At 41.6% G+C, this 72,089-nt stretch overlaps 2 protein-coding genes across 8 annotated transcripts in view; one reads left to right on the top strand and one right to left on the bottom strand.

The window, feature by feature from the left end:
- Window positions 1–20,046: 20,046 nt before the first annotated feature.
- Window positions 20,047–51,362, bottom strand: LOC132398238 (interferon-inducible GTPase 5-like). Of its 6 annotated transcripts, none has more exons than XM_059977371.1 (6): window positions 49,889–51,362; window positions 41,787–41,928; window positions 37,568–37,665; window positions 35,804–35,938; window positions 34,688–34,820; window positions 20,047–29,022 (listed from the first exon to the last, which is right to left on the bottom strand). In XM_059977371.1, exons 5-6 carry the CDS (start codon window positions 34,705–34,707, stop codon window positions 27,822–27,824), a joined length of 1,221 nt encoding a protein of 406 aa, XP_059833354.1. In that variant the 5' UTR covers window positions 34,708–34,820; window positions 35,804–35,938; window positions 37,568–37,665; window positions 41,787–41,928; window positions 49,889–51,362; the 3' UTR covers window positions 20,047–27,821. The 6 variants fall into 6 exon arrangements, with proteins under 6 accessions (XP_059833354.1, XP_059833352.1, XP_059833353.1 ...); XM_059977369.1 differs by having other exon boundaries at window positions 34,688–34,823; window positions 49,889–51,361; XM_059977370.1 differs by having other exon boundaries at window positions 34,688–34,823; window positions 50,038–51,361.
- Window positions 51,363–57,675: 6,313 nt separating this feature from the next.
- LOC132398236 (interferon-gamma-inducible GTPase 10-like) overlaps window positions 57,676–72,089 on the top strand; it is a 19,860-nt gene continuing 5,446 nt past the window's right edge. The window contains exon 1 of one of the 2 annotated variants that reach the window (XM_059977367.1): window positions 57,676–57,754. The gene's annotated coding sequence lies outside the window, so the exon portion shown is untranslated. Of the gene's footprint in view, window positions 57,755–58,013; window positions 58,153–72,089 lie in introns of those variants that run through there. The other variant, XM_059977368.1, reaches the window with a different exon arrangement.

The following is a 72,089-nucleotide window of genomic DNA, read 5'->3' as shown; positions in this document are numbered from 1 at the left end:
AAGACTCTTAGCCGAGCTGGATACAGGGTCTGGCATCTGATGTTTTCCTTCAGGACCCTCCGTGTTTCCATGTATTCCTTCCGTCTGGCAAGGATCCCCGGTGTGTGATCGTGGTCAAAGCTGGTTTTACAGTTGCTCCACATAAAGCCTTTCTTTTGACATGCCAGTCTAAACACTTCTTCCTTCGTTCTGCAACTGAGAAATCTGCGTAGAATCGATCTGGACTGGGCGCCTGCGGTGCTAACACCCAGTGGGTCCTTTGTATCTGTAGGTCTTTTGCTTCTGGTATGTCCAGGTTCTCTCTAAGCAGCTTCTCCACGAAGGGAATCACCAATCCGAGTTTACCTGCAGCTCCTTCGGGAACTCCATAGATCCTCACATTTTCCCTCCTTGGTCCGTTAGCTTCCACTGGAGCTGCTCTTGTAACTTTAGCATTTCTGCTATCACTTCCTCTGCATTTTTCAACCCCTCCTCAGTCCTTACAGTCCTTGCTTTGGCTTCATCCAAGCTCAAATTAGTTTTTACTATTTCTCCTTTAATATCTTCCAGCTGTTTGTTGTTGTCTTGTCAGAAATCACAAATCTCTCTGAGAATCAAAATCAGGTTCACCGACTCTTCCCCATCATCTCTGTCCTGGCTAGCCATGGGGAAGCTAGGCCCCTTGCTTTGCTGCATCTCATTGTATTTATCAGCCTCCTGAGTGGACATTTTATTCTTATACTTAGACATCATCCTTGCCCCTTTTACTGATATAGTTATACGATACTAAATATTTGTCTAATTTTAACTTTGGGGCAGTTTGCATTCTTTTTTATCGAGAGACCTTTCCCTACACTGTGATTCCCTTGGTGACCCGGAAGTCCTCCCTCCATTTTTCCTTTCAAAGTGGATGACCTCGCATTTACCAATATTGTATTCCATCTTCCAGACCCTTGTCTACTTACTTAACCTATCTACATCTCTCTGCAGACTCTCTGTATCTTCTGTGCAATTTGCTTTTCCATTCAATTTAGTTTCATTAGCAAACATAGATACACTACACTCAGTCCCCTCTTCCCAATCATTAATGTATATCATGTACAGTTACGGGCCCAGCACCGACCCCTGTGGCATACTGCTCACCACTGATTGCCAACCAGAGTAATGCCCATGTATCCCAACTCTCTGCTTTCTATGGATAATCCATGCTAATACATCACCCCCAACTCTATGCATCCTTATCTTATGGATAAATCTTTTACACAGTACCTTATCGAATGACTTCTGGATATCCAAGTAAATAACACCTCCACGAAGAAGTGAAGGGCCAGGTTAGGTGCAACCAATATTGGAGATGTTATGAACTGTTGTTTGAGTGGTTGCACTCTGCAAAAGCAGCCTCCGCTTCGATAGTACAAACAAAAGGGGTCATCAGTCTCTTGGTTAGAGCTGTCAGCAGAGCCATCACTGAGCTGAAGTTCCTGATCAACTTTTGATAAAAGTTGTCAAATCCCAGGAATCATTGTTTCCTATTGGATACTGGTGGCCAATCTCTGACTGTCTGTGTCTTACTAAGGTCCATCTTGAGATTGCCTTTAGAGATGATAAAACCCAAAAATGAAGCAATGGTTACATGAAATTTGGATATCTCCAGCTTGGTGTAAAGTCCGTGATCAAGAAACCTCTGTAGGATATCTCTGACGTGAGTGACATTGTCCTCCATGCTCTTCGAGGAAATGAGGAAGTTTTCCAAGTAGACAAGGGTTTACCTCTGGAGTACATCCAAAGCACATATTTTATAAAGGACTGGAAAATTGATGGCTTGTTTACGAGGCTGAAGAGTATGACCAGGTACACCTAGTCCCCTGTCAGTGTGTTGAATGCCATTTTCCACTCATCACCCTCCTTTATGTGAACCAGATTCTATGCATTCCACAAGTCTAGCTTAGTGAGTGTCACGGTCCAGACCATGAACTCTGTATTCCAGTTCACGGTCTGGCCCGTGGATTCCGCAGTCCAGTTGATTCTCTTTCCCTTGTTCCGTTGGGCGCCTTAATTGAGACACCTGATTCTCCTTTTGGGCTAGCAACATAAATAGCTCTGGGGTCCAGCTATTCCTTCACTGGACAGTCCCGTCAGAAACCCACACCAAGAAGTTCATTACCAGAAACATGTGACCTCCGCCAGTACGGGAAGTTTGGACCATTATCGGAGCTACCGAGTATCGTGGACTCTAGTTTGCTTCTGTGCCTGTGGCTGCTTAGCGAATTCAGTCGTTTTTGTGCCCAGCTGAGTTGCTGGATGTCTGCCGCTACTCTGAGTGAGTATGAATTCTGACGCTTTCATGACCAGCTGAGAATTGCTGACAGTTGGCATAAGAAGAATCCTGGCTCAGTGTCCCAGGTTGAGTCCCGGCTCCACGTCCGTGTCCGAGTTTCAAATCAAGTCTGAGTCTGAGTTCCAGACCTAGATACCAAGTCCCTGCCAAGACCCGAGTTCTGAGTCATGACCAATCAAGTCCAAGTCCCAAGTCCTAGCCCAGGTTGTATCCTACATCTACGTCCATGTTGTCATCTTGTCCTTGCTTCTTGGCTTCCCTAGTATTCTTAATAAACATTGTCCTGTTCATACTACTTCAGTGTCTGGGTTTTGCATTTGGGTCCGCTCCCAACGTCCCCTTGTGACAGAGAATACTTTTGCCCTTGGAGAATCTTGAAGGCAGTGTTCATGAGTGGAAGAGGGTAATGATTTTTGGCCATTATGTGATTCATCCCTCTATAATCAATGCATGGCCATCATTTTTCTATATGAAAAGGAAGCAAGCGCCAGCTAGTGAGGTGGAGGGAAAAATGAATCCCATGGCAAGAGACTCCTTTAGTTGGGCCTGAGAGTGCATATACTCGACCTGTGGAGAACAAGTACCTGGCCGCAGATCTTTAGCGCATTCATAGGATCACTGCAGTGGAGGAGTCGAGGCCTTTCACTTGCTGAAGACCTCTTCCAAATCCTTGTAAATTGCTAACGGCCTGGGTGTTGCAATTACCCTGAACTTTGCTGCAAGTTCAACTCCTTTCTTTTTCAGTCTTTCTATTAAGTTTTTCAAAAGTAAATACATAACAATCATAATAATCATAGTAGTATAAAAGGAATGGGATTGCATTGTTGGTAATTAACATAGGAAAAAAGCTATAAATAGCACCAATATAATTGACCTCCCAAACCCTTGATACTCAAAGTAAAATAAAAAGATGGAAAAAAAACCCAAATTGAAATTTTAAAAAAGCTAAACTAAACTACACCAAACTAAGACAAAACTAAACAAAGCTGGGCTATTCAATTATATTAAATAAAATCTTTAATATCGTCAACTCCGCAACTCTACTCAAGCCAATGGATAAAATAAAGGAATCGGAAAAGGTCAGATTATGTTCTTTGAAAGTGTTGAATAAAAGGCCTCCAAGTTTTTTCAAATTTAACCGAGGAGTCAAAAGTACCACTTCCAATTTTTTCTAAATTTAAACAAGATATGGTTTGGGAGAACCATTGAGATGTGATTGGAGGATTAATCTCTTTCCAGTTCAATGGAATAGATCTTCTAGCCATTAAGGTAGCAAATGCAATCATCCGCCGAGTTGGAGAGGGCAAATCAATTATTGGTAAGCCAAAGATTTGAGTAATTGGATGAGGTTGTAAATCCATATGTAAAATTGTAGAGAATATATCAAAAATATCTTTCCAAAACTTTTCCAAAAGAGGGCAAGACCAAAACATATGAGTCAAAGAGGCTACCTCAGAATGACATCTGTCACAGATTGGATTTAGATGAGAATAAAATTGAGCTAACTTGTCTTTGGACATATATGCCCTATGTACCACTTTAAATTGAATCAATGTATGTTTAGCACAAGTAGAAGAAAAATTAACTAATTGTAAAATTTTCTCCCATTTCTCAATAGGTACAGAAAGTTGAAGTTCCTTCTCCCATTCGTTTTTAATTTTATGAGATAAATCTGGCTGTATATTCATAATTGTACCATAAATGATTGCTAGTAAACCCTTTTGATAAGGATTTAAGCCTAAAATATTTTCCATGATATCAGTTGAATATGAAATCGGAAAGGTTGGTAACATTGAATTTAAAAAATCTCTAATCTGTAAATATCTAAAAAATGGGATTTGGGCAAATTATATTTATTAGACAACTGTTCAAAAGACATGAAATAGTTATACATATTATGAATACATATCACGAATACATATTATGCCCTTCATTTTCCAAACAATAAAGGCTTGATCCATGACAGAGGGTTGAAAGAAAACAATTCGATATGATAGGACTTGATAAAATAAGTTTATTCAAACCAAAGAATTTACGAAACTGAAACATATTCAGAATGTCTGTTTAATTATAGGATTAACCATTTGTTTATTCAATTTAGGAAGAACCAAGGGAAGTCAAATCACTAAGATAGAAGCCAATGAAAATCCTTGTGCCAAATTGCATTCAAGATTAACTCAATGAGGACTAATATTCAAATCCACTTCGTGTCCAAAATATTAAATATCTAATATTAATTGTCCAATAATAACATCTTAAGTTCGGCAAAGCCAAGCCACCATTCTTTTTGGATTTCTGCAAATATTTTTTCTTATCCTAGGATTTTTATTCTGCCATATATAAGATGAAATTTTAGAGTCAATAGTTTCAAAAAAGGATTTAGGAATAAAGATTGGTATTGCTTGGAAAAGATATAACAATTTGGGTAAAATAATCATTTTTATAGCATTAATTTGGCCAATCAATGACATAGACAATAAGGACCATTTAGTAAATGATTGTCTGACCTGATCAATTAAGGGTAAAAAATTAACATTAAATAAATCCTTATGTTTTTTTAGTAATCTTAATGCCCAGTTAAGTAAAATAATCCATAACTAATCTAAATGGTAAATGTCTATAGATTGGAATTGGCATATTTAAAGGGAAAAGTTCACTCTTATTAAGATTCAGTTTGTAACCAGAAAAGTTACTAAACTGAGTGAGCAAGGATAAAACAGCTGGAATGGATCTCTCAGGATTCAAAATATATAATAACAAACCATCCGCATATGATGATACCTTGTGCATCACATTCCAGTGGGAAATGCCAAATATAGAAGGTGAGTCACAAATAGAAATAGCTAAAGGTTCCATGACCATATCAAATAACAGTGGGCTAAGAGGACAACCTTGCCTAGTGCTCTGAAACAACTGAAAAAAGATCTTCATCAATCTCCTAATATTAAAGGATGAAAAGCAGTTTTTAATAAATCCAGCCTGATCGACCGAGATTATTCGAGGCAATACATTCTCCAATCTAGTAGTCACTATTTTTGAAAAAAATCTTAGAGTCTGCGTTCAATAAGGATATAGGCTTATTTGAAGCACATTCAGTAGGATCTTTATCATTTTTAAGAATTAAGGAAATAAAGGCACCGTAGAAAGATTTTGATAATTCACCTATAAGTAGTGCATCCTTAAAGATATTACATAACCAGGGAGAAAGTATAGTGGAAAGGGATTTGAAAAATTCTACTGTAAAACCATCTGGACTAGGTGCTTTACCTGAGTTCAATGAAGAAGTAGTATCCTGTATTTCTTGTTCCATACTAGAAGCATCTAATACTAATCGTTCGTTAAGCGATAATTTCGGACCATTCAATGTCCTTAAAATTCATGCATTATACTGGGATCATCAGGAGATTCTGATTGGCATAAGGCAGTATAAAATTCTTGAAAAGATTTGTTTATCGCATCATGATCAAGTCATAGTTCCATCTCGTTTATGAATTTTAATAATCTTTCATTAAATTGAAGCAGATTTCAATTGACTATCTTATCGTTTACCAGATTTATTGTCATGAATACAGAATTGACTCCTAGACTTAATTAACTGATTTTCAATCGATGATGTTAAAAGTAAACTATGCTCCATTTGAAGTTCGACCCTTTTTTTATAAAGCTCCTGACTAAGAGTGATGGAGTATATCTTGTCAATTGCTTTAATCTTATCAACCAACATACCATTCTCTTTATTAATTCAGTTTTTCAGTCCAGCAGAATATGAGATAATCTGACCACTGATGTATGCTTTAAAGGTATCCCATAGAACCCAGCTGGAGATTTCATCTTCTCATTTTTCGATCTTTTTATTGATTTTCTGTAAAAAAATACAAATCAGAGGAGAAGTTTACCAAACAGATAATACAAAAGACATATAAACAGCAATAAAGAAAAGTATATATTGTCAAAATCAAATAGATATAATGTTACGCTGCTGTATATGGAGTATAATCAAAAAACCACAACTCTTTTTAACAAGTTGTAAAAAAAAAGATTGGAAAATTTTATTTATATGAAGGAAAAAAAACCACTAAACTAAATTGGGAAAAAAAAGAAGAAAAAAAAGATTGGGCAGTCCATTTGAGGATAAAATTGGAAGAAAAAAGAAAGAGAAAAAACATCCTTCCAGTCACCTCCGAACCTTCATGGATCAGGATTTTCCCCAAAGAGAATAAAGAAAAATAAATAAATAAATATGTATTAAATCTTTTGAAAATATTGAATAAAGGGTTGCCAGACTTGCTCAAAATTAAAAGATGTATCAAACATCTGGCTACTAATTTTCTCCAAGCTTAAACATGACATAATGGAGGAGAGCCAATAGGAAACAGTGGGCGGGTTAGATTCTTTCTTGTTTAATAAGATAGTTCTCCTAGCTAGTAAAGTTGAAAAGGCTATCACATGTTGAGCGGAAGCAGAATCTCCACCTGCTTCCTCTGGAATAATCCCAAAAATTGCCGTAAGTGAATTGGGTTGAACATCCACATCTATAACTTTGGATAGTATTCTAAACACATCTCTCCAAAAATTATTTAAGCTTACACAGAACCAAAACATATGAGTTAGGTTAGCCACCTCTATGCTACATCTGTCACAAATAGGGCTTATATTAGGAAATATATGCGCCAATTTATCTTTAGACATAAGAGCCCTATGCACTATCTTAAACTAAATTAAGGAATGGCGTGCAAAGATAGATGAATTATTGACTAGATAATAAATTTTACTCCATTGATCATCTGAAAGTGAATGTTGAAGTTCTATTTCCCAGGTGTGTTGAACCCTATCATTAGGCAACATGTGAGCATTCATTAACTGTTTATAAATGATAGCTAGTAATCGTTTTTGAAATGGTTTAAGCTGAAAATAGCATAAGCCAAATTTGAAGAATAGGCCAAGGGATAATTCAGTAAAAAATTCCTAACCTGTAAGTATCTTAAAAAAATGTGTTTTAGAGATATCATATTTATCCATTAACTGCGAAAAAGATATTAAACAATCCTGTAAGAACAAATCTAAAAAAGATTTTATTCCCTTAGTTTTCCATTTTAAAAAGGCCTTATCTAGAGACAAAGGTTTAAAAAAAATTAGAATAAATATTACGAGAGAGTAAAAAATTATTTAATTCAAAAAGTCTAGGAAACTGAAACCAGATTTTTAAGGTATGTTTAACGATAGGGTTGAGAGCTTGTCTACCTATTCTGGAGAACAAAAAAGGAAGGGGAGCTGCTAATAAGGAAGCTAAAGAAAACACCATTACTGAATTTTCCTCCAAAGTAACCATGGAGGGTGATCCTGGATATCTATATCATAAATCCAAAAAATAATATAATGAAAATTAATTGCCCAATAATAAAATCTAAAGTTTGGTAGGACCAGTCTTCCATTTTTTTTGATTTTTGCAATAAAATTTATTCACTCTAGAGCTTTTGTTATTCCAAACATAAGACAAAATCATAGAATCTATTTAATCAGAATATGTTTTTAGAACAAAAGAGGGAACTGCTTGAAATATATATAACAATTTCAGTAAAATAACCATTTTTATAGCATCAATTCGACCTATCAATAACATTGACATAGGCGACCATTTAGAAAGCACTTGTTTAGTATATTCAATTAGAGGGAGAAATTATACTTATATAGGTCCTTAAATTTTTTAGTAATTTTGATACTGAGGTAAGTGAAATGGTTTTTAGCAATATTAAAAGGTATTTGATCATAATGATCAGAATAATTATTAATAGGAAATAATTCACTTTTATGTAACTTAAGTCTATATCCAGAGAAAATACTAAATTCCGTAAATATAGATAGCATAAAAGGAATAGATTTCCTAGGGTTTGAAATGTGAACTAATAAATCATATGCATATAATGAAACCTTATGTAGTTTATTCCCTCATTTACTACCCTACACAGAATTAGAAACCCTAAGAGCAATAAGAAGTGGTTCTAAAACCAAATTAAATAATAAAGGACTAAGAGGACATCACTGGTGGGTACCTCTATATAATCTAAAATAAGGAGACTATTGATTATTAGTTATAACCGCAGCCACTGGTGTATGGTAGATCAATTTAATCCAAGACATAAATCCCGGACCAAAATTAAACCTCTTCAAAACCTGAAATAAATAAGGCCACTCTACCCTATCAAAGGTTTTCTCTGCATCCAGAGATACAGTACATTCATATTCTTTGACTGAGGGGGAATAAATGATATTCAACAATCTTCAAATATTAAAATGGGAGTACCTATTTTTAATAAATCCTGTTTGATCATTTGAGATAACATTAGGCAAAATATTCTCGTCTATTCGCTAGAATCTTGGAGAAAATTTTAAAATCTACATTCAATAAAGAAATAGGTCTATAGGATACACATTCCAGTGGGTCTTTTCCTTTTTTAAGAATCAATGAAATTAATGTCTCATAAAAAGTTTTTGGGAGATTTCCAGAGGATATAGAATTGGTAAATGTTTGATGAAGATGTGGTATAAGCACTTCATGAAAAGCCTTGTAAAATTCTACCATATAACCATCAGGTCCTAGAGCTTTCCCTAATTGCATAGAGCAGGCATGGGCAAACTACGCCCCGCGGGCCATATGCGGCCCGTTAAGCTTTTTAATCCGGCCCGCAGAACTTGATGAAATTATATTAATAAACCTTGTCAACGTTTTTTCCCCGCAATTCTCGTGTTTTCCCAATAGATGACGCACTCTATATACATTGACCTTTGTTGAGGTGCAGCGCATTACTCCACATTTGCGCTTTACTCTTTGTTTGGCTCAACCTATTTGTGTGAACAGGCATTCAGCGTCATGAACATCAACAAAGCCAGCCACAGATCCAAGTTAACTGACCAACACCTCAGATCCATCCTGAGAATCGCCACAACAAAACTAAATCCAGACTTTGATGCACTGGCTAAAAAGGGAGACCAACAACGCTGTTCTCACTGAAATTAAAAATAAGTTTCTTTGTTGTGCTATGTAAAAAATGCATTTGAAAATATTTTTTTCAATAAGCCTTACATGTTACATGTCATTTCTGTTAAGTGATGGACATGAGTTGCGCAGGTGCACGTACGTTCTCAAAATAAAAAATGCGCTCCAGATCAAATAACGCGCTCCGCATACTGGCGCGCTGTCACTGTTCTGTCCTTGTGCTGGTCGTTGTTGAGTTTTGGCACAGGGGACAATTGAATAAGAAGGAGCAGGACAAGTGGACCTGCATCTCCTACCGTTTTTGAAATAAAGACAGTCAGGAGGAGAGTGATGATGATAATATCTTGAAGGATAACAGAATTTTCAGTGCTTTAAAATAATAACTGTTATTATTAAAAAAGCAGTATTTTATTCATTTAATTTTCAGTGTTTTAAAAGTCATTTCAATAAATAGCTAAATACCATGGGACTTCAAAGACAGATATTTTGTTGTAATGCATTTCTTCATTTTCAATTGAAATTAAAGCACATGTTTTCTACATATCCCATGATATTTTATTTTCTCTTATGAGGCGTATTACCAAAACACTCCGTCCATCTGCTCCTGGTCCGGCCCCCCTGTCAAATTTTAGAACCCTTTGTGGCCCACAAGTCAAAAAGTTTGTCCACCCCTGGCATAGAGGATATAGCCTTGGCTATCTCCTCTTGTTTAACAGGTGCATCTAACATATCAACATCTTGAGTCAAAATTAAAGGTATATTTAACCTTTGCAAAAATCTATTCATAGTAATAGTATTATCAGAGAATTCAGATTCATAAAGATTAGAATAGAAGTCCATTAATATCTTATTAATTTCATAAGGATCTAAAGTTTCAATTCTATCTGGTCTACGAAGTTTTAAAATCTGTCTTCTGACCATCCCAGAAACTGACCCACCAAAAGCTTAGCAGATATTTCCCCATGTATATAAAATAAAATTATGGATTTAAAAATTTGCTTTTCTATGGGAAAGGTCAGAAGCAAATCATACTATGATTCAAGTTCGACCCTTTCTTTATATAGGTCCTCAGTAGGTTTAACTGAATATGCATTATCTATCTATTTAATTTTATTAATAAGCACTGATGATTCCACTTTAGTTTTCTTTTATCAAAGCTGCTGAATATGAGATTATCTCTCCCCTAAGAAAAGATTTCAACGTATCCCATATAATCAGGTTTGACATTCCTTCAGTTGTATTAAATTCAAAAAATATAGAAGTTTGCTCCTTAATAAAACTAACTTTAAAGGCACGTGATCTGAGAGTGCAATGATGTCATACGCACATTTAACAACGGAATATAACAAACATGTATCTAAAAAAAGTAATCAATTTGAGAATACATGATGAACGTGTGAGAAAAAAGAGATTTTTATCGTTCGGGTGTTTATATCTCCAGATATTGACCAGGCCATATTCTAATAAAAAATAATTAATACAGGCCGCCGCTTTATTAGGAAGTGACGGATTGGTTGATGACCTGTCAATCGCCAGATTTAAACAACAATTGAAGTCACCGCCCATGATCAACTTATATTTATTCAAGTTTGGTAGCTAAGAAAAAAGTTTCTTTAAAAAATCAGAATTATCTACATTAGGTGTGTATACACACACCAGAGCTACCTTTTGCTCGCATAATAAACCAGTAACAATTAAATATCTTTCAATCAAATCAGTAATAGTATTAAAGTGTACAAAAGGGATTTTGGGGCTAATAAATATAGAAACTCCTCTTATTTTACTATCCGACAGCAAATGGTACAAAGGTCCTTTCCAAAATTGGAAAAACCTGTCCTCATCCTGTTTTCATATGATTTTGTTGCGCAAAAATAATATCTGTGTTGTGTTTTTAATTTCTTTAAAATCTTTTTACGCTTAATGGGGTGATTGACACCATTCCAATTCTAAGATATTATATTAATTTTATTAACATCCATGTTTAAAATCGAATTTAATATTATATAAAAGAAATGTTACGCAAGTACAGATTAAACCAGAAGGAGACACACATTTACGAAAGAGAAATCCATCAAAAGAACTGCCCAAACAAGAAAAAAACCTACTCTAATAGACCCCTCCCCCTCCCACCTCCCAAAAGATAAGAATTAAGTGACCGATAAGCTGGTCCCATGCTAAACTAATAACCCTTGACCCTGTTCTCCATCTTGCAGCTCCGTATATTAAAATAAAGCAAAGATCCCACGGAAAATAGCCATAATAAAAGGCACAAGCAGAATTCAACTATTATAATGTTATGTCTAACAGTAATAAAAACATAATCAACAACGGCTATATTAGAATCAGCTAAAGTATCTTAAACACATATTCAAAAAAAGAGAATAAATCCGAGCAAATAATATTACAGACAATATTCTTTCTCTTGAAAAAGAAAAGTAAATGAGTTTATATATAACAGACATAAAACTATAAATATTGAAACAAATAAAAGAAATAAAAAGATTAATACACAACAGGTCCTACACAGACCATTAGAGTACAATACTATAAAGGTTCTCTACAAAATAGTTATATGTGTACTAATTATTAATAAGGTTAAAAAAAATTAAATCAGTCACGTCCCGTACCAAAGACTGAAAAGGTATAGAATGTACTTAACTCAGAAGATCCATAAACAACTTGTACAGCAAATACCTCAGAATTGCCTATTTAGTAATCAGGTTAACTTGAATATTATATTCAGTAGGCTTAACTCACATCCCTCCAGAGCAGAGTAGATTCTCAGTGACTGAGATTTTTCAGGAAAAATTATCAGCTTTGCAGGAAAGCAAAGTGAGGGGTATAAATCTAATTTATACATTTCACTCATAACTTCTCGGTATTTCCTTCTTTCGGCAAAGATTTCAGGAGGATAGTCTTCGACTATATGAATCTGTGTCGAGTTAAAGATTAATTTCTGCTTCTTTCTGGCTTCTCGAAGAATAGCTTCTTTAGTTGCATAATAATACAAAGAAAGTACAACTTGTTGAGGACGTAATTCGGATGAATGCCGAAAAAATGGAATTCTATCGACTCTGTCAATTAAGGGGCTAGCTTCAAGGGTCTCCTTGAAAAGTGAGTACAGCATATCTGAGAAGAATTTTAACAGATCAGCAGCTTCGGCATTTTCTAGCAGTCCCAAAATACGCAAATTCCTCTGACGATCCTCTGCTATCTAAATCAACCATTCTTTTCTTCCTTTTAGATAATTCCGAGGTAATTTCATTGATTTTCTTCTCCATCGAAGATATCTTCATTCCTTGATCTTTAATAGTTTGCTTGAATTGATCATACTCACTCTCAATTCGGGTTGTAGTCTGCTGAAGTGTTTGAAGTTGACAGTCCAGATTTTTCAGAGAATCTTGAACCATAGAGATAGTTTTTTCAAGCTTCCCGTTTGAGCCGGTCAGCTTATCAATCTTGGTATTAAACAACCCGAATTCCAACTTCATGTCTTGTATTGAAGAAAATATTTCTGCTAAAGTAACAGGTTCCTCCACCTTCTTAGTTTGCTCCATTTGTTCCATTTCAGGAAAAGTCTTGCCGCTTCTCAGTTCAATACCAGAACGACTTTTATCAGCCATTGTAATTAGATCATAAATCCTTCAGTAGAAGTAATAAATCATCAAGTCTACAAAGGATCTGTCAGTGGGATATAAAGTATATAAAAAAAGGGAGTTGCTAAAAATGTGACTACTCCATACAATGTAAAATGGCGAACGTTCATTGAAAAGAAAAAAATCAATCTGATCCTTAATGAAATTCAAAAAGTCCAAGTCTTGTAGTAACACAGAATTGAGTCGCCATTTTCCAAAACTAGAAGGCGTATCCATTAGTTTGATGGAAAGTTTCAGGGGCACGTGGTCAGAGATGACAATGGAAAGATAGTTACATTCAGTAATAGATGGAATTAAACGAGAGTCAATAAAAAGGTAGTTGATTCCAGAATAACTATGGTAAACATGGGAAAAGAATGAAAACTCTTTTTCCTTTCGGATGTAGAAACCTCCAAATTTCTGTAATTCCACAATGAAGCATAAAGGAGTTAATAAAGGTAGCCGATTTATTCGGAAGTGCCTGATTAGACTTAGATCTACCAATTGAAAGGTTTAAACAACAATTAAAATCTCCTCCTATTATCAACATATAATTGTTTACATTGGGAAGGGATGTGAACAAATGTTTGAAAAATTCAGGATAGTCAATATTCGGAGCATAAACATTGACCATCACCACTTTTTTATTACAGAGTAGGCCAGTAATTAACAAAAATCTACCATTCGGATCCAAAATTGTATCATAGTGAACAAATGAAATAGAAGAATCTATAAAAATAGAAACTCCTCGCACTTTAGCTTGGGAATATGAATGAGACTACTGACCTTCCAAAACCTAAAAAAACGCTGATTATCCTCTTTCCTCACATGAGTTCCTTGTATAAAAATTATATGATCAATTAGTCTGTGTAATACCTTAAAAATGTTATTTGTTTAATCGTATGATTTAAACTCTTTGTATTCCACGAGACAAAATTGATAACCTTATCCAAGTTCAACTCCTGAGACTTTCTCAGAGGTAGTGAGAGTGATTTGGCAAACCTCAGAGTTTCCTCCATAGGTTCACAAGAGTCTTTAATTGAAACAGAGTCCAAATCCTCATCATATCCTTGGGCATCAGCAGTGAGGAACTACAAATCATCCTTGTGCTCATGGGACAAGGCTCCAATGGTCTACTTATTGAAGTTTCCCTTCGATGGGTCATGGCAAAATGAGCCTTGAGACTTTGCTACCAAAGTTTTAGAGAGTTTGGGCACCTCCTAGGCTTGCTCCTGAACTAGAGATACTTTCTCTCAAGTTTCAATTTACCCCAACTAGACAGGGTCAGGACTCGCAGTCCTGTTGGTTGGAGCTGGTTTGTCTGTCCTTGAAGGCAGAACTAAATTGCCTGAATGCTCCAGGTTACCCTGAACAAAAGTCTGCCCCCTCATTGGCCATTGGTCTAGGGAGAGTCTAGGGGTTGGAACACCAAGCTGTAAACATACCTCCTTGCAATGACTGGACAATGCAAAGATCCTCCTTTCCATCCAGTTCATGGAAAGGTTATGTTGGGACAGCCAAGGTGTACGAGGATCAGGGCTATCTGAGGAGACTTAACGATACAGAATCTAATCTCCTCTACATTATCCTCTACCCTCATCTGCAAGACTAATGTCTGCAGAAGGAAGTGCCCGGAACCAAACGGACGGCTGTCCAGGACAGTTGCAGGCATGGGTTGGCTCAACTCCTGTAACAGTGTGTTGAGACAACAAGCAGTCCCCAAGTCTGGGAAATTATTGTTCCAGCTGCCCCAGAGTCCACAAAAGCATTCACCTCTTGTTAGTTCTTATCCCAGGCGATCTTCACCTTCAGCTATCATCACAGTCTTTCTGACATTGGACGGTCTTAACAGTTCACTGAACAGCTGCAGCTTCAGACAATTGGCCTACAGGTGGACTGCTTCCCCACAGTAATAGCAACAGCCTCGTTTCTGACACCGGCGCCTTTCATTGGTGGAGAGTCTTGTGCATCCGATTTGCAGGGGCTCGACAGATTCCTGTGCAGAGCTGGGCTGGTCATTGTCCGAGGTTGGGAATGTTACGTATCCCGTAACGGGATAACTCACCAGCAAAGATAGAGAGGTCTGTTGGAGTCTGATGGCACTATTTTCGAACGTTTTATTCATAAAGGGGGGCACAAAAGTAAGGTTAACACAAACACTCCGAACATATACATCGGCAAAACTCAATCTAAAGCGCGGGTATAGCAATAATCATCATTAAGAAATAATCTCGACTGTTGTCTAGGGGATAATATATTGTCCGTTGGAAATATAAAAGTCACTCAGAAGTCTGCAGGCTTCAGTCTTTTTGGGGAATCACTGGGTTTCACGTGTTTCAGAGAGAGTGAGGAGAAAACGGGAAAACTTGCCCGGGTCTTGACGAAGCAACACCGTTGAATTAGGGGAGCGTTGTTTCCCTGTTATTAGTTTGAAGTCCTTCCCAGGCAGAGAAGTTACGGAGCGTACGTTGCTTTTGACTGGCTTCCAGCTATCACGGGAGCGTTGAGCGATCGAGTCCTTCTGGTGCGTCTCTCTGGGGTACTGCCTTCTGCAGTCCCCTTTTATCTTGACTTGCAGAGTAGTAGATGTCCATCAAAGTAGGGTGATGCAATCCCCACCCCACATTGCCCGAGGGGGTCCATATCCGTGGTAGTTGTCACGTAGCAGGGTCATGCCCTTAGCACAGGTGTCTCTAAGAGCCATGGCCAAAACCGTTATATTGTCTCTCATTTGCCTGGGTCCGAGACCCGAATTAATAGTGCTCTTGCGATTCTCCGGAAGGAGGGGGCTGCTCCCGCCCCTTCGGCCCCTCAGAGCTGTGGTACATTCATAACAGGAAGTAGAACTGTGATGCGTTCAGGCAGTGCTCGGGCTAGCCCTCTTCGGCCTATTGAGGTAGTCACATTCTCGTTCCACCAGGTGAAGCTGACTCAAGGGGTGAGTCGTGCTGCTGCATTGTACAGTCAGAGTGCAATGTGTTCAAGGTGGTTTCGCAGACAGACATGTAGTCACTGTTGGAGATGGAGTTGCTCTTTGGTAGAACCAACCAGGGTAGTCTTACACAGTGAATGGTAGGGCACTGAGGAGCTGGTTGAACAAAGGCATCTGTGAAAATAGGTTCATAATTCATTGAAAGTGGTGTCACATGTAGATTGGGTTGTAAAGAGAGCTTTTGGCACATTGGCCTTCATAAATCAAAATATTGAGTACAAGAGATGGGATATTACATTGAAGTTGTATAAGACATTGCTGAGGCCTAATTTGGAGTATCATGTGCAGTTTTGATCACCCACTTACAGGAAAGATGCAAATAAGGTTGATAGATTACAGAGGAAATTCACAAGGATGTTGCAGAATATTGAGGACCTGAGTTATAAGGAAAGAATAGGTTAGGAGTTTATCCCTTAGAATGTGGAAGATTGAGGAGATTTGATAGAGGCATACAAACTTATGAGGGAGAAAGACAGGGGAAATGCAATCAGGCTTTTTCCACTGACGCTGGTTGAGAATACAACCAGCGGTCATGAGTTAGGTGTGAAAGATGTTATGACATGCAGCCAACCACATCACCTTTCGGCTTTCAATGCTCCAACTCTCTAGGATATGGATAACTGGTGCAACATCTTTAAAGATTCAGGCCGCTCCTGTAATTGGCCGCCATGTTTTGGCACCATGCAGGCCTGGGCTGCCGTGCATTGGGAATGAAGATTGGAGGTTTTCTTGGATTTAGAGGAATTCATAGACGCCATGAGGAAGGTATTCCATCACCACACCAGAGCCAGCCAAGCCTCGGGCTGTCTGATGAATATTTGACAGGGTGGATAGTCAGCCGCCTACTACGCTGACGAATTTCGGACCTTGGCCCAAGTCAGTGGCTGGAACCGGAGGCCTTGGCCACTATACTGCCACAAACTCTGAGATGAACTGAAGGATGCCTCATCTTGGGAAAGCCAGAAGAGGTCAGAGGTTCTGATCGACCAATCTATTCATCTCAATAATTGTCTGGCAAAGTGAAAGTGGGACTACTTCAGAATGTTGAAGAGGGCTAGTCCGAGCCCAGCCCCAATGCATTGCAGGTCCTGTCATCGACCTTGGACCTTGACTAGTTCAAGATCTAGTCGAGCCCGTTCAGGTCGGCCGCACTGCACTCTCCACTGATGAGAGGTCTCAGCGTTGGAGACGAGGTTGCTGCATTTACTAAGGGGAAGCAGATAATCTGTGAGCTGAATATCCAAAGCTGCAGCTGACAGGAGAACTGTTAAGATTGTCTGATGTCAGGAAGACTGTGAAGGTAGCTACGACTCCCAATCCCACACATCTTGGTATCACATCGATGATGAAGAACTCCAGGGGTAAGAACCAACAAGAGGTGAATGCTTTTTTGGACTCTGGGGCAGCAGATAACTTCTTGGACTTGGGGACCGCCATTCAGAATATATGTTGCAGGACTTGAGCCAACCTCAGCCCACAACTGTCCTGGACAGCTGTCTGTATGATTCCAGATAGATCCAGCAGCAGACATTGGTCTTGTAGATGAGGATAGAGAATATTAGTTTCCATATAATTGAGTCTCCTCACATACCCCTGATCCTTGGGCACCCATGGCTGTCCCAGCATAACCCTTCCATGGACTGGAAGGAAAGGAGGATCATTGCATGGTCGAGTTGCTGCAAAAGAGTATGTTTTCGGCTTAGCATTCTGACACTCAGACTCCCCCAAGACCAGCGAACAATAAGGGGGCAGACTTCTGTTCAGGGTAAACTGGAGCTTTCCAGAGACTCAGTCCCACCTTCAACCGCTGACAAGCTGGCACCAGCCAGAAGGCCCATGTGAGTCCCAACCCTGTCCAGCTAGGGGTGCACTGGAACTAGAGAGAGAGGGTCTTTAATCTGGGAGCAAGGAGGTGCCCAAGCAGTCTGGAACTCTAGCAGCTAAGCCAAAGCCTCCAGTCGCCAGGTCCCATCTAAGGGGAAAGCTCTAAAACATAGACCTTTGGAACCTCATTCCAGGAGTATAAGGAACATTTGCTGCCGATATCTGAGGATACAAATGAGGATTTGGACTCTGAGTTGGCCTCTGTTTCCACTAAGGCCTCTTGTAAACCTATGGAGGAGACTCTGGGATCTGCAGAATCACCCCTGCTACCTTAGGAGCCTCCGAAGTCATCATTGGAGAAAGGTTTGAGAGTAATTGCGGCACTCAACTGGGAGAAATCCCTACAGTCCTCAAGGATTTGGAAGAGGTCTTCAGCAAGGGAAATGTCTTGACACCCACCCATCGACCCTATGAATGTGCTGTAGATCTGTGCTCTCAGGCCCAGAGAGAAGCACGATGGAGGAGTATATAAAAGCAGCTCTTGCCCTGGGATATATTTGGCTCTCCACCTCACCAGCAGGTGCTGGCTTCTTCTTCGTACAGGACACAGGCAAGAGTCTGTGGCCATGCACTGGAGTACTGAATCACATAACGGTCAAGATTCATTAACCTTTTCCACTCATGAACACGGCCCTCAAGATTGTCCAAGCGGCAAGAGTATTCACAAAGCGAGGTTTGTGGAGTGCATACAATCTGGTTCGCATAAAGAGGGTGATGAGTGGACGTCAGCATTCAATACACTGAGAGGGAACTATGAGAACCTGGTCATGCTCTTTGACCTTACGAATGTATCAGCAGTTTTCCAGGCCTTTATAAACATCCTGCTCCAGGAAACACAAAACAGGAAACGACAGGCCTCTGAGTCTGAAATCAATGCTGAGTAAATTACTGGAGGGGATACTGATGGACAAGAGTCAGGTTATGATTTGACACAGACAGCATGGCATTGCTCGTTGAGGAGATAATCAAGAGATTCAATGACAATAGAACAGGCAAGGCCTTTAACAAGGTCCCAAGTGGCATGCTCATGTGGAATATTAGATCACATGGGAGCCTTATGGAGATTGGATTGGATTCATAATTGGCTCAGGTTTCGAAAACAGGAGGTGACGGTCAAGGCTTGTTTCTCAGATTTGAGCCTTTGTCTGGTGGTGTTCCTCAGGGGTTGGTAATACAGATAAACAATTTGGATGTCAATGTCCAAGGCATGGTTAGAACGTTTGTGCATGATACGAAGATGTGTGGTATTGTAGAAGGTGGAGAAGAAAATGAAAAGTTTCAGGGAGATTTTAATCAGATGCGTATGTGAGCTGAGGATTGGCAAATGGCTTTCAACCCAGGGAACTGTGAGGTATGGCATTGCAGGAAATCAAACCAGGGGATGGTACAACCCTGGGGAGTGTTGTGGAACTGAAGGAACTAGGAATCCTAGTGATTCACTGGTTCACTGAAACCAGTGTCACAGAAAGAGGGGGTGGTGAAGAAAGAGTTTGGCAGACTGGCCTTCATTAGTCAGTGTAATGAGTACAGGAGTTGGGAAGTTATATCGCTGATCTACAGACATCAGTGAGGCCACATTTGGAGTAGTATGTCCAGTTTTGGTCATGAAGCCTGCAGGGCTGAAGCTTGGAGCATCTGGAGCAGGCCTCGGATTCAGTCCAGCGAAGAGCAGACTAAACATCGCGAAGCCGTGAGCAGAACGGGCCCAACTCTGGCTTCTGGTCCCAACACTCTGCCTTTTCAACCTATCTGGCCTGGTGGTTAAATTGTTTAAGTATCAGGTTGTTCCTTGCTCTAAGACCAGGACCTATTGCATTGATATGCTCTGGGGCTGGACCCTGCTCGAGCTTTTGGCCCATACCTGAGCTTTTCAAATCAGCCTAGTGCTTAGATTGATCAAACCTTCTTCTTGGTTCAGATGGACAGGACTTGAATCTACTTATCCTCTGATCCAAATTTGTGTCACTCGGCTTGCCTCAAAAATGCTTGAATCTCGCCCTCAACCTGACCTTGCCTTGAAAGTGCCTCGACCTCACCCTTTGACTCAAACATGTCTCGTTCTTGCATTGACTTCACCATGTACCCACATGCTTCGTCCCTCCAATCCCCCTAGCTTTTACTCACCTCTTTGTGGTTTGCAGTGATCATTATTACCAAAAAAAAAAATGGCAAACAATGGTACATTTATGAGGCACTGAGGATCAAATGCTGAAAGTAAGTAATTTTTTTTTATTTTTTATTACATTTCATATACACAAATACAGAATTCATAATGTACTTTGGAAGGAAAAACCAAGGTAGAACATACAAGTTTAATGGAAGGGCACTGAGGAGTGCAGTAGAACAGAGGGATCTGGGAGTACAGATACAAAATTCCCTAAAAGTAGCATCACAGCTAGATAGGGTAGTAAAGAGAGCTTTTGTTACATTGGCCTTTCTAAATCAAAGTATTGAGTATAAGAGTTGGAATGTTATGGTGAGGTTGTGTAAGACATTGGTGAGGCCGGTTGGAGTATTGTGTGCAGTTTTGGTCACCAAATTACAGGAAGGATATTAATAAGGTTGAAAGAGTGCAGAAAAGGTTTACAAGGATGTTGCTGGGACTTGAGAAACTGAGTTACAAAGAAAGGTTGAATAGGTTAGGACATTATTCCCTGGAGTGTAGAAAAATGAGGGAAGATTTGATAGAAGTATATAAAATTATGATGGGTATAGATAGAGTGAATGCAAGCAGGCTTTTTCCGCTGAGGGTAGGGGAGAAAAAAACCAGAAGGCATAGGTTAAGGGTGAAGGGGGAAAAGTTTAAAGGGAACATTAGGGGGGGCTTCTTCACACAGAGAGTAGTGGGAGTGTGGAATGAGCTTCCAGATGAAATGGTAAATGTGGGCTCACTTTTAACATTTAAGAAAAATTTGGACAGGTACATGGATGAGAGGTGTATGGAGGGATGTGGTCTATGTGCAGGTCAGTGGGACTAGGCAGAAAAATGGTTCGGCATAGCCAATAAGGGCCAAAAGGCCTGTTTCTGTGCTGTAAAAAAATCAAGAAAAAAAATAGTACTTTACCATATGATGTTTTAAAATAATAGCCCAGATCTATATTTTAATAACAATAACAATTCAAAGATTTTTAAAATAGTTCAGAAAGGGTCCATATAGCGTTTGAAAATCTTGGTTAGAATCAGAAATCGAACAACGAATCTTCTCTAAATTTAAACATGACATAACATTGCATAAACATTGAGCATGTGTGTGTGTGGGGGGGGAACCTCCTTCCATTTAAACAAGATTGCCCTCCTAGCCGTGAGAGAAATAAAAGCCAGTACAGGCAAATGAAAAGGCTCTAAAATTATAGTTCTTTCCTCAACAATACCAAAGAATACAAAGAAGATCCAAGATGGCGGTGTGACGCAGCTTGCAGTGGCCACTCTGGAGCTGATTATCTGTTATTTGTGAAGTGGGGTGCTGTGTGCGATCATAATCGGTTGAAAACGGATGTGGGAGCATGGGGAACATCTGGAAATCTCCAGAAAGACCTTCTTCGTTGCTGCTGCTGCTGTGAGGTCCGGGTCTCTGCTGGGAAGAATAGGCCCCAGTCCTCGGGTTCACGTTGCCGATGGCCGTTGGCAGGGGCGTCTTAACACGCTCAGCAAAGCTGTACCGGGGGGTTGGTTGGAGGTTTGATGGACTCGGAATCCACTGCGGTCAGGTCGCTTTCATTGTGTGCTGTGAATGTGAGGCTGGGTCGGACGGCACCATGGAAGCCCATAGCAGGGGTATTCCCTTCTGCCGCCGGCGTGAGATGACGAGTTAATCACGACCCTGAGGACTTGTGGAAACTGTGGTGGTTGCTTTCGAACTTATAGTCTTTTAACATCTTTGGACTATTTTTACTGTGCCCATGGTCTGTTTTTTTTTATCAATTATGCTATTGTTTGCACTGATGTAACTATGTGATTTTGTGCAGGTCTTGTAGCTTTAGTTTTTGGTCTTGTTTTGTCTGGTAGGTTTGGAGCTCCTTTCTGGAAAACGTGCTAAGATGGTAGCACAATATTAATATGCAGCAGCCTCTCTGGACTCTGGTTTAGGGATTGCCAAATGTTATGTGGATTTTCTGGTGTAGTCTGTTTTGTCATATGCTTTTGTGGTATCATTCTGGAGGAACTTTGTCTCATTTTTTAACTGCATTGCATCTGTGGTTTCTGAATGACAATAAACTGAATCTGAATCTGGATAAGGCTGTCAAAGGACTGGGCTTAAAACTAACTTTAAAAAGTACAGAAACAGTTTGGAATACATCTTCCCAATATTTTTCAAGGCTCAAACATGACCAAAACCTATGAATTAATGAAGCCTCTCCATTATTATATGTCACAATAAGTAGATAGATCTGAAAAAAAATGAGAGAGCTTGTCTTTAGACATATGAGCCTATGTACCACTTTAAGTTGTAGGAGGGAATGATGGGCACATGATGAAGAATTAACCATTTTGAAAATAGCCCTCCAGGTCTCATTAGATAATGAAGTCTGTAGATCCTTTTCCCAATCTTTATTAATTTTATCAAAAGGATCCATTCTCAATCCCAACAACAGACCATAAATATAAGATATTAAGCCATTATCAAAACGTTTCAAATTAAAAATTACATCTATTATGTTCTTACCTGGGCTGGTAGGAAATAGATGTAGTTTAGATCTTAAAAAATCTCTAATCTGTAGATATTGAAAAAAGTGGGTATTCGAAAGGTTATATTTCACTGAGAGCTGCTCAAAAGAAGAAAGATTTCCTTGAAGAAACGAATCCTGAAATCGTTTAATGCCTAATCTATCCCATTCTCTAAAAAGCAGGTCGGTCGTAAATGGTTTAAAAATAATTAGAAAAAATAGGACTAGAAAGGGAAAATCTCAATAAACCAAATGTTTTCTAAACTGTAACCCGATCCTCAAAGTGTGTTTAACCACCAAACTGTCAGTTAATTTATTTAAAGATAAAGGAAGAGAGGATCCAAGAAGAGAAGTAATAGAAAATTACGTAAGAGTTGGCTTCCAAAAAGAACCATATTGGACAATCCTCACAATTAATATAATATAACCAGAAAGTACAATTTCATATGTTAATTGCTAAGCAATATAACATAAAATTGGGTAGAGCGCAGCCTCCAATCTTTTTAAATTTTTGAAGGTGGGCTTTATTTAAATGGGGTTTTCCGTTCTTCCATATACAAGAAGAAAGAATTGAATCTAAAGAATCAAAAAAGACTTGGGAATAAAAGCAGGTACGACTTGAAATTAAGACTGTAATCCTTCAGTTGCTCTCCCTTGCTACCAAGTGCCCCTCCCCACAATGCCCCCTTTATCACCCACTTATAAACCTCCACTGCCCCCACTGGCACGATGTCACCCACTTCGGGAACCACTCTCCTTGACTGTTCAATTGGCTAAAAACACAACAAATCAACATAGGTCCATGTAAGGTCTATAGATATAAACTTCTATAGATATGTGGTGGTGTGTATTGACTGGCCACATCACAGCCTGGTATGGAAATAACAATACGCTTGAATGGGAAATCCTACACAAAGTAGTGGATATGACCCAATCCAACACAGCAAAAGCCCTCCCCACCACTGAGTACATCTAACACAGTGTTGTCGCAGGATAGCAGCATCCATCATCTGGGACCACAACCACCCAGAACATGCTCTCTTCTCACTGCTGCTGTCAGGAAGAAAGTACAGGAGAAAACATCAGGTTCTTGAACTAAAACGGATAACTTCACTTAGCTTCACTTGCCCAATCATTGAGATGGTCTCACAGCCTATTGGCTCACTATTAGTGATTCTTTATCTTATGTTGATAATTGTTTTAATATTTCTTTCTTTTTGTATTTGTAGTTTATTGTCTTTTGCAGACTTGTTGAATAGCAACTAAAAAGGTAATTAAGGAGGAAAAGATGGAATATGAAAATAAGCGAGCCAATAATATGAAAGAGGATACCAAAAGTTTCTTCAGATACAGTAAGTGTAAAAAAAAAAGGCGGAAAGGGGATATTAGACCAATGGAAAGTGATGCTGGAGAGGTAGTAATGGGGGCAAGGATATGGCAGATGAACTGAGTAAGTATTTTGTGTCAGTCTTCACTGTGGAAGCCACTAGTAATGCTGGAGACACGAGACTGTCAGGGTCAGAAGAGTGTGAAGTTGCCACTATTAGGGCGAAATTTCTTGGGAAACTGAAAGGTCCAAAGGTAGATAAGTCACCTGGATGGTGTACACCCTAGGGTTCTGAAAGAGGTGACTGAAGAGATTGTGGAAGCATTAGTAATGATCCTTCAAGAATCAATTAAGTCTGGAATGGTTCTGGAAAGCTGAAAATTGCAAATGTCACTCCACTCTTCAAGAAGGGAGAGAGGCAGAAGAGAGGAGATTATAGGCTAGTTAGTCTTCCCAACCTCAGTGGTTGGGAAGATTTCGGAGTCGATTGTTAAGGATGTGTTTTCGGGGTACTTGAAGGCTCATGATAAAATAGGCTGTAGTTCGCAAAGGAAGATCTTGCCCGACAAATGTTTTGGAACTCTTTGAGGAAATAACAAGCAGGATAGACAAAAGAGAATCGATGGATGTTGTGTACTTTGATTGTCAGACCTTTAACAAGGTGCCACAGAGGGAGCTTAGAAGTTAAGATCCCATAGTATCGTAGAAAATATTCTAGCATAGATGAAACAGTAGTTGATTGGCAGGAGGAAACGAGTGGGAATAAAGTGATCCTTTTGTGGTTGGCTGCTGGTGACAAGTGCTGTTCCACAGGGGTCTGTGTTGAGACTGATTCTCTTTACGTTATACGTCAATGTTTTGGATGATGAAACTGACGGTTTTGTGGCAAATTTGTGTGTGATATGAAGATAGGTGGAGTGGCAAATAGTTGAAGTAGAGGAAACTTATTGTCATGCACTTTGTAATAAAAAATTAAAAGGGAAAGCAATTTTCTAAATGCAGTGAAAATACAAAAATATGAGCCTTAAAAGGACTTGGGAGTACTTGTGCAGAATTCCCCAAAGGTTAATTTTCAGGTTGAGTCAGTGGTGTGGAAGGCAAATGCAATGTTAGCATTCATTTCAAGATGACAAGAATATGAAAGCAAAGATGTAATGTTGAGACTTTATAAAGCACTGGTGAGGCCTCACTTGGAGTACTGTTTACAGATTGGGCCCCCTAGAAAGGATGTGCTGAAACTGAAGAGTGGTCAAAGGAGGTTCAAGAAAATGATTCCAGGATTAAACAGATGGTCATATGACGATTGTTTGACGGCTTTGGGCCTGTATTCACTGGAATTTAGAATAATGAGGGGTGACCTCATTGAAATCATTCGAATGGTGAAAGGCCTTTATAGAGTGGATGTGGAAAGGATATTTGCTATGGTGAGACACAACCTCAAAATAGAGGTGTATCACTTTAGAATTGAGGCAAGGAGGAATTTCTTTAGCCAGAGTGGTTAATCTGTGAATTTGTTACCACAGGCAGCCATGGAGGCCAAGTCTTTATATATACTTAAGGCAAAGTTTGATAGATTCTTGATTGGTCACGGCAGGAAGAGATACAGGGGAAAGCAGAAGATTGGGACTGAGAGAAAAAATGGATAAGCCCTGATGAAACAGCAGAGAGCACTCGATGGGCCAACTGGCCTAATTCTGCAGCTATATCTTATGGTCTTATAATATTAACTCATCAATGTCAAATTCAACCTTCACCACCCACTGTGTGCTCTCTGTAAAGTCCTTCAGTGCGTCAGTCAGTATTGTGTAGGTCATGAGAAATGATGATCCTGCTCCAAAATGGAACCAATGATGGGGATGAAGTCAAATCAAGTTCTACAGCTGAAAGATCAATAATTGCAGCACCCATCCTAACCTTGTAATTATATCTTCCCCAGCAGGGGAAGAAAATGAATTCATGAAATGCTTTTCCATTGCCCTTTTTATGACTTCACAATCAGACTTTTACAGATATTGAAGGGAAGACACAGTCACTAGTTTGTACACAGCAATATTGCATACACTGTGACCTTATAATGTCCACACAGTCTGACACTGGGCTGTTGATTGACGGGTGAGCATCATTCAACGCTTGGAGATAACTTCTCGGCTCCTCTTCGAATTAGGATCACATGTCATCTAAGTCCATCTGTTTCATGTCTTTAACAAAGTCGCACTCCCTCTGTCAGGCACAAGTGTTCCTCAGAAATGGATAAGCAATATTTCAGAAAGGAAAGCATCAAAGAGGGAGTTATCATGTAGAGTTACAGCAGGGTCCAGCAACAGGCCTCTTAAATATTTTAACCACAGCATAGAAAAACAGAGGGCTATAGGTAAGCACATAACCATTACAGCACAGAAACAGGCCATCTCCGCCCTTCTAGTCCGTACTGAACACTTACTCTCACCTAGTCCTACCTACCTGCATTCAGCCCATAACCCTCCATTCCTTTCCTGTCCATATATCTATCCAATTTTTTTTAAATGACAAAATTGAGCCTGCCTCTACTACTTCTACTGGAAGCTCATTCCACACAGCTACCACTCTCTGAGTAAAGAAGTTCCCCCTCGTGTTACCCCTAAACTTTTGCCCCTCAACTCTCAACTCATGTCCTCCTATTTGAATCACCCCTACTCTCAATGGAAAAAGCCAATCCATGTCAACTCTATCTATCCCCCTCAATTTTAAATACCTCTATCAAGACCCCCCTTAACTTTCTACACTCCAAAGAATAAAGCCCTAACTTATTCAACCTTTCTCAGTAACTTAGGTGTTGAAACCCAGGCAACATTCTAGTAAATCTCCTCTGTACTCTCTCTATTTTGTTGACATCTTTCCTATAATCCAGTGACCAGAACTGTACACAATACTGCATATTTGGCCTCACCAATGTCTTGTACAATTTTAGCATTACATCCCAACTCCAATACTCAATGCTCTGATTTATAAAGGCCAGCATACCAAAAGCTTTCTTCACCACCCTATCCACATGAGATTCCACCTTCAGGGAACTATGCACCATTATTCCTAGATCACTCTGTTCTACTGCATTCCTCAATGCCCTACCATTTACCATGTATGTCCTATTTTGATTAGTCCTACCAAAATGTAGCACCTCACACTTACCAGCATTAAACTCCATCTTCCATCTTTCAGCTTAGTCTTCTAACTGGCCTAAATCTCTCTGCAAACTTTGAAAACCTACTTCATTATCCACAATGCCACCTGTTTTAGCATTATCTGCATACTTACTGATTCAATTTACCACCCCGTCATCCAGATCATTAATGTAAATGACAAACAACATTGGACCCAGTACAGATCCCTGAAGCACACCGCTAGTCATGGGCCTCCAAACTGACAAAAAGTTATCCACCATTACTCTCTGGCATCACCCATCCAGCCACTGTTGAATCCATTTTACTACCTCATTATTAATACCTAACAATTGAAGCTTCCTATCTAAACTTCCATGTGGAACCTTGTCAAAGGCCTTACTGAAGTCCATATAGACAACATCCACTGCTTTACCCTCGTCAACTTTCCTAGTAACCTCTTCAAAAAATTCAATAAGATTTGTCAAACATGACCTTCCATGCATAAATCCATGTTGACTGTTCCTAACCAGACCCTGTCCATCCAGATAATTATATATACCATCTTTAAGAATGCTTTCCATTAATTTACCCACCACTGACGTCAAACTTACAAGCTGTTAATTGCTAAGTTTACTCTTAGAACAATGGAACCACATGAGCAATACGCTAATCCTCTGGCACTATCCCCGTCTCTATTGACAGTTGAAATATTTCTGTCAGAACCTCTGCTATTTCTACACTAACCCTAGGTAAATTCTAAGGAAAGTACATGTTCAGCACAGCTTTGTGGGCCGAAGTGCCTGCATTGCGCCGTTGGCTTTCTATGTTACTATAACATTAGCTCACTGTGTTGATGTTGGTGCTGACCAGTTAATCAATGCCATATGCAACCTTCACCACCCTCTCTGCACTCTCTGTAAGGTCCTTCAGTGCATCGGTCAGTATTGTGTAGGTCATGACAAATGATGATCCTGCTCCAAAAATGGAACCAATGACAGGGATAAAGTCAAGACCAAATTCCAAAGCTGAAACGGCAACAACTGTAGCACCCCACCCTAACCTTACAATTATATTTTTATCTATTTTTCCCAGAAGGGATGGATTAATTACGGCCTTAAGCTCTTCCACAGGTTTATTTGTGGTGTTGGCCAGTCTTTGAAGAGAAGCTTCATCCAGACACAGACATTTACGGAAATTGATTATTCCCGTTATCAATATGCTGATATCACAAGCAAAAGAGACACCAGGAATGGGGATTGCTCCCACTGCTCCCGAAAGTGTTGCCAACATCCAGACACGTTCCCGCAGCATCTTGCTTTTCTGCCGAACAATCTCCACATTTCGGTTTGGATAGGCCAGAACAAAGGTACTTTTCATTACAAATGGCAGATCATCTTCAAGTGCCTTACTTAACTGATTGAAATCATATTGATCCTGCTCAAAACTGGATATCAGGAACACAGTCGGATTTAGAATCCCCGCTTCTTTCAACCTTCTAATGCAGTCACTCCGAATAGTCTCCAGCACTTTTTCCTCATTAATTTTCTTCCTTTCCATTCTCATTGAATAAAAATCTTGATCAATCTTAGAGCGGACAAAATAGAAATTTTTCCCAAGCCGTTTAATCTCTTTTGCAAGTTTTGCGTCATTTTCTTTGAAACGGCCAGCTGATATAATGATGAAGAAATCATATCTTTCAAATTTCATTTCCCAGACATATCTACTTGCTGGAACTTGTATAGACCCGATTCCTGGCAGGTCCCAGTAGCAGACGTTGGGCAGGTTGGGATGTCGGTATCCAGTCGGCTCTTTTGTAGTTTCCCTGATCCAACCTATAGCAGCTCCCTCATCGGTGTCCCGAATTCCTCTCATGGCATTGATGAAGGTGGATTTTCCTGTACCTGTTTCTCCTGTCACTGCAATGTTAAGCTCTGTCTTGTCCAGTTCTGATACCTTCTGCTCTATCAGAGATGTAACTTTATTCACCCCACCTGTTTCAAAGTCTGACTTCAGTTTGTTGAGCTCGTCCTTTGTGAAGAATGTGGCATTCTCAGCCTCAGCCACCTGTTGACTGAAAGGAAACATGTTCCATTAGAATTTCTAATAATAAAACTTCCATTTCTATAGATCCACATTCTTTTCTCAGCCATCTCATTTGAGACAACTTACAGTGACCCAAAAATCAGCAGGTCTTTGAGATGTGGGTGGTAACTGCCACATACAGGGAAACCTACAGGACAAAGAATGCTAGCAAATTTCAGGTGGATAACACCATAGGTCAGGTTGCAACCTGTCTCTCTAGAACTATGAGTATTGGAAATCTATCCAGACAACCTCACGATATCAATGCAGAAGTCCTTACATGAGAGCTGCCAGTTCAACCAATATCAACTCCATCATAAATGTTCTCCCTTTCTCTACAAGGTCATATGACATAGGTTTGCTAATATACAAGATACAATTTATTTCATCATGAAAAATAAACAATTCATGTCTGCTGTAACAAAGTGACCCGGGGGTGGGGGGATGGTGGTGCAGTGGCACTGTACTTGAAGTGGTGCAGCGGACTGATACCACCAGTGACCTGGCTTCACTCCTGGTCTCTGGTGCTGTCTGTGTGGAGTCTGCATGCTCTCCTGTGACCGAGTCAGTTTCCCATGGGTGATCCTGCCACACTGTATTAGTTGTTAGGTTAATGTGCCCCTGTAAACTGCTTGTCCTGCAGGTGGGGGTGGGAAACTTGGAAAGTTGATGTGTATGTGAGAGAGGATTTGTTAGGTGGAAATAAGCAGGTGCATGGGAAAGGTGGGAATGCTCAGTGGGGGGGTGGAGGGTGGCAACAGAGATGAGTCTGGGTATCATAAGGAAAAATAAAAAAGTTCAAGTGATTTGAAAAGATGAAAAATCTGTAAAACATTAATGTTTGGGATAAACAAAGACTAGTAACATGTTTGTAACAAATGTCCCAGGCTGTGACCATCTCCAAACAAGGAGAGTCTAGCCACCTACTCTTTTTTTTATATATAATGTTTTTTAACATTTATTTAAAGGAAAACGTCCACGAAAACCACCTCCAATACAAAATCAAATTAAATATTGAGCAGGAAAAGAAAGAATACTATAAAGGCAAATTAAACATACACAGCAGAGGTACACCGCACCAAAAAACCTCAGTCCTCACCCCGTAAGAGAGTCCAATACAGGGCCCCATATCCTTTCAAAGATGTCGCCTCTGTCCTCATTACATTGTCTCAATCTCTTCAAATGTAAAGTATTTGCCAGTTCCCTCAGCCACAGATCATACGTAGGCACAGAGCCCATTTTCCACATTTGCAGGATTAACTTCTTAGCAATCACCATTCCAAACAATACAGCCTTTTTTTCATACATATTGGCTGAAGATAGGGAGCTTGTTGCTCTGAGGATGGCTATGAGTGGGTCTGGTTTCCACTGCTTCCCAAAGGCCTCAGAGAAACAGTGAAAATACAACATGACCAGAATGAATGTGACAAGTTACTGTTCACAGATTTACATCCATTACAAACTGGTGGAACATCAGGGTAGAAGCTATGCAAATTTTCTTTGGAATAATGGAGTCTATGTAGTGTTTTAAACTGTATAAGTCTATATCTGACGTTGACCGAACAATCATTTTTACTCTTTAAACACTCATCCCAGACCTCCTGTCAGTTCTATACCCAATTCATCCACCCATGCCTGTTTAAGACTTACAGTATTCACCTGAGCTCCATTATGTAAGATCTGTTAAAAATAGGATACCACACTACAAGTAACAGGATCAAATTGATTTATTGCCTCCAGGGACTCATGTTTGTCTAAAACCTCGAAGTTAGGTACAGTCGGCCCTCCTTATCTGCATGTTCCGCATACGCAAATTCAACCAACCGCGAATCTAGAAAACTCGGAAGTGCTCTTCCAGCACTTGTTGTTCGAGCATGTACAGACTATTTTTTCTTGTCATTATTCCGTAAACAATGCAGTATAACAACTATTTTACATAGTATTTACATTGTATTAGGTATTATAAGTAATCTAGAGATGATTCAAAGTATACGGGAGGATGGGCGTAGGTTACCGTGGATCGGGATCGAAAAAAAATCAGAAGTTCTCTTACTATGTAAGTCAGAACAGGTGCATCCGGTATTATTTAGCATCAGTTAGCTAAATGTTTGTCTTAGTATATAGTATATATTTTACCTTTCAATGCATATAAGATACTTAAGAACATGTTTCAGCACCGGGCTGGGGAAGTTCCCGAGTTCGATCCAGTGACAGACCACTTCCGAGCACGCTCTCCATCCGTGCCGGGTTGATGTGGAGGATCAAAAACCCAAAACCCAATAATTAAACCACTGCGTTGCTTGGTAATAATTGTAGCTTTCATCGGGGCAGGGCCGTTCTCACTTTATCCTTTAAAATTGTTCCGATCGTTGACTGACTGTAGCCTAACGCTTTTCCAATGACTGATGGCGTTTCACCTCTTTCCCATCGCTTTATTATTTCCACTTTATTTTCAATCGTGATTATTTTCGTGAACAGAAACACTGCGGATTCAGAGCTCAACCGCAGGGTACTAAGGCCCACTGCATTGAGACAGGTTGAATAAAGGACTTGAGCATCTGTGTTTTTTGGTATCCACAAGGGGTCCCGGAACCAATCCCTCACAGATAAGGAGGGCCGACTGTATATATTTCCTAACATAATCATGAATTTATAACTATCTAAAAAAAAACTAGATGCAGGAATATTGTAAACTGCTTGTAACTGCGCTAATTTGGCAAAGTTTCCATTAATATATAGGTCACCTATACTGCAGTTAGTTGCCTCTCTGTTTCCAGGAGGGAAAAACAGTATCAGTCAGGCCAGGCAACAAGGAATGATTGTCACAGATCGGAGTATCAATATAAGTTTTGGGGCATTAATGTGTTGTTGAATCTGCTTCCAAGTTCTTATAGTGCTGCCGACCACAAAGCTGTTACTGAAATGTGACTTATTAACTGCAGTGGGGCCATTAAGGAGAGCTGGTAAGCACTCGCTCAATGAGTAACCATGCTGGGCATGAGTCTCAGGTAGAGGGTGGGCCTTTTTTCCACCGTGCAAGAATGGATAGGTGGGCAACCCAGTAATACATTTTAATGTCCGGTGGAGCAAAACCACCTGCTTCCTTGGGCTTTGACAAGTGTTTTTTTAGTAATTCTAATGGCTTTATAATTCCAAATGAAGAGTCTAATAATTGAATCCATTTGCTTAAAATATGACAAAGGAATAAAATATGGAATTGACTGGAAAAGATGAAGAAATCGTGGCAGTAAAATCATCTTGATTGCATTAACCCTCTCCACCAAAGAAATTGGAAGGGTTTTCCAAAAGTCAATATTGTGTTTAACCTGCTCAACTTTGTTTCGCCAATTCACTTGCAAAAGGTCATCTGGGTTCTTTGTGATAGTCACACCAACAGGAAAAATTATCATGTTATTTTAAAGGGAATGGACTGTAAATACTCTGTATTAACCACTGCAGTGAGTGGCATTAGTCCACTCTTATCCCAATTAATAGAGAAACCTGAGAAACTGCCAGAATTATTAATTAGAGTCAGAGGGGCGGGTATTGCTGTTGTGGGCCGGAGATATATAAAAGGACACCATCAGCATATATTGAAAGGTGATGTTTATGTCCATGCATATCGATGTCTGATCCTAACAACTAATGATAACTGCAAACAAAAACGGAGAAAGGGAGCAGCCTTGACGAGTCCCACAATGAATTGCAAAAGGGGGAGAAATATTCTGATTAGTAATAGTTGAAGCAGATGGGTGTGAATAAATTATCTCATTCCATTTAATGAAGGATGGTCCAAATCCAAATTTCTTAAGTGCAAACATCATATATGTCCATTTCATAACCACTTACTCTTGACACCAATACCACAAAGACTTGTCACTGTGTGCCACATACACATCCCTACACTGTTTCTTCTTGGCTACTCTGACAGCAACTGATAACCTCAAGATCTCCACTAATAAAACAGGGCACTACTGATCAGGGACAATATCACAGCTGCTCTCAGAGGGAGTGGATAATGGGCAGCTTATCCACTGAGCCCATAAGGGTAAAACTCAAGGTGCAATTACTCTGATTGGATTATATTACACAGCATCCAGAAACAACCAAGACATCGAGGAACAAACGTGCGGGCAGATTGGGAAGATTGTCAAAAACAACAGGGTTGTTTCATTGCATTACTGCAACTTCACCAAAATAAACTTGGGCCTTCTTTGCGCAAGAGTTAGACAGGGCAGAATTGTTAGCTACATCAAAGACAGTTTCTGAAAACAACATGTGGATGGTCCAACTAGAACAGGATCCATACTAGACCTGGTATTGGGAAATATGACTGCTCAGCTGATTGACCTTTCAGTGGGGAGATATAAGAGGAAACTGATTACATTACCTTAAATTCTGATAGCTATGAACAAGTATAGATATTGCAGAGAAATATTAAATAGTTGTGGGGGGGGGGGAATTCTCAATGTTTTAAGCAGGAACTAAGTAGAGTTAATCAGGAACAGTTATGGCTGGGCAAATCTGATCTGTGTAGGGCATTTAATGGTCAACTTCACAGGGTATGGAATTGATATGATCCAATAAGATGGAAGGACCAGAGTGGCGAGTTAGGGGAGCATTAATTTTCTCAAAAGGGGAAAGCAGGCATATGTACCATTTAGGAAGGACATGGGTGGCAAGTTAGGGGAGCATTGGAAAGAGGTTATTAATTCAGTCATGAGGGGAAAGGAGGCATATGTACAGTTTAGGAAGTTAAAATAATTGAGCAGAGTCCTTGAGGGATGTAAGGAAGGCAGAGAAGAGCTCAAAAAGGGAATTAGGTAACCCAGGATGGGCAATGAAAAGTTCTTGCATGTTAGATTAAAGGGAATCCCAGGGCATTCTACACATACATCAAATGTAAAAGAATAACCAGGGATAGGGTAGGATCACTCAACAATAGAGGATTAAACATATGCTTGGAGGTGGAGGATGTGGAGAATTCCTAATGAGTACCAGACAAAATACTGGGCAAATTCAGCAGATCATGCAGCATCTGTGCCTGACCTACTGAGATCCTACAGGGTTCTGTGTATTGATCCAGCAATGAGAAAGTCATGGGGAACAGTGTGAACAGTGCGGGGCATGTTAATATGTTTTGAGATTAAGGAAAAGGTGATGTTGGATCTGTTGAAGAATGTAAAGGTGAAAGGGATGATGGTGGCAAGAGAGCTGGTTGAGGTGTTTAAAAGGTTAATTGATAAGCACGTGTAATTGGAGAGGTATGGACCATGTGCAGGCAGAGTAATTGGTTTAGTGAGGCATCGTTAGCTTAAATGGTGCAGCATAACATCTTGATCTGTAGGGCCTGTTCCCCGGTTGAGTCATTCTGTGCTCTGTGACAGGGGCTTTGCTGGAAGGGAACACCACCACCTACAGCTTCCCCTCCATCATACACTGATATCATTGCTCCACACGGTCACTGGGTCCACACTCAGGAATTCCAGATCCAACCCCACAATGGGATCAGATTTATCAGGATGGCAGCTGATCAACAAAGCAGATCCCATGCACCAATGAGAATGCTGAGCACTCAGTGTGCAGTGCACTGGCAGGAGTTGCTGAGGTGGGGTTCATTGTAGAGACACACATTGTGGCATGTTCTGACCTACCTGGAGCTTGCTCCTCCCATTTCTGACGACTGTTTCTCACGGTGTGGCCTGTGTGACAATCCAGTAACCCCAGCACCAAACAGGAAGAGTATTTTGGGCCTTGGGTCTCGTCTTTTGTCCTCGTGTAGGTTATCTCCTTGAAGGAAGTAAAAAGAGTGACTGATGGATCTATCAAGATTATTTAAGGATGCTCAGCAAATCACCTTTAATCAAAGTAAGACCAGACTGTCCCAGGAACTGACTTCGATACCCTTGGGTTACCTGTTCACAAAGGAAGGTGTCACTTGTACTGTTATTGGGAAAGAATGCTGCACCTACCTTAGAGATACACTTGGAGGTGGAGGATGCAGGGAAGTTGTAAGTGAGTACGAGACAAAATGCTGGGGGAACTCAGCAGATCATACAACATCTCTGCCTGACCTACTGAGTTCCGACAGGATCTTATATATTGATCCTGATCTCCTGCATCTACAGTCTCTCTTGTGTCTCGTAAATGAGTATTTAGTGTAAGTACCCAAAAAGGGGAAAGTCATGGAGAACAGTACGGGGTATGTTAAAATGCTGGGACATTTTCAGATAAAGAAAAAGGTAATTGATCTTGATCTCCAACACCTACAGAAAAAGGTGATACTGGATCTCTCAAAGAATGTTAAAGTGAAAAGGGGTGGTGGTTGCAATAGATATGATTGACATATTCTTTGACAAGCACATGTAATTGCAGAAACTCGAGAGATATGGATCAGGCAGAGTAATTTGTTAAACGACACATCATTTGCTTAAATGGTGTAACATACCATGATGAGCTGAGGGGCCTGTTCCCATGTTGAGACGTTCTGTGTTCTGTGACAAGGGCTTTGATGGAAGGGAACACCACCACCTACAGCTTCCCCTCCATCATACACTGATATCATTGCTCCACACGGTCACTGGGTCCACACTCAGGAATTCCAGATCCAACCCCACAATGGGATCAGATTTATCAGGATGGCAGCTGATCAACAAAGCAGATCCCACGCACCAATGAGAATGCTGAGCACTCAGTGTGCAGTGCACTGGCAGGAGTTGCTGAGGCGGGGTTCATTGTAGAGACACACGGTGTGGCATGTTCTGACCTACCTACAGCTTGCTCCTTCCATTCTTCATCACTGTTTCTCACGGTGTGGCCTGTGTGACAATCCAGTAACCCCAGCACCAAACAGGAAGAGAGGTTGGGGGCTCGGGTCTCCTCTTTGTCTTCGTACAGGTTATCTCCTTGAAGGAAGTAAAAAGAGCGACTGATGGTTCTTTGCCTATCAAGATTATTTAATGATGCTCAGCAAATCACCTTTAATCACTGGAGAACAATGCAAGCAACCAGTATATAGAACAGTACGGCGTAGAAACAGGGTCCTTGGCTCATATTGTTCCTGCTGACCATGATGACAAAATAAACTCATTCTATCTACTGGAACAAGATACATCCTCTGCATTCCCTGCATGTTCACGTGACTGTCTAAATGTCTCCTAAATGTTACTGTTGTGTCTGCTTCCACCACCATCTGAGGCAGAAAGCTCCAGGCACTTCCAGTCTCTGAGTAAAAACACTACCTTTAAACATGCCCTCTCACCTCATCTATACCTTCTAGTGTCAGATATTTCTGGGAAAATAACTCCTTCCATGCCTCTCATAATTTTATATACTTCCAATACGTTTCCCACATCCGTCCAACCCCCACCATTACCCCAGCCTTCAAGAGAAAATGAACAATCTTGGTCTGTCCAAACTTTCCTCACAGCACATGGCCTCTAATCTAGGTAATATCCTGGTAAACCTCTACTCGACCTTCTCCATATCCTTCTGTTAATAGGGCAACCAAACATGAATGGAATCCTCCAGATGCAGCCTAACCAAAGCTGCATCATTAAAAAGCTGGAACTAATCCACTTTGAATAGATGGTGTTTTCTACTCAAACTCCAAGATTCACAGGAACGTGGTTTATCTGTGGGGTGAAGACATTGCAACTACAATCAAATCAGGGCAACCTGCAGATAATGAACACTGAGCTGAACCGTACTGAAATATACTTCTTCATTTTCTGTTTTTAATATTCTGTGCCTTTGTTCTTTTTTCTGTTGTTATTTGCATGATTTGTTTTTGAAAATGGAATGGGAGGGAGTTCCAAATCTGATGATTTTGGTTTGAGTGGGTTGGTTTCATAGTTCCACTTTGTTCTGTGACTGTATGTGGGGAAGACAAATGTCAGGGTTGTATAATATATGCATACTGTGGGTTGTATCAGGTGTCCAGGGAGGGGTAGTACCTCTGGTGGTGGCCTTCGCGTGCTCCACCAAGGGCAGCTCATCCACCATTCGTCCCCACCTGCCACCCAGCTCTCACCTGTGTCTCCAAGTAACTGTTTGCATGCAACAATTGTCACACCCCAGTACACCGCTTTGACAGGCAGATTAAACCAGGTGAGGGTAGTTGGGAACCTCCAACCCCAGTGAGATAGAAATATGCTTACCCCAGCACGTGAAGCTAGATCCAGCAGTCTGGGTGGATGAGATAACTACAAGATCCAACAGTGAAGAAGGCGGTGCTGCAACACATTTTGGAAAGTGTGGGGCATGACAAGGCACAGAAGGAGTCATGGCTATCCACTGCAGCTGAGTAAGTCTCCAGACATGACAATTTTTCGACCAAGATTTTTGATGCCAAAAGAGTGGAACTGCCCCAGTGGAATGGATTTTTCACTACAAAACTCTCCCCATACAGGTTTTACGTCATCATTGGAACAACAGAGAACCAACTCGTTGATAATAAGTGCACTTTGAACTTTGAGAATACAGTGGGATTAAAATATAAACATATTCTCATGACCAAGAGATTCCAAACTCACCATACGAGGGATGATGCTCTCCTGATCTTCCTCAGCCTCCCTGATTTGGAAATCTCCCTCTGATTGTGAAGTTATTTCTCACACTCTATTATTTCACACTGGGAAGAGAAAGAAATAAGGCTGATGAAACTGACATCTGCTGTGGGAAATGTGGACATGTCAGAGTGGGACTGAGAATTTGGACACCATGTAGTGATGACCAGAGCATTTACTCAAATGTGACAATAATAAACAGGGATTCTGTAATTGGATGAGGAATGAAGGGGCATGAACTGATGAATCAGAATAAAATGAGTTTGGGCCACATCACAGCAGCAGGGGGATATAACTTAATGGATTGAAGTATGGTGAAAACAGCCATCTTGCATAATAGTCATGATTCAATCTCCAGATTACCATCAACACTGAGCTTGTTCACCCTTTGCCCTTCAATGAAACATGTGGTGATTGAAAGTCTTTGGATGTCAGGAATTATCCAATGCTTTTCACCTGCTCTTTTAGCCAAAGAACTAATAAGTTCATAGAATCACTGGTACACACCAAGAGGAGAGTTCACAATGTCAATGACACTGTGTGACAAGATTGATGTTTGGGCCTTCCCTAGATGGTGATAGTCATTCCCTGCCATCTCAGTTGTACTGATATTACTGGACACCTTTTTCCTTTGATTAAACATTGCTTTGGCCCTGTTGCAGGCACCTGGTGACAGCAATGTTTGCTGAGAAGTTTTGAAACTAAATGAATAGTGTATATTCATCAGTAAATATCTCACTTCAGACTTCAGGGCAGAAGGAAGTAATTGAAAATGGTTTGGCGAAGACACTACCCTGAGCAATTTCCAAAGTGATATTCGGGGCTGACCTCCAACAACCACACCAATCTTCTCTGTGATATTTTCTCCTTGATGCCACACTCTATCAAATGCTGCCTTTACATTTCCAATCAGCTGCATCCCAGTGAGTCAATTGAAGTTTGCCTGAATGATTCAGGTCCAAAGACAAGGACAAAGATGATTTCCAGAGCCATTGTGAGAATGACTGCCCTCGACACCAATGCGGAATTTGACCGATGGTCCAGGTAATCTGCTGTTAATGGGGATGATGATTTGAATCAAACCTTAGAAAACAGAATCTGCTATTGATTGTTGCAGGATTATCACATCAACCCCAGAACAGGAATCCTTCAGAACAGTGTCCTGGGCACAAATATCAATGAACATTCCTCCATTTATCAAAAGTACAGATATTTGCTGCTAATTGCACAACATTCAGATCAATTCACTGTCCCTCAGATAATAAAACAAGTTGGCAGGTACTGTATCTGTGACGAGAAGGCGAGGTGAAGATGATAAGGACCCACGTGCTGGAATATCCGAGGCTAGAATTGAGACACAATTTTGAGACTGAGACAAGAACAGGGTTACAGAGTCGATGCTAAGTGAGAGCCTGCTGCAACTAGATGAGAATACAAACATCAACAGAAAGAACCAAAGTTGACCTGATGACTAAGCCCTGAACCTGAGTTCAGGTGCTCTTTAAATATCCAAATCTTGGCTCCAATACATGGCCACCAAATTGTGTAGCAGGCCAGAATCTTTAAGGGGACCATCCCACATCCATAGTCCAGAGAATCGGAGTGTCTAAACCTCAGAGCAGGCAGGGTTGGTAACAGTTCCCGAGGGCATTTAGGGAATACTGTGGATTCTAGTTAATTGGGACACATCAGGACCACTGCATTTTGGCCCAATTAGCCAAAGTTTCATGGAAAGAGTTAAAGAGGAATTAAAAAATGAGCAACAAATTATGTATTTAAATGAAATACAGAATAAATTAGAATACTACCAATAGTACAACAGTACTATAAAACTGCGAATTAGTTCCTAATAGTTATCAACAGGGGAAATTTACTCAGTGTACGCAATGAAAGAAATCATTGCAAACACCCTGTACAAATAATGGACAGCTTTCATGCAATGCTATCGACGATTGTGTCTTACAAGTCTTCATTTTCATTTTAACATTCAATATGATTGCTGATACTTTCAAATTATTCATTGTTCCTAATTTGCTGAAGTAGTGAAATAGTTTTATTTTCACTCATGAAAATAAATATTTTTGGCATCTTTAAGCATGAGTGCTTGAAAACACAGTCATCAAAACAGTTCAGAATTGTCTTCCTGCTTATTTCTCAACAACTATCAGTGACAAAAATCACTGCTTTTGAACAGAAACACACTCACACTGGTGCTATTTAAAAACTGTTTCATCTAATCACAGTGTAGTGCCTAACAGCCACACAAGTGTGTATGACTAAAGCTAGTTAACCTGTTCAACAACAGTCTCCTTCCCCAATTAAGTGGCCATGTCCCAAATAAGTGACTGACCTGATTAACCGATGGCCCAGTTAACAGGAACCCACTGTGTCTGTATCCTAGAAATGCACAAGAAAATCTCTGCTTCTTTCCTTCCCTCCCCTTGATTGACAACTGTAAGAGGAACATTTCAGCAAGAGTTGTAATTTGCTGTGTTCAAAGTTCAAACTTCAAAATAAAGTTACTATCAAAGTATGTTTATGTTACCATATATGACTATTCTAATGATCAGCTCTGAAGCCAGGGATTTCTTCCATGTGTTCAGTTGTAGAGAAATATTGTGCAGCCCTCCGTGTCCATTCCAGTCATCAAGTACTCATTTAGAATAATCCCTCTTACCAGCACGTGGTCAGAATATACACTGACATTGTCAAAGTTCTTTGACTAGTGATGAAACAGCATTTGGGATTGATCAGTAAGAGCAAATGAAAGGAAAGCAGGGACAAGCACAGTGGCCGTCGAGGGTTGTGGTCTTGAGGCTTCAGTCAGAGAAAGCTAAAGAAAAAAGGCCTCATGTATTTTGTTCTCTTCTTTATATCTGTTCGGATAGGACCGTAGGGATGATAGGTAGGGTAGTGGAATGCTCCTCCTGCAGGATCTGGGAAGGAAGAGACATTTAGTGTCACTGACGACTATAACTGCAAGAAATGCATCGAGCTACAACTTCTAACAAACTGGATTAAGGAGCTGGAGCTGGAACTGGCTGAACTCCGGATTATTCAGGAGGCTGAGGGGGTGATAGATAGGACATAGAGAGAGGTAGTTACACCCATGGTGCAGGTTGCAGGGAAGTGCATGAGAGTCAAGTAGGGGATAGGGGTTAAGGAGGCAGTGCAGAGTACCCCTATGGCCATCCCTCTCAACAACAGATATATCACTATGGATACTCTTGGTGGGGGTGGGGTGACCTGATAGAGGAAAGTCACAATGGGAGAGTCTCTGGCACTGAGTCTGACTCTGTGGCTCAGGAGGGAAGGGAGGTGAAAAGGCATGCTGTGGTGATAGGGGATTCATTAGTTACGGGAACAGACAGGAGGTTCTGTGGGGAAGAAAGATTCCTGGATGGTATGTTGCCACCCAGGTGCCAGGGTCTGGAATATCTCGGATCGAGTCCTTAGCATTCTTAAGTGGAAGGGTGAACAGCCAGAAGTCATTCTCCATGTAGGTACCAATGTCATAGGTAGGACAAGTGATGAGGTTCTGCATAGGGGGTTCAGGGAGTTAGGTGCTAAGGTAAAAGACAGGACCTCTAAGGTTGTGATCTCAGGATTGCTAATCATGCCACGTACTAGTGAGGCCAGAACTAGGAAGATTGTGCAGTTTAATATGTGGCTAAGGAGTTGGTGTAGGGCATATGATTTTTCAATAAGTGTGCTCTCTTCCAGGGAAGGTGTACAGAAGGTGTGGTTTGCCCTTGAACTGGTAGGGGACTAATATCCTAGCGGGAAGGTTTGTTAATGCTGCACAATAGGTTTAAACTATAGTTGTAGTGGGATGGGAACCAGAGTGTCAGAACAATTAGAGAAGAGGTTGTGGAGACAGATGTTGGTAAGACCTCAGACAAAGTCAGGAATCAAACATTTGAGCATGGTGCGACTACTGTCCTGAGCTGCATATATTTCAATACAAGGTGTATTGTAGGAAAGGCGGAAACAGTGCTGAAGAGGAGTTAGCTGGTTTACAAACAGAGGTGATGGATAATGAGGAGAGGCTGCTGACAGGACAAAATTGCAGTCACCAGGATGAGTTGCAACATTAAAAGTGAACAAAATCAAAAAGGGTGAATACAGGACTGAAGGTGTTATATTTGAATGCACGCAATATACAGTATAAGGTAAATGAACTTACAGCACAGTTGCAGACTGGCAGGTATGATGCTGTAGATATCATGGATTCGTGGCTGAAAGAAGATTATAGCTGAGAGCTTAATATCCAAGGATACACACCGTATCGGAAGGACAGGCAGGAAGGCAGAGGGGGTGGTGTTGTTCTGTCGGAAAAAAATGAAATCAAATCATTAGAAAGAGGTGATATAGGGTCAGAAGGTGTTGAATCATTGTGAACTGAACCAAGAGAACGCGACAGTAAAAGGATCCCGACAGGAGTTGTATACAGACCTCCAAACAGTATCAAGGATGTGGCCAACACACTACAATGGGAGATAGAAAATGCATGGCAAAACGGCAATGTTACAGTAGTGATGGAGGACTTCAATATGTAGGTAGATTGGGAAAATCAGATTGGTGCTGGATTCCAGGAGGGTGGATTTCTTGAGTGCCTTAGAAAAGGCTTTTTAGAGCAGCTCGTGGTTGAGCCCGCTAGAGAATCAGCTATTCTGGATTGGGTGCTGTGCAATGACCCAGAATTGATTAGAGATTTTAAGGTAAAAGAACCCTTAGGAGCAAGTGAATATAATATGATCAAATTCAACCTGAAATTTGAGAAAGAGAAACAAGAGTCAGGTGCATCAGTATTGCAGTGAGATAAAGAGAATTACAGAGGCATGAGAGAGGAACTGGCTAGAATTGATTGAACATAAGAAATAGGAACAGGAGTAGGCCATCTGGCCCATCGAGCCTGCTCTGCCATTCAATGAAATCATGGCCAATCTGGCCATGGACTCATCTCCACCTACTTGCCTTTGCCCCATACCCCTTAATTCCCCTACTCTGCAAAAATCTATTCAACCTTGCCTTAAATGTATTTACTGAGGTAGCCTCCACTGCTTAATTGGACAGAGAATTCCACAGGTTCACCGCTCTCTGAGAAAAGCAGTTCCTCCTCATCTCCATCCTAAACCTACTCCACCAAATCTTGAGGCTATGTCCCCTAGTTTTAGTTCTTGGCAAAGAATAATGGTAGGAATGACGGTAAAGCAGAAATGTGTGCAATTTTTAGAAGGAATTTGGAAGGCACAGAATGTTTACATCCCAAAGAGGAAGAAATATTCTGAAGGGAAGATGACACAACCATGGCTAACAAGAGAAGTCAATGCAAACAGAAAAGTGAAAAGGAGGCCATATAGTAGAGCAAATATTAGTGGGAATTTAAAGAATTGGGAAGCTTTGAAAAACCAACAGCAGGCAACTAAAAAAGTCATTAAGAAGGTCAAGATGGAATACAAAAGTAAGCTGGCCAATAATATGAAAGAGGAATTCAAAAGTTTCTTCAGATACATAAAGTGTAAAAGAGAGGTGAGAGTGAATATTGGACCACTGGAAAATGATGCTGGAGAGTTAGTACTGGGGGACAAGAAAATGGCGGATGAACTGAATAAGTATTTTGCATCAGTCTTTACTGTGGAGGAGAATGGTGACTAGCAGAATGGTGGAAGTTCCAGGTATCGGGATCATGAAGTGTTCGAAGTTACCATTATAAGCAAGAAGGTTCTTGGAAAATTGAAAGGTCTGAAGTTAGATAAGTCACCTGGAACATGGTGTACAACCCAGAGTTCTGAAACTCTTCAGGTCTCTGAAGAGATTGTGGAGGCGTTAGTACTGATCTTTCAAGAATCACTAGATTCTGTAATGGCTCTGGAAGGCTGGAAAATTGCAAATCTTGTACAGTTTAGGAGAATGGGCAAAGAAATGGCAGATGGAATATAGTGTCAGGAAGTGCATGGTTAAAGATTTTGGTAGAAGAAATGAAAGGGTTAGCTATTTTCTAAACGGAGAGAAAATACAGGATTCCCTAAAGGTTAATTTGCAGGTTGAGTCTGTGGTGAGGAAGACAAATGGAATGTTAGAATTCATTTGAAGACGATTTTTAAAAAAGCAAGGATGTAATGTTGAGGCTTCATAAAGCACTGGTTTTCCAAATTTTTTACAAAATTCTACAATCAAGTCCCGGGGCCTTACCAGATTGCATTGAAAAAATAGCTTTATGGATTTCGGATTCAGTAATTTGGGCATCAAGAGTTTTTTGATCCTCAGCAGAAATTTTGGGGAAAACAATCTTTCGTAAAAAAGCATTCATTTCAGAAGAATCTACTGAAGATTGAAGATTGAGATTTATAAAGTTCAGTATAAAAATCTTGGAAAATCTTATTGATTTCTTCATATTCCCGAGCCAAGGTACCATCCTTTCTACGAATTTTCAAAGTTTGCCTTTTGGCTCCAGCCGATTATAATAGAAATGCAAGTAATTTACTATTTTTATCTCCAAACATATAAAACTGGCTCTTTAACTTAAGCAGATAACCTTTGATTGGATGAGTTAAAAATAGATTATATTGTGATTGAAGTTCCACCCTTTTTTTAAATAAGGCAATATTAAGGAAAACCACATAGACATTACCTAAATCTTTAATTTGTTTTGAAATTTTATCTAATTCTGCTTTTGTCTGTTTTTTAAGTTTAGCTAAATAAGAAATATTCTGACCACGTAAAAATGCTTTGAATATATCCCATATAATTAATTTGGACATACCTCCTATATCATTAAAAAGAAAAAATTCTTTTATCTGGCTTTCAATAAAACTGATAAAATCAAAGTTTTGCAATACAGTCTGAGATATGCGCCATGGTGGACGGACAAAAATTACATCATCAAATTCAAAGGACAAACTCAAAGGTGCATGTTCAGATATAACAATAGCATCATATTCACAGTTTTTAACATTAGGCAAAAGGCTGGGATCAATTATAATATAATCAATCCTCGAATATTTTTGTATACATGTGAAAAGAAGGAATATTCTCTATTATCAGGGTGTAAATGCCTCCATAATTTGATCAACCCAAAATCGATCAAAAAGGAGTTAATAACTGATGCAGAGTGGTTTGGAAGTCTCTGATTAGTTGAACTCTTATCAATCATAGGATTTAAACAACAGTTGAAGTCCCCACCCATTATTAACGTATACTCATTTAAATCTGACAATAAAGCAAATACTTTTTTTTAAAAAAGGACCATACAGATTAACCAAAACAACCTTTCTATTACAAGTCACTCCTTTAACAATTAAAATCTACCATTAGAGTCTGATTCAATATCCTCTTGAGTAAATATATTAGATTTAATAAAGATAGATACACCCTTAGTTTTACTTTGCAAAGTAGCATGGAACTGCAGGCCATTCCACCATCTAAAAAACCTATTTTGATCTCCCCCCTTGATATGTGTCTCCTGAGCAAAAATTATGCTTTCTCCATATATGTTGGAGATGTTTAAAGATTCTTTTGTGAAAAGTGACTTACCCTCTACTTTCTATGAAGCTTCTATTTCTTTAATCCTCAAAAAGGATAAAGATCCTATTGATTGTGCCTCATACAGACCTATTTTGTTACTGAATGTTGATGCTAAGACTCTCTCAAAGATAATGGCCAATCAGTTGGAGAGTATTTGGGTAAAATCATTTTTAAAGATCAAACAGGCTTTATAAAAGGTCATTATTCTTTTTCAAATGTTCGGAGATTATTTAACATTATATATTCGCCCTCTTCTAAAACTCCGCAATGTGTTATATCTGTGGCTGCTGAAAAAGCATTTGATCGAGTCGAATGGAAATATTTATTTAATGTTTTAGAAAAATTTGGATTTGGTATTAATTTTAATAATTGGATTAAAATTATATATAAAGCTCCTGTTGCTACTGTTGTCACCAATAACTGTAGGTCTCCCCTTTTTCAGCTATCATGGGGGACACGACAAGGTTGTCCATTAAGCCTTATGTTATTTAACTTAATATTAGAACCCCTTGCTATTGCTCTTCATGAAGCTAGAAATATTCATGAGATTTTTATGAATGGGACCATGCATAAGATTTCTCTTTATGCTGATGATTTATTGGTATATATATCTAAAACTGAAGAATCTATTCCTGCTTTGCTAAAATTATTTGACAAATTTGGAGATTTTTCAGGATATAGAATAAATTTTAGTAAAAGTGGATTACTTCCTTTAAATGAATTTGTCTCTATATTTGATAATATTCCTTTCAAAGTTATGGATTCTTTTAGATATTTAGGTGTCAGAATTACAAAAAAATATAAGGATCTTTATAAAGCTAATTTTCCTCCTTTAATGGACTCTATGAAGTACTCATTTAGTAGATGGAGCCCACTTACATTTTCACTCGTTGGTTGTATTCATATAGTTAAAATGATGATTTTACTGAAATTTTTATATTTATTTCAGAATATTCCATTTATTGACTAAGAAGTTTTTTTGATCGGATTGACTCTATTATTCTATCTTTTATTTGGGATAATAAAAGACCAAGGATCAGTAAAAATCACTTACAAAAGTTGAAAAAGGACGGAAGTCTCGCTTTGCCTAATTTAAGAATGTATTATTGGGCTGTTAGTTTGTGATATATGTTGTTTTGGTTATATTGGGATGATAGGAATGACCGGCCAATCTGGGTAGACCTGGAACTGAGAGCTATTGAACAGTTTTATTTAACTTCGTTATTAGGAGTTGCTCTACCTATACAATTAGCTAAAGTTGCTAATTTAAATTTATATCCTGTGGTTCAGCACTCCTTACAAATTTGGCTCTAGTTCCACAATTTTTTTAATCTTAAAAAATTTAAACTTTGTAGTATAATTTATCATAATTACTTTCTTAAACCTTCCTGGAGTGATCCAATTTTTTTACTTTGGAAAAATAAAGGTATTAAGTCTTTTTTGGACTTATTTAAAGAAGGCAGATTGATGTCTTTAACAATTAGTCTATAAATATTCTCTTTCATATTCACATTTTTTACAGTATCTTCAAGTTAGACATTTTTTACAAAAATATTTAAGTAATTTTCCTTATATATTGGAGGCTGACTTGTTAGATACTATTATGAATATGAACCCTTGATGAAAGGTTCTATTGGAAAAATTTATAATTTATTATTACAATGGGATAAGCATCCTTAAGATTAAAAAGGATTGGGAGCAAGAACTCAATTTGACTTTTATATGGGAGGATTGGACGCGGATTCTGAAGTTGGTTAACTCTTCCTCGGTCTGTGCTAGTCATTCACTGAGTCAATTTAAAATTGTACATCGTTACCATTGAACAAAAGAGAGACCTTCTAAAATATTTCCCAATGTTGACAAGTATTGTGATAGATGTAAAACTGAGATAGCCACACTGACACATATGTTCTGATCATGTTCTATATTAAAACTCGTTAGCAATATTATTAGCAGTTTCTCAGCCCAGAATGGCAGTGCGCGGTAGTACCCTGTTCATTCTCAGTTTCTAAACAGGAGATAAGGGAGGCCACTGACAATTGGTGTGTGCCCTATTACACAGAGAGGTGGACGACAGGCTGATAATTGGTGAGCGCCCTATTGCACAGAGGGGAGGACAGTAGGCTGATCATTGGTGAGTGTTGTATTGCACGGAGGGGAGGACAGTAGGCTGATCATTGGTGAGTGTTGTATTGCACAGAGGGGAGGACAGTAGGCTGATCATTGGTGAGTGTTGTATTGCACAGAGGGGAGGACAGTAGGCTGATCATTGGTGAGTGTTGTATTGCACGGAGGGGAGGACAGTAGGCTGATCATTGGTGAGTGTTGTATTGCACGGAGGGAGGACAGTAGGCTGATCATTGGTGAGTGTTGTATTGCACGGAGGGAGGACAGTAGGCTGATCATTGGTGAGTGTTGTATTGCACGGAGGGAGGACAGTAGGCTGATCATTGGTGAGTGTTGTATTGCACGGAGGGAGGACAGTAGGCTGATCATTGGTGAGTGTTGTATTGCACGGAGGGAGGACAGTAGGCTGATCATTGGTGAGTGTTGTATTGCACGGAGGGAGGACAGTAGGCTGATCATTGGTGAGGGCTGTGTTGCACGGAGGGAGGACAGTAGGCTGATCATTGGTGAGTGTTGTATTGCACGGAGGGAGGACAGTAGGCTGATCATTGGTGAGGGCTGTGTTGCACGGAGGGAGGACAGTAGGCTGATCATTGGTGAGTGTTGTATTGCAAGGAGGGAGGACAGTAGGCTGATAATTGGTGAGTGTTGTATTGCACGGAGGGAGGACAGTAGGCTGATAATTGGTGAGGGCTGTGTTGCACGGAGGGAGGACAGTAGGCTGATCATTGGTGAGTGTTGTATTGCACGGAGGGAGGACAGTAGGCTGATCATTGGTGAGGGCTGTGTTGCACGGAGGGAGGACAGTAGGCTGATCATTGGTGAGTGTTGTATTGCAAGGAGGGAGGACAGTAGGCTGATAATTGGTGAGTGTTGTATTGCACGGAGGGAGGACAGTAGGCTGATCATTGGTGAGTGTTGTATTGCACGGAGGGAGGACAGTAGGCAGATAATTGGTGAGGGCTGTATTGCACGGAGGGAGGACAGTAGGCTGATCATTGGTGAGCACTGTATTGCACGGAGGGGAGGACAGTAGGCTGATCATTGGTGAGTGTTGTATTGCACAGAGGGGAGGACAGTAGGCTGATCATTGGTGAGTGTTGTATTGCACGGAGGGGAGGACAGTAGGCTGATCATTGGTGAGTGTTGTATTGCACAGAGGGGAGGACAGTAGGCTGATCATTGGTGAGTGTTGTATTGCACAGAGGGGAGGACAGTAGGCTGATCATTGGTGAGTGTTGTATTGCACGGAGGGAGGACAGTAGGCTGATCATTGGTGAGTGTTGTATTGCACAGAGGGGAGGACAGTAGGCTGATCATTGGTGAGTGTTGTATTGCACGGAGGAGAGGACGGTAGGCTGTTCAGGAGTGTGAAGTGCATTCTCTGAGCATTGAATGAACTCGCCCAACCTGGGCTGTGATGTCAGCCTCTCCCTTCTGAATTACCTCCCCCAGCATCCCCATACACACCACCAACTGACTTATGAGAGTGAACACACTCTACAGTGCAGAAAATTGGTGGGAGCTTTTCATTCTAAAGAAGAAATTTTACAGACATATCTGACAGTCAAATGTGATGTTTCTTGAGGAGGAGGTGTGAGATGGAACAGGAGGATTCTAGGCCTAGACCAACAGACAATTCTGATAATGTTAATGATGAAGAATTACAATCTTCTGAGTCATCTCACTGCCGGAGTGCAACAACAGATAGAAAACAGCCCTTCTTTACAGTGAAAGCTACTTATCAATGGGTCTTACATGGACTGGTGATCCAAGTTGTCCGATTCCATTGTGCCTGGTCTGTGGCAAACTACAAACACTGGTTTTGCTTGCTAGGCCTATAGTTGAGCCTGATCACATCTCTTTGTAAGAATTTTTTTTTCAAAATCTTGTATCAAATTGTGTCTTTGGCTATATCTTTATTCATATTGCTTTGGCTTATGGTTTTTAGTAACTTTACTATTCATGGTCAATAAATGTTCATGTAAATAGCATTAACTAAAATCAAGTTACAATCTTTATTTAAATTAAATCTACTGAGCCTACCTTCAGAAAAATTAAATCCCATTTTGGCTTCAGCCAGTTATTTAACAGAAATTTATTATGTTTGCCTTAAGAGTTTTTAAAATTTATGGAAGGGAAAGAAAGATTAATTTCAAGAAAGGCATGCTAGGCTTAACCACTGTGTTTTTTTTCAGGAAAGGTTGGCTAAAAATTCTCTACTCAAAAGAGCACTGGCAATTATTTTTGGACTATTATATCTACAACTTACTGATGTTAAAGTACGGTGAGCTGTAGATAAAATGTTTTTTTTTACGCAGGTGTTCCCGAGACCTGAAAATTATTTAGAGGCAAATTTATCCAGGGCAAAAAGGCTGCTCTAGAGGATTAGTTTTCCTCTGAACTCCTCTAAACATCTTACCCTTAAACCTCAAACAATAGAAAACCTGCAGATGCTGGAAATGCGAGCAACACCCACAAAATGCTGGAAAAACTCAGGAGGCCAGGCAGCCTGTGTGGAAAATACTACAGTCAACGTTTTTGGGCTCAACAGCATTTTGTGTATGTTACCCTTCAACCCTTGCCCTTTGAATTCAGAGGTCTGAATACCGTTCAAACTTCCTCTCAGCTTACCTGTGAAATAAACGTTTAAAATGTCAGCGCTCATAAAATGTCGGCCTCGCAGTCACGGATATGCGCATCAGATTCAGGTCCGAGGCCAGCGCCCTTAGAAAAGCGGAAGGCTTCCCGGCTCGGTCGCGAACCCCGAGGTCTGACTTTACCCGGTGTTCAAGAGTCTGTTGGTGACAAGGTCGTGCTGAATAGTCAGGCGGACGGTAACTTGTTTCGTTCTGTTCCCACAAGTTGCCCGTACTGAGTGCAAACTTCCGGCGTTAGTTTAGTTTCACATTCACCCGATCCTGCACAGATCCCTCCGTAAACAGTGAAAGAGACGTCAAGTGTGCCGACAGGAGGACACACTGCTCCAGAGAGAGAAATGCTGGGAACCGCATAACAGAGAATCACGGGCTCGGGTGGTCAGTATCAACGTGGGAATAGAGCGGTGACAGTTTCACAGTCCTGTGAACTATCCCACTGGTCCAGAAGGCACAACGAAGTCAAGGAAAACTTAGTATTGAAGTATGACTATGTTACCATATACTGCACGACCTTGAGACAAGTTTTTGCAGACATTTACAGGTAAATAAAGAAATACAATTGAATTTATGGAAACATACACTGTACATACTTAAAGATGGCCAAACCAGCAATGTGCAAAAGGAGATAAATTGTGCAAATTGTGGTGAACTATGTGCCTGACGGGACACGCCCCTGCTGACTGCTCCTGTGGCTCCTCCCACAGGCCCCTGTATGAAGGAGATCTGCGGCCTGACGCTCGGCCTCAGTCTCCAAGACCTTGTATGATAGACACTCACTCCTGGTTCTTTCTTCCAGTCAATAAAAGCCGATATCTCGCCTTACGTCTCACCTTATTGATGGTGCATCACAAATACAAAAGAATACCGTAAGCTTAAGTTGTAGGGCCCTTGAACTTGAGACCATAGGTCATGCAATCAGTTCAGAGTTGTGGTGAGTGAAGTTATCCATGTCATTTCAGGAACCTGGTGGCTTTAGGGTAATAACTGTTTCCGAGCCTGATTGTGTGGGACCTATGGCTCCTGTACCTCCTGCCTGATGGTAGTTGTGAGAGCAGGGAATAGCCTGAACGGTGGGGTCCTTGGTATGGATGCATGTAAATGTGCGCAGTGGTGGCGAGGATTTGGCATGTGATTGACAGGACTGTTTCCACCTCTTTCTATCGACTTTTCCACACCCAGCAATGGTGCAACCAGTTAGGATTCCCTCCACTGGGCACCTATAGAAGTTTGTCAAAGTTTTTGGTAGCATGTCAATGTGGTGAACTACATATACCTGTCTGGAAACGCCCCCTGCTGACTGCTCCTGTGGCTCCTCCCACAGGCCCCTGTATGAAGGAGATCAAGGCCTGAGCCCGGCCTCTCAGTCTCCAGGATGTAGTATGGTGGTCACTCACTGATTGTTCCTTCCTCCAGTCAATAAAAGCCGATATCTCGCCTTACGTCTCAGAGTGAGTTATTGATGGTGCATCAATTGACTGGAAGTTTTAAAACATGGAAAGCGTTTTACGTCTGGAAAGATTGGATTTGGACCCCCAAGCCCCTGAAACAGCTCTTGCTTTTGAACTCTGGCTTGCATGCTTCCAATCATACTTGGAGGAGGTTCGTGCAACTGAACCCGCCCATCAGGTAAGACCATGTAGGCATACTGGGGGTTCATTTGTAGAAGGTGAACCCTCTCGACCAGCGGGGAGTATTTATTGCTCCTCACATGTTTCCGGAGCAGCACTGGCCCTGGGGACATCAACCAAACTGGTAGGGTGGTCCCAGTGACAGACTTCCTGGGAAAAGAAAATAGGCGTTCGTGAGGGGTGGCATTGGTGGACGTACATAACAGAGAGCGGATAGAGTGGAGTGCCTCAGGGAGGACCTCCTGCCATCGAGAGACCGGCAACCCTTTTGACTTAAGGGCTAAAAGTGTGGCCTTCCGCACTGTGGCATTCTCCCACAGCTTGATGCGTACCCCCTACCCCGCATCGCGGATATGGTCAACCAGATGGCTCAGTACAAGGTGTACTCAACAATAGATCTGAAATCCCCTTATCACCAGCTCCCCATCCGCCCAGAGGACCGCCCCTACACCACCTTCGAGGCGGGCGGCAGGCTCTATCACTTCCTGCGCGTCCCCTTCGGTGTCACGAATGGTGTCTCTGTCTTCCAGAGGGAAATGGACCGGATGGTGGACCAGTACCAACTGAAGGCCACACTTCCCTATCTGGATAACATCACCATCTGTGGTCGCGACTGGCCAGGTCACAACGCCAACCTCCAACAATTTCTCCAAGTGGCCAAAGCTTTGAACCTTACTTATAACAGGGACAAGTGTGTGTTCGGAACCACCCGCCTCGCTATCCTTGGGAATGTCGTGGAAAACGGGGTTATTGGCCCTGATCCCAACCGTTAGAACTCCCTCTTCCCACCACTCTCAAAGCCCTCAGACGGTGCCTGGGTTTTTTTTCCTATTACGCCCAATGGGTCCCCCATTACGCAGACAAGACCCGCCCCCTGGTCAAGTCTACCACATTTCCCCTCTCTGCTGAGGCCTGCGCGGCCTTCAGCTGCATTAAAGGGGACATTGCCAAAGCTATGATGCATGCAGTGGACGAGACCATTCCCTTCCAAGTGGAGTGTGACGCCTCCGATTTCGCTCTGGCTGCTGCCCTCAATCAGGAAGGCAGGCCAGTAGCATTCTTTTCTCGTACCCTTCAAGGCTCTGAAATTCGGCACTCCGCGGTGGAGAAAGAAGCCCAGGCCATAGTGGAGGCTATTAGGCACTGGTGGCACTATCTTGCTGGTAAAAGGTTCACCTTGCTGACCGACCAGCGCTCAGTTGCGTTCATGTTCAGCAACCAACAGCGGGGCAAAATCAAAAATGATAAGATTTTGCGGTGGAGAATAGAACTCTCCACCTACCCACCTACAACTATGATATTCTGTACCGGCCTGGCAGACTCAATGAGCCCCCTGATGCCCTATCCCGGGGAACGTGTGCCAGCGCACAGCTCGACCAGCTGTACACCCTTCATGCACAACTTTGCCATCCGGGGGTCACCCGATTTTACCATTTTGTGAAAGCTCGGAACCTGCCATACTCCCTGGAGGACATCAGGACGTTGACCAGGGACTGCCAAATTTGTGCTGAGTGCAAACCGCACTTTTACTGTCCTGACACGGCGCAACTTGTCAAGGCCACCCGCCCTTTTGAGCGACTGAGTGTTGACTTTAAGGGCCCCCTTCCCTCCACCGACCGCAATGTCTATTTTCTCAATATTATCAACGAGTACTCGTGGTTCCCCTTTGCCATTCCCTGCCCCGACACCACTACCACGTCCGTCATAAAAGCCCTGCGCCAGCTCTTCACTCTGTTCAGGTATCCGGGCTATATCCACAGTGATAGAGGGTCCTCCTTTATGAGTGACGAGCTGCGCCAGTACCTGCTAGCTAGGGGCATTGCCACTAGTCGGACCACGAGCTATAATCCCCGGCGAAATGGACAGGTGGAGAGGGAGAATGCCACAGTGTGGAAGGCCACACTTTTAGCCCTTAAGTCAAAAGGGTTGCCGGTCTCTCGATGGCAGGAGGTCCTCCCTGAGGCACTCCACTCTATCTGCTCTCTGTTATGTAAGTCCACCAATGCCACCCCTCACGAACGCCTATTCTCTTTTCTCAGGAAATCTGTCACTGGGACCACCCTACCAGTTTGGTTGACGTCCCCAGGGCCAGTGCTGCTCCGGAAACATGTGAGGAGAAATAAATACTCCCCGCTAGTCGAGAGGGTTCACCTTCTACATGCGAACCCCCAGTATGCCTACGTGGTCTTACCTGATGGGCGGGAGGACACAGTCTCCATCCGCGACCTGGCGCCCGCAGGTGCAGCAGACCACTACCCTGAACACTCTCTGGTAACTATGAACCCTGTACCCGAGGTGACACCGCGCACACCAAGCCCTACATAGACTCCTCACGATACTCATATACCGGGCGTTTCGTACGCATATATACATGCGTGAGGGATCACTGATGCCTAGTGGGCTGGAACCAGCACAACCTCCGTCTCCTGTGCAATCACCGCCACCAGCACCAGCACCTGTGCAATCACCACCGCCGGCACCTGTGCAATCACAGCCGGTGCTACGTAGATCGCAGCGACAGTTTCGACCACCTGATAGACTTAACCTGTAAGAAACTTCGCCACATGGGGACTCTTTTAAAACAAAGGGGGGGTGAATGTGGTGAACTACATATACCTGTCTGGACACACCCCCACCCCCACCCCGCCCCCCGCTGACTGCTCCTGTGGCTCCTCCCACAGACCCCTGTATAAAGGCGATTGAGGCCTGAGCCCTGTCTTCAGTCTCCAGGATGTGGTTTGGTGGTCACTCTATCTCGCCTTATGTCTCAGAGTGAGTTATTGATGGTGCATCAGTCAAATCTAGGCAAACATCTAGGAAAGTTTAACAAGTTAATAAAGTGATCTGAGGATGAACATCCTGTGAAATGGGCAGGCAGATAAATTGGAAAAAAGCATAAACAAGCACACTGGATAATTAAGTAACGGATGGTTCAGGTAACTGTGAAATGGTCCTAGCTGGAATTTGAAGTTAAAGAAACATACACCTGTATGTATGAAGACTAGACTGGGTCAACATACAGGAACTCCCTTCCTCACAGTATGTGGGTATACTCACACTTCAAGGACTGCAGCGGTTCAAGAAGGTAGCTGATAAGCAATTTATTCCTGTCAGCTGGCACTTCACTTCACTTCACCAGTAGACTTAAAAATCTGTCAAAGCACAATAGCTGGTGTTTCCCAGCAGAGCCTGGACAGCATTGCATCAGGTCAATGTGATTGTTTACAAAGACAATAGATAGCTCTTTCCTGTTAAACTGTTCAATTAATCTTTCCAACTGCAATGTTACTTTTCTCTCAGTGGCTTTGAATGTCACTATTTGCTTAGACGTAGAGCTACCTGCAGTCAGCTGCTTCCAGTTTAGTTTGCCAGGTCCTTTCCTGTGATATTGAAGTTGATCATCCTGTCAAAGAATAAACTTGATCCAAATGGTGACAAGTTTGCAAAGGATCTTGCAAGCCACATTTAATAATGATAATGAAAATCAGTTTCCAATATGCTCTCTCTCCATCTTCTGCTTGTAGATGAGGGTAATAATGATCTTCCTTACCAATTCTGATATATTATTTGCTAAAAGCATAGCATTATAGACTTTTAGCAGGTCTAGTGCAACCTTGTCCCTGCAGAGTGTTTTTGGTGAACGTTAGTCACAAAACCAACACTCCATCAACAACTGATAGTAATTACCAAGTCTTTTTTTGGATCTAATGTAAATGCATGAAATTCTGCAGTTGTTGGAAATCTAAAGCAACACCTGCTGGAGGAACTCAGGTGGCCAGGCACTGTCTACGGATCTAATGTTCCAACTTGTCCTATAGGCTCTAACATTTTTGACTAGTGCCTCAATAGGAATTTGTTAAAAGTCTTTCACTGACTCACAGGCCTGTAATTAATACTTTATTCAAGAAGGATAGTATATTTGCTGTTATCCAATTGATAAGGACAAATCTCTGTCAGAAACCATGTAGTCTTGTGTCCTACCATGACCTGGACTACATCACATCTGGCCTTGGGGATTTGAACGCATCAACTACAAAGCCAATTAATACGATTTTGCTTCCAATGATAAAGTTTTCTTGAATTTTAGGAAACATGGTCATTGGTGAAGCAACAGTAACGCAGCGGATGGGGCACTGGGGTTATTGGGGGGGGGGGGCAGCAATGAGATAGTTCAGAAGAGAGCACCGAGAATTTATTTCATAAAACACAGAAAGAGGGCAACTGTAAGCTCGCAGTCAACACAGAACACAGCACAGGAACAGACCATTCGGCCCACATTGTTGTGCGAAACCAGCTAAAAAGCAGATCAAAAACACCTAAACACTAATCTTTCTCACCTGAAAGTCCATATCCCTCCATCTTCCTCACATTCATGTGTCCATCTAAATGTATCTTAAATGCCTCGAGTGTATTTGCCTCGACCACAACACCAGGCACCCACCACTCTCTGAGTAAAGAACCTACCCCTCACAGCGACTTGAATTGACCGCTCTCACCATCAATGCATGCCTTCTGGTATTAGACATCTTCAGCCTGAGAAACAGATATTCCCTGTATCTCTGCCTCTCATAATCCTATAAACCTTGATCAGATTCCCCCTTAGGCTCTACCATTCCATAGAAAACAACCCAACTTTATCCAGCAATGCCCTCTAGAGCAGACAACATCCTGGAAAGCCTGTTCTGTACCCTCACCAAAACCTCAACATCCTTTCTATAGTGGGGTGACCAGAACTGTATGTAATACTCCAGATGTGGCCTAGCTGGAGATGGATAAAGTTGCAATGTAACCTCTTGACTTCTGAACTCATTGCCTCGATTAATAAAAGCAAGCATTCCATGAGTGTTCTTAACCACCTTATTCACGTGTGTGGCCACTTTCAAGGAGATGTGAACTTGGATCCAAAGATCTCTCTGCTCAGCAACTCTGTTAATAATTTTGCCCTTAACAGTGTACTGCCTCCTTGCATTTGCCCTACCAAGGAGCAACATCTCACATGTACAATCCCATCAGTGTGATTGCACCCTTCCTGTTCCTGAGTTCCACCCAAATGAAAGTGTCTGACCCCTCCATTATGTCTCCCCTGAGTGCAGCTGTGATATTGTCCCTGATCCCCCCCACCCCACCCCCTGTTTTTACCTCTTCCTCTATCTTTTCTAAAACGTCTAAAACCTGGGATATTACTCGCCCATTCCTGCCCCCTCTCTCAAACAAGTTCCAGTAATGTACTGATCCATGCTCAGTTTCATTACCCTTACCCAGAAAGCTCCTAGCACTTAAATATACATACTTCAAACTATCCGACCCATCCCACCTGCTAATTCGATTTTGCCTTTCAATGCGCCTGTGTTTGGGCGGTTAGATTATATGCAAGCTGGTGTTGTTAGCTCCGGTAGAAGTCCCGCCCCCGTTCTCGGAAAAGGTGTAGTTTCACTTTCATCGGGCACTTTTACTGAAGATTACAGTTCTTTAGTGAATCCCTTTGATCAGAAGGATTCGCGTTCAAACCCTCCCAGATCCAGAGAAGAAAGTGAGCTGGGAAAATTGCACACAATAACGTGAGTATCTTGCTCTCCCCGCCCGCTTCACTGGGCTCACAAGTCCGGGCGCTGTTCAATTCTGGTTGTTCAGTGATAATATGATGGCGCTTACAACAGGGTCAGTGTGTGCGCGGTTCACAGTCCGCGAACAGCGGGGGCCCGAAGGGAGAATGAGCAGCTTGAGACTAGTGATGGGCCGAAAGGAGCATTCTGGATTTTCAGATGTTAGCGGTATTCATGACCAGTTGGGACAGGGAATGAAAGCCATTAGTTCAGGGTTGGAAATGTGCTCCCCCCCCCCCCCCACCCAGGAAGTAGTGTAAGCGGTAACAGTAGCAAGGGCACTTCAACAACCGTTACAGCGAATGTCAGCTCAGAGAACAGGGGTGACAGGCATAAAGTTATTGACTGTTGTCCGGAGATATGAGTAGTTAATCTGGGGGACGCATTTTCAAATCCAACGTCATTTTAGGGAAATTTAAATCCGTCAAAATAAATAAATCAAGCCGCGTTAGCAGCGAGGTCAGTGGGACTGTTGATGGTGTAAAACCCCTCGAATCACTGAGGCCACTGCCGTCCTCTCTCCACATGCGCCTCCCTCCGGTCCCGGAGCAATGTGGTTAACTTCTGACTGTCCTTCGTTCTGACCCAGCAAGATGCACAGAACAGTCGGCAAGTATAGAAAGACACCGGGTTATGGTTAGGGTTCAGCGCTTGCGAGCAGACTGAGGCAAAGAATGGATTCGCTCTGCGGCGGAGCGAATCACTAATTTAGGATCCGGGGCGGACCCTTCCTGAATGGGGAAAACGGGAGAGACCCGCTTCAGGGCTCCGTGAGAATGCAATTCACAAACTGGGACAAAGGGAGCCAAACAGGCTAATGGGGTGGGGGTTGTTTTATAATGGGGTTGGGTTTGAGGAGTTGAGTTAACATGCCGGTTAAACACAATCGTGGGTGAGCGGACCAAGAGAGTTAGCTGCCCGAGGTCGGCTGATCAAAGGGTATTGGGCTGGAGACAGTCACAGTGAGAGCGGGAGGGGACGTGAGGTTTGGCGACACTTGTATCGGGGTAAGTGCGGATCCCGACTACTCAAAATGGCATTTAAAGTTCATTGTTGACTTGGGATCAGTAAGAGGGTAATTAATCGAGAGAAACAGGAAGCGACGGCAAACGGCTCACAGTTCAGTAGCAGACTCTTACACAACATGGGAGTACTGTATGGGCCACGTACACGAAAACATCTGCAGATGCTGGAAATTCAAAGTAAAACACACAAAATGCTGGAGGAACTCAGCAGGTCAGGCAGCATCTGTGCAAAAGAGTAAGCTGTCGAGCTTTCTGGCCGAGACTCTTCATCAGGATAGGCACGTAATGGAAGGAGTCAGACTAAAAGGGGGGGGGGGGGGGAACTAATGAAGGAGGGGGGTGTGGGCATGACCAGAAGTTCGAGAAATCTATGTTCATGCCGTCAGGTTGGAGGCTACCCAAACGGAATACAAGGTGTTGCTCCTCCAACCTGAGTGTGGCTTCATCGTGGCAGTAGAGGGGGCCATGAACTCACACGTTGGAATGGGAATGGGAAGTAGAATTGCAATGGCTGGCCACCAGGAGAGCTAGGCGAAGCGGTCTCCCAATCTATGTCAGGTCTCACCAATTTACAGGGGGCTACATCGGGAGCACTGGATACTGTAGATGACCCCAACAGACTCGCAGGTCAAGTGCCATTGGAAGGACTTGCAAGGACTGTTTGGGGCCCTGAATGATAATGAGGGAGCAGGTGTACAGAAGGTGGAAACTCTGCACTGCTTGCGAGAATTAGTACCAGGAGGAAGATGAATGGGGAGGGACGAGTGGACAAGAGAGTTACATAGAGACTGCGGAAGGGGGGGAGATGACCTTTGACAAGGTGCCACACATGGAGCTGCTTAACAAGTTAAGAGCCAAATGGCATTATTCAAATGGGTAAAGCAGTGGCTGATAGACAGGAGGTAAAGAGTGGGAATAAAGGGAACCTTTTCTGGTTGGCTGCTAGTGATTAGTGTGCTCCACAGGGGCTGTGTTAGAACCACTTCTTTTTATGTTATTTGTCAATGACTTGGATGATGGAATTGATGGCTTTGTTGTAAAGTTTGCAGAAAAAATGAAGATAGGTGGAGGGGCAGGTAGTTTTGAGAAAGTAAAGAAGCTACAGAAGGACTTAGGTGAGGAAAATGGGCAAATTTGTGGCTGCTGGAAGACAGTGTTGGGAAGGGTATGGTCATGTACTTTGATAGACTGTTTTCTAAGTGGAGAGAAAATTCAAAAGATCTGAGGCAGATAGGGACTTTAAAGTCCTTGTACAGAGTTCCCTGGAGATTAATTTGCAGGTTAAGTCTGTGGTGAGGAAGACAAATGCAATGTTAGCATTCATTTCAAGAGAACAAGAATATAAAAGCAAAGATGTAATGTTGAGACTTTATAAAACACCAGTGATGACTCACTTAGAATATTGTGAGCAGTTATCTTATCTTAGAAAGACAACCACTTATCTTAGGAAGGAGGTCATGACTCGGGAGGGGGTTTAAAGGAAGTTCACGGAAATGATTCCAGGATTGAATGGTTTATCATGTGAAGAGAGTTTAATGTGTTACGTATCCCGTAACTGGATAACTTATCAGCAAAGATAGAGAGGTCTGTTGAAGTCTGTTGTCACTATTTTCAAACGTTTTATTCGTAAAGGGACACAAAAGTAGGGTTAATACATACATTCAGATAGTGCACATTGTCAACACTCAATCTAAAGCGCGGCTATATTAATCATCATCATTAAGAAGTGAGCTCTGCTGGTGTCTAGGGGTTAATAGATTGTCCGTTGGAAATATAAAAGTCACTCAGAAGGCTGCCGGCCTCAGCCCTTTGAAAATCGCTGGGTTTCACGTGGGGCGACCGAGAGAGAGAGATTGGGGGGAGAAGAGAAAGAACTTGCCGAGTCTCGATGAATCTTCCGTGAAATCGGGGGAGCGTTGGTTTCCTCTCCCCGATATTAGTTAAAGCGGTTTTCTGTGATTCCAGCCACAGATTCCAATCCCGGAATCTAACGCACGTGGCTTCCTTCAGAATGGCTTCCCGCTACGGCGGGATCACTCTCTCATGTCTTCTTGGTGCGTCTGAGGGGCTGTCCCCCTGAGACTCTCCTTTATACTTCCTCACAGGGTCGCAGGTGTCAATCAGGTTGGGATGATGCAATCTCTCTCTCAACCAGCCCACCTTGCCCGAGGGCTTTACACGTGGTCTCCATGAGACAATAGTTGCTGTTGTCTTTATCTGTATCTGTATCCCTGGCTTAGGACCTGCAATTTGGCACATATCTCTCTCTCTCTGTCTCTCCTACTGGGTCTACTGACCCCCCCCCCCCTTTCGACGGGTGCTCTTGCGATTCTCACAAAGGAGGGGGGCTGGGATCATAACACCTCCCCTCTTAAAAAACGTTTTTACCAGCGGTTAAAACGGAGTGGTCCACAGTCTTACAGGAGTTTTGAATCTAACACAATACACAAGTTTTTCTTTTCACAAAATACTACCGTTATACATTCAAGTCAGTATCTAAATTGTTAATGATTACAGTGTCCCTTTCTTTAATATCTTAACATTGCGAACCGTACATCAGACTTCCATTCAATAACCACCTATTTAATTTTTTTTTCTTAAGCAACAAAGCTAAGGAGGTGTGACCTTAGCTTAGGTGCATTTACAAAAGTTTATGCGAATAGTAATCATTTCAGTCGTTTAACTTAACTGGCAGGTCTCCAAAGGGCTGTCTTTATTATTCACAGGCTTTGGCGCAAACCCGTTCAACCTGCCTGGCTGTCTAACAATGGCATCTCCATTAACCGTCGCCTCTTTTCCGGCGAGCCCCCCCCCCGTGGGGAACTTGAGTAGTTTTGCGTGGTGAACTCCCGCCCGCCCCGCTCATCGGGGTTATTTTAGCAACACCATGCCCCAGACTTAGACCACTTCCACCCAACTCTTTGATTTTACCCAGGTGGCTGGCCCTTTTATCAGTCCCCTTCAAGCTATTGGTGTTTGATTCGAACTCTTCGCTCAAGTAGCCTGTCGAAGGCAGCCTTTTCACACCCCATCCTGGCGTAACAATAGAGTGGGGGCCCCGCCATTCCCCGGCTCACTCTGTGAGCGATCTGCCAGGTTTAAGATTTCCTCCTTCGCCAACAATCCTCACCCCCCCATTCTTAAATTCGGCGTTAACTTTGAACACTCCTTCGAGTACAGACGCTGGGGAGCTCACACTTTCCCCGGTTACCAAGGTTAACCCTTTTCCCACTGAACCGAGTCCATATGACCCACAAGGACGGCCGCCCCGTTCCACTGGGTCAGATACCTCAGACCTTCTGAGCTCCGTTACTAGGTTCAGCCCCTCGGGCATCCCCATCTCGGACACTCTCAAACGGGACATTGGCCTCTTCCAGGCTTTCAACACCCGTACCCTTTTCAAATTCTAACTTCCCCCGATCCTCCCAGTTACTCTCTGGGCAGCTCCCACCCGGGGAAGGCGCAACCCTGCGAGCTGAAACAACCTCCTTGGCCTTTTCAGCAGACTCCTTTGAGGCAAGGGTATCCTTTCCATCTAGGACTGCCCTCACCTCATTATCGGGAACACCTTTAGAACTCTCAAGTTCTTCAAACAACTCTGCCAAACCAGACAGATCATCCATGTCCAACTCTGGACCTTTTAACAGCTTTATCTGTTTCTCATCTTTATTTCCTACCTTTAGGACCTTTCTCTTCGCTAAAGGCAGATCTATCTCCTCTCCCTTACCCCCTTTCACTTTACTACTCTTCGTCTTACCCACCTCGGAACCCGCATGGCACAGGGTCGGCAAAGACGTCTCGGCCAAATCAAAACTGGCCAGATTTAAACTGCTCTCGTTCACAGCTCTCTCTCTCTCCGCCACTTCCAGCTCTTTTAACTTAAGTTCACGTTCCAACTTTAATTTCTCCACCTCTAACTGAACCGTCCCACTTGATGGTACTTTGTCAGGGATATCTTCCAATACCTCATCTTCAAACACATTCTTCCCAACGTAATACTGAGTTATGGCCCTTCGTACCTCCCGCTTTTTCATGGACGACCTCACTTCTGTGAGGTTCAACCCCTTCGCCAAATTTAACAAGTCTGATTTGGTGGCCGCCTCTAGCGCCCCCACCGTCGGGTTTTCCATAAATTCACCCACGTCCATCTTTGCTGGTTTCCCGTCTGGCTACCCGCGTAACCAGATTCAAGTTTTTTTTTTGATTTACAAGCCCGATTCACTGGCCTCCCAATTTGGTGTCAAATCCCGGATGAGAAACCCAATTGTTACGTATCCCGTAACTGGATAACTTACCAGCAAAGATAGAGAGGTCTGTTGAAGTCTGTTGTCACTATTTTCAAACGCTTTATTCGTAAAGGGACACAAAAGTAGGGTTAATACATTCATTCAGATAGTGCACATTGTCAACACTCAATCTAAAGCGCGGGTATATTAATAATCATCATTAAGAAGTGAGCTCTGCTGTTGTCTAGGGGTTAATAGATTGTCCGTTGGAAATATAAAAGTCACTCAGAAGGCTGCCGGCCTCAGCCCTTTGAAAATCGCTGGGTTTCACGTGGGGCGACCGAGAGAGAGAGATTGGGGGGAAGAAGAGAGAGAACTTGCCAAGTCTCGATGAATCTTCCGTGAAATCGGGGGAGCGTTGGTTTCCTCTCCCCGATGTTAGTTAAAGCGGTTTTCTGTGATTCCAGCCACAAATTCCAATCCCGGAATCTAACGCACGTGGCTTCCTTCAGAATGGCTTCCCGCTGCTGCGGGATCACTCTCTCGTGTCTTCTGGGTGCGTCTGAGGGGCTGTCCCCCTGAGACTCTCCTTTATACTTCCTCACGGGGTCGCAGGTGTCAATCAGGTTGGGATGATGCAATCTCTCTCTCAACCAGCCCACCTTGCCCAAGGGCTTTTCACGTGGTCTCCATGAGACAATAGTCGCTGTTGTCTTTATTCTGTATCCCTGGCTTAGGACCTGCAATTTGGCATGTTTCTCTCTCTCTCTCTCTCTCCTACTGGGTCTACTGACCCCCCCCCCCCTTTCGACGGGTGCTCTTGCGATTCTCACAAAGGAGGGGGGCTGGGATCATAACAAATGGCTCTGGGCCTGTATTCACTGGATTTCAGAAGAATGAGGGGTGACCTCATTGAAACCTATCAAATGGTGAATGGCCTTGATATAGTGGATGTGGAGAGGATGCCTCTGTGGTGGGAGAGTCTAAAACCAGAGGACACAGCCTCAGAATAGAGGGGTGTCCTTTTAGAATGGAGATGAGGAGGAATTTCTTTAGCCGGAGTGTGGCAAATCTGTGGAATTCATTGCAACAGGCAGCTGTGGAGGCCAAGTTTTTACGTACGGTTAAGGCAGAGGTTGATGGATTCTTGATTGGTCAGGGCATGAAGAGATCAGGGAAGAAGGCAGGAGACTGGGGCTGGGAGGGAAAATGGATCTGTCATGATGAAATGGTGGATCAGACTTGATGGGCCAAATGGCCTAATTCTGCTCCTAAATCTTATGGTCTTATGTGCTTGGTGGTGGGATCCTTCATGAGATGACAGATGTTACAGAGAATTATATGATGCATGTGGAGGCTATTGGGATGGGGTAGTGGAGTACTATATGGGCCCCAAGTTAACACACCTTCTGTAAGTTGAAAGCTCTGTAAATCTGGCACCCTGAAGCACTACCATGAATCTTAGAATAGCAGCCGTGTGTGACGCAGCCAGAACTTGTGGCTAGTGTTTATATAGCTGAGTCCATTGGACAGGCCCTCACCTACTTACTTGTTGCTCTCACACAGTCACAGCTCCTCTCTCGGATATTTTCTCTTTTCCGTCTCAGTCTGGTCTTCAAGGCATTCAACATTGTGGAACTTGTTGTCTTTGCCATTACCTGGGATCCATTCTCAACTATTTCCTTTTTATTCTGACCTATATTATTAAACAAGCATCTACCTCCCAGAGCCAGCCTTCATTACAAAGTACAATTACATCCTATTTTAACATTTTCATTGTGGATTACTGATCTGCACTCTGTGTTTCTGTATTTTCATTCTCATTCCCTTTCATTGGTCGTTCTACTTCCATCAGGAGAGATCAGATGTGAAGCAGAGTCTGGTGTTCATTGTTTTCAATCCCTGTAATGACATTGTGTTTGGGTGAACTTGATCTCTTGGTCTGCCTGTGTGGGTGAGAAGAAGGTGAGTATTAACACTCAACATGATCCATGGCTGCCTCACAGAGAAGCACAAAGACACGGACATCATCTGTCAGTAGGGCCAACTGTGGTCCTTCCCACCTGGGAGCTAATCCTGACCTTCTCTGGCATTTTTACGTGCCAAAGAACAAAGGTAACAACAGGACAATTTCTTTAGTTACAATACAACACACCCAAAATGAGTCCCCAAGCTTCATTCATGCATATGCAAACTTTTCAGGTCAATTGGGTGTTTCCTAATTTTCATTGCCTGAGCTACATTTTAAATTTGATCTACAATTGATATTCAGATTTGAAGATTGGTTTCTGTTGAAATTAATATTTGCTATATTCCACAACTACAGAATACACCCTGACAGTCCCTTCTTTTGGCTTTGCTGGACAAAAATAAATTTGTTCTAGTAAAGGCCAGACATCAAAGAGGATCTAATAAAGTAGGGCAGCAAAAATGCCCTGTAACCCCTTCCACAATTACCTATCATATCCCATATGTACTTCTACATCTACGCTATCTTCCCTAGTGGCTACTCACAAGACTCTAAGCAGAGATTGTTCTAGAAAATTGACCAACAATCTTTAAAACGCAGCTTTGTCACTGGTCTGCCTGTTGCCTCCTTCCCTGCTGGCTGATCGCAGTTTAATCACATTCATATCTTCACCCTCCATTCTCTGATAGTTAAAACTCAGCAGTGGTTTCTCTCTGGTCAGGGACACCAGCAAATTAAATGTATCACACTCTATATCGTGACAAAAGATTGCTGGAATCTTGTAAACTAGCCTCTCAGACCCTCTCATCGGTGTTCAGGAGGGGTTGGGGTGGTCTCTATTTGAATATCTGCAAGGACCTCACCCCGGTGGCACCCCTTTCTGGGCTGTCCATTCGATCGCTGGCTCAACCACTGAACAGTTTACTTGTACTCACCCCCATTCCGACTGGGGTGACTGCCTTCAGACGCTGTGTGTAATTTCAGTCTGCCATTCCATTGACGTTGTGGAACCTGATGTCTCTGCTGTAACTCAGATCCCTCCTCATTTATTTTCCACAATATCTTTTCAGTTTTGAGTGATACAACTAATCATCTACCTTCAGCAACCAGCCTTCATTACCGAGTACAGTTACCGTCACCCTTTAATGTACTATTCACAGCTTGCTGTCATGGTCTCTCGGTGTTTTCTCCAGTTGGGTTTGTTTTGGGTCTGTTTCCGTCAGGTGTGGTCAGGTCTCATGCAGCCGGCTGGTGGTTATCACTTGATTCTCTGCAATGACATTGTTAACGGGAACACTTGATCTCTTGCTCCTTCTGTGAGGGTGACAAGAATCACTGGGACTGCTCACCCACACGGGCATCGTTCATCCGGAGCACCACCTGTGGTTCCATCCACCTGCGAATGAAGCCTGTCTTTTCAGCCAGCTTTCTTACCGTGACTCGGTCACCTGGCTGTGGGGGGACTACCTTCTCTTCTGCTGGCTCTCTCCGATCGGCAACCTGTCACTGCTGTTTTGCTTGATCCTTCAATGTGTTACCCTGGTTACAGTGGTCCTTCACATCACCATGTAATCTTACTAAATCAGCATTTGTAGCTTTTTCTAGTACACTTGTCATTCCTGTTTTCCTGTTCTTCCACTGACCTCCTCACACTGATGTTGGCTGATTTGGTTCCTTTCTGCTTCTTACTGTCCCCTTTCTGGTGAGCCTTTACTTTATTCTCAGCTCCCTGACTGTGCTTGGCCCAACCTTTGAGACCTCCTGACATGATTCCCACGCATCACTCTGTCTCTCCTCACTGCTTAAGGCTACTGTCTCTCTCTGTGGGTCGAACATGTTCTCCATCCTTGCCTTGTCCATGTTAATTCTCCTTTTTCGGAGTCAATGACAGCACCCACCTTACTTACTGTGTCTATCCCCAATACAGTACCCTCATTGTTTGGGCAAACCAAAAATCTACAGGAATCTGCACTCCCTCAATCTCAAGTATCATGGGGCTAACTTCTCTCCGCCCTCATTGTTTCATCTCCTTCACTGGAACTGTAAATCACCTCTCCAATCGTGGGCAAGAGTAGGTTAGTTATCACAACTTCCCTCTTGAGGACGCTGTCCAAAGATGGCCTAAGAGGCCACAACTGTAACAAGTTATTTCCTTTACCATTCTATGTCTATTCCGGCAGTTCCTTGCTAAGTGCCCCTGAAGCAGGCACACAAAGCAAGTCCTAAGTGGCATCTCTTCCCACTTTGCGACTTCTCTTCCCACTCCTCTCATCTATTTCCCTGGCTCTTGATACTATCATGGGGCAGGTCGATTCCACTGCTATCCCCAAATTTAAAACTTCCTGGTGAGCTGAACTCAAGCCTTCCTTCAGTATTTTCAAGAATACTAGGTCATCCCTCCCTGGAGTATCCAGCCCTGAATATGCCTCATAAGCTCCATATTTACATTCTGCATAATCCATGGCAGGATCATCAGCTCGAAAGGCATTTCTCCCCGTGACCACATGGGTTTCCTCTGGGTGCTCTAGTACCTCCCACAGTCCAAAGATGTACCTGTTGGTAGGTTAATTAGTCATTGTAAGTTGTCCCGTGATTAGGCTAGGATTGAAATCGGGGTGTGGGTGGTGCTGCTGAAAGGGCCAGAAGGACTTATTGCACACGGTATCTCAATCAGAAAAATAGACGCTCTCCAAACCACTGATGTTATTGCTCCTTGTTACTCTCTCCTCCTCTGTAGTCACTGCCTCATTTCCCCCTTAAAGACGCGATACATCTGTTCATTGCTGGCATTCCCAGTAGTTGTCCATGTACCATCCTGCACTCCCTGGACCACACTATCCCAAATATTCCTCAGGCACTCGCTTTTACCAACACATGTCTTTGGTTTCCACCTGGTGAAGTTGAATCATTCCCTTGATTTTGTGCCAGAATTCTGAATTCCAGCTGAACAATGTTGACGTCTTCACCTGGCTGAGAAGCTGCCTCCCCTCCTCCTGAAGTCTAGATCGAGAGGTCTCAAACAGATTTGCAAGAGCTGGGGCATCCGTTGGCAGGCTATGGACACGTGTGTGGGGAAAATGTGGCATCTGGCTGAAGACCAAGATAGCAGTCTACAGAGCAGTCATCTTGACCTCTGCTGGATGGCTATGAAACTTGGACCCCATACTGCAGGCACATCAAGATGCTTGACCAGTTCCACCTGCGATGTCTTTGCAATATCATGGGCATCTCATGGCAAGACAGAGTCCCTGCCACAGAAGTGTTACAAAGGGCCGAGAGCTCTGGCGCTGAGACCCTGATCATGAAGGCTCAACTTTGATGACTTGGACATGTGGTCTGGATGGAAGACAACCTCCTTCTAAAGATGGTTTTCTCTTCCAAGCTGGCGCATGGCACCAGAAAGCAGAGAGACCCTACAAAGCACTATAAAGACAGTGTGAAAGCATCGTTGAAGGCATGCAATATGCCGGTGACTAGTCGGGAGGCCTCGGCCAAAATCCATACTGCCTGGCGCTTGGCAGTCTACAAAGGCACCAGCACATTTGAAAAACAGCGGCTGAAGGACCTCGAACAAAAGCGCCAGGACCGCAAGGAGAGACGACCCAACCCTTCAACGTCCGTAACATGCCCGATCTGCAGACGCATCTGCGCTTCCCTGTTCGGGCTCCGTCTCATCAGAGGCATCACTGACGTCATCATTATTCCCGATGGACTTCCAAGAAGAAGACCCACCTTGCAGACCAAAAGAAAATGTTTATTTGTCATATATGTATGCTGGGAAAGCACTGAATCCTTTTTCAATATTTGCTATATTCCATACCTCTAGAAAACACCCTAACAGCTCATTGGGGCATTTTATCCCTATAGATTCCCTAAGGGAGATCCATTCTTCACCCTTTTAGGAATGGGTAGTGGCTAAGACCCACTGAGGTTTGGAGTTGCATGACATCTCACAAGTTTGCTCGTAGTATGTCAAGCTATGTCATCTTTCATTGCTGTGGTAGCTTAGGTAGTTTTTTTATTCTTCATTATACTTCATTGTCACCAAACAATTGATACTAGAGCGTACAGTCATCACAGTGATATTTGTTTCTGCGCTTCGCGCTCAGTGTAAATGGAGTTCTGCAGTCTGCTACTCCTTCTGAAGTCAACAACCAATTCCTTCGTCTTGCTGACATTGAGGGATAGGTTATTGTCTTCGCACCATGCCACAAGGTTCATTGTCAAATCCCTAAGAGCTTACACATTTCCTCTATCACTTACCCTCTGCTCCTTGATGTGAGTCAGCCAGAATTGGAATTCCCCACTGGAAAGGATTTCCTGAGCTAAAATCCTGTGCTGGCAGTAACTGTCATGTTATGAAAGCCTCCAGCCACCAGGCAAAGTGATCTGAGTAGCTTTTCCTCCTACTTCTTTGCAAGGACCCCATGAAGTCCACCTGGACGTATTCCTAGGGCCTCTGTGGTTGTGGCTCCTTTATGCCACTATCTGAGTTATGCTCTGTACAAATAATACATTGTGGATGGAATTTCTTTACATCTTTGTCCATCCCAGGCCTTCTGGAGGATTGTAATCATGCTCTGATTCCCTGATGCATTGCTCCATGGAATCAATTTAGTAGTATTTACCTAATCCACATTGGGATTACATGCCTCCGCATGAGACCAGCTAACATCTAGCCCCACCTTTGCTTTTCCTCTGCCTCCAGCAACTAAACTAGCTGTAGTAGTTTTTTTCTTCATGCTCTGAGGCAAATTGTTTACATCTTGTAAGGTGATCATGCAGTAGTCTGTCAAATTGAGCTTTCCTGTCGTCCAATTCTTCTTTGCATGTGCCCCTTTCTTTTATTTGTGCACCTTGTGTCTCTTGCTGTACCTGACACAAATTTCTCTCCTGTGGCTTCAGCATATCCATGCTAATTCCAATAATAAGCAGATACGAAGCAGGAGAACAGAGCCCATCCATGAGGTCTCCCCTTTGTGATCACCTCAATCTCAGCAAGGCCATAGCGAAGATTTGCACCCACACACACACAAAAACACTCATCTGTACTCTGACTGTATATAGCCTGCCAAACCACAATACGTACACCCTTATATAACCATATGCAACTGTGGGCCCTATCTCATCAAGCTACCCAAATGCTGTCTGTAGCCAGGCCTTTACACAAAGACACACACATTTCACACTTTTATATATAGAGTTCAGCACCCAGACATATTCTACAATATTTCATCACCCATCGTCATTGGCTTTTTTTTAATACTTTTTTTATTGAGTTTTCAAATAATTACAGAAATAAAAAAATATATGAAAAAAAATATATATATACCCTTCCCCCCCCCCAACATCCCTATAGAAAAAAAAGAAAGAAAAAAAAAAGTTTTAAAAAAAGTGCCTGGATATATCGGAAGATCCCCACATGCTCCATGGAGTTCATAATAACTTTAGTATATATATTTATTTATTTCCCCAAATAACCAATTATTTCATCTTTGGAGCACCTATATATTTAATCCTGTCTTTTGTAAATAAGGGCGCCAAATTTTCAAAAATGTTTCATATTTATCTCTTAAATTGTAAGTAATTTTTTCAAGTGGAATACAGCCATAAATTTCTTTCGTCCAACGATCTATACTTATGTATCTAATTTCCAAGTAACTGCAATAGCCTTTTTGGCTACTGCCAGTGCAATTTTTATAAATTCTTTCTGATATTTATTCAACTTAGGTTTCGGTTTTATCCCTTCAATATCGCCTAGTAAAAATAATATTGGATTATGTGGAAGTTGTGATCCAATAATTTGTTCCAATAAAACTCTTAAATTTGTCCAAAAAGGTTGAATTTTAGAACAAGACCAAGTAGAATGTAAAAAAGTACTGATTTCTTGGTTACATCGGAAACACTGATCGGATAAATTTGGGTTTAATTTATTTATTTTTTGTGGTGTAATATATAATTGATGTAAAAATTTATATTGCACTAATCTTATCCGGACATTTATTGTATTTGTCATACTATCATGACATAGTCTTGACCAATTTGTTTCTTCAATTTTAATATTCAAGTCACTTTCCCATTTTTGTCTTGACTTATGGACTCCTTGTTTAATTGCCTGTTTTTGAATCAAGTTATACATACAAGAGATAAATTTTTTAATCTTTCCTTTTTGAATTAAAGTTCCTATTTCATTAGATTTCAGCAATAACATTGTTTGACCTAATTTTTCTCTTAAGTAAGCCCTTAGTTGGAAGTAACAAAAAAGAGTGTTGTTTGATACTTTATATTTATTCTTTAATTGATCAAATGACATTAATATACCTCCTTCAAAACAATCTCCTATATATCTAATCCCTTTTTGAAACCAATTATATAAAAGTTGATTATCCATTGTAAAAGGAATGTCTATTTTGAATTAAAGATCTCTGCTAATAAAGATTTCTTTGTCTCATCATCAACATTTATCTTATTCCATAAGTCAATCAAATGTTTTAATATAGGAGATTCTTTCTTTTCCCGTATCCATTTAGATTCCCATTTATATATAAAAGTAGATTCCCATTTATATATAAAATCTTCTGGTGTATTTTCTCCTATTTTATCTAGTTCTATTCTAATCCATGCCGGTCTATCTCTCTCAAAAAAAGATGCAATAAATCTGAGTTGATTTACTTTATAATAATTCTTAAAATTTGGAAGTTGTAACCTTTCTAGATCAAATTTCCACATCAATTTTTCCAACGATATTCTTGACATCTTACCTTTCCAAAGAAACTTCCTCACATATTTGTTTAACTCTTGAAAAAACTTCTGGGGTAGTTGTATTGGTAGTGATTGAAATAAGTATTGTAGTCTAGGGAATATATTCATTTTTATGGTATTTACTCTACCTACTAATGTTATTGGTAACATTAATCAAGGTCTTCTTGAATTTTTTTCAGTAATGGTAAGTAATTTAATTTATATAAGTTCTTTATATCATTATCAACTCTTATACCTAAATATTTTATACCATTTGCCAGCCATCTAAATTGAGTTATTAATCGACATTGACTATAATCTCCATTAGTAAGAGGTAAAATTTCACTTTTATCCCAATTTATTTTGTAACCTGATATTTTCCCATATTCTTCTAATCTAGAGGATAATTTACGCAACAAGTGCAATGGGTTTGTTAAATAAAGCAGAACATCATCAGCAAATAAGTTAATCTTGTATTCTTCCTGATTAACTCTAAAACCCTTAATATCTGGGTCCATTCTAATTAATTCAACTAATGGTTCTATCCCCAACACGAATAAAGCAGGTGATAATGGACAACCTTGCCTAGTTGACGTTGTTAACTGAAATGGTGTTGAAATTTGACCATTTGTCACTACTTTAGCTTTGGGATTAGTATTTAAGGTTTTAATCCATTTTTTAAAAGATACTCTTAATCCTTATTTTTCCAATACTTTAAATAAAAAATCCCATTCCAATCTATCAAAAGCTTTTTCTGCATCTAATGCAACTGCCACACTCATTTCCTCCCTCTTTTGCGCCAAATGAATTATACTAAATAACCGAGTTACATTATCTGCCGATTGTCTATGTTTAATAAATCCTGTTTGATCCATATGTATTAATTTTGGTAAGTATTTAGATAATCAGTTAGATAAGATTTTTATAAGATTTTTGCTATTATTTTATAATCAGTGTTTAATAAAGGAATAGGTCTATATGAT

This window comes from Hypanus sabinus, chromosome 8 (genome assembly GCF_030144855.1).
Source record: "Hypanus sabinus isolate sHypSab1 chromosome 8, sHypSab1.hap1, whole genome shotgun sequence".
In the NCBI taxonomy this organism is placed as follows: Eukaryota; Metazoa; Chordata; class Chondrichthyes; order Myliobatiformes; family Dasyatidae; genus Hypanus; species Hypanus sabinus.
This window is presented reverse-complemented; position numbering and strand designations above follow the sequence as displayed.

What these genes read in the sequence shown, in the direction of transcription:
- LOC132398238 (XM_059977371.1), bottom strand. Translation starts at nt 34,707, where the DNA reads ATGGGAGGAGCAAGCTCCAG. An exon ending in ATGGGAGGAGCAAGCTCCAG is followed by an intron (nt 29,023 to 34,687) that starts GTAGGTCAGAAC and finishes GTTTCCTTTCAG; the next exon opens with TCAACAGGTGGCTGAGGCTG.